Genomic DNA, 72,089 nt, shown 5'->3' on the forward strand with positions numbered 1-72,089 from the left:
GAGCCTCTGTTAGGATTTCCAGTCCAAGGGTGTCCTAGGAGAAGAGATAGAGAAGAGATAACGATTAGAGGGAAATTGTCCTTGGCTTAAAGAAAGGCTGAGTCTGTAGTCCGAAAGAGTGGGTTGAATACATCCTATCTCATGTATTAAATACGTACATGCGTTCTGAGCCCAGCAGTGTCCCTGCGTGGGGCAGGCCGTGGGCTTCTGAGGCCCAGGCAGTGAGCGCCTGCAAAGCAGAGCACAGAGGGGGACAGCTGCAGAGGGAGCTCTCCAAAGATCTGCAGAGGGTCACCCTGGAGACTTTGCTGGAACACTGATGAGAACTTGCCTGTGAAGAAACTGGGCCAGGCTGGAGAAAGGACCGCCCGAAGGGAACAGGATTGTACTGGCCACAGTCCCGCCCATTTGGTTGCAGTCAAGAGCAGAGTAGTCAAGACAGAGACTCGTGACCCCAAGCCTAAAGTATTTACTCTCCAGCTTTTCACCGTAGAAAAAAATGTGCTGCCTTCTGATGTAGGGGATACAAATAGAATACTTCCGAATTGAAATACCTGGGCTCAAAGCCCTTCTTCAACACTGTGTGACCTTGAGTAATTCACTTAGCATAACCCTCAGTGTTCTGTCTGTAAAAATGGGCATCATCTGGGCACCTTCCTCGTGTGTTCGCACAGAGACTGTGAAAGTCGAAGGAAGCAAAAGACTGAAAAAAAGCTCGGAACCATAAGTGGCATTAAAGAAAGTGAAATACATCAACGAATAGTTTTGTAAAGGTTCAGTTTTCATTGAGAGGCAGACAGTTCTCAGTTGCTTTGGGTTTTCCATCATAAGGTCAGCGATGTGACTTCCTAATCCCAGCTATTAGTTCTCTCTCACCCCTTCCCTATCGTGACTAAAGGAAGTGGACCAAAATGAGATTTTTGGGGGGCTATTTTTGCAAGCTCTGTGTATAGGAAAGTTTTAAAATCCAAATTCACATAGCCCCTGACACGTCGGCCTTAAACTGGATTAAAACCTTCTCCAAGGTGGAGAGGATTTCTTTACCTCTTGGCCCCTTCCAGTGCCAAGCAGAGGGTCTTAGATTCAGGCACACTTGATAAACGTTTGGGATGGGGGAACGGATGGAGGGAGGGAGGGAGGGAGGGAGGGAGGGATGTTATACGTCATTTCACGGAGGAAATACCGGGAACAGTTTTTCTGTGAAGTGACTACACGAAAGGAAAAGCACCACGTTTGTCTGCCTTGCCTTGCCTTTACATTGTCAACAAAGCTTAAGTTCACGGTTCATACCTCTTTGTGGAATTTCTGAGGAGGTCGTCTTGATTTTATTTGTTATTTATCTGTGGTTTCAGAGGCTGAGGACATAGAATTCATGACACATTGTCATTACTGGTCTGTGCAAGGTCTTTCCTTTGATTATTTATTTGTTTATTTATTTATTCACTTTTACCTGCTCACTTCTCCATAGATAACCATTGGAATATGTTTAATGATGAATTTTTATTTGTGCCATTTTTAAAAAATGTGGCTTTGTGCACATATTTTTTTTTAAAGATTTTATTTATTTATTTGAGAGAGCGAGAATGAGAGAGCGAGCGAGCACATGAGAGGGGGAGGGTCAGAGGGAGAAGCAGACTCCCCGCCGAGCAGGGAGCCCGATGCGGGACTCGATCCCGGGACTCCAGGATCATGACCTGAGCCGAAGGCAGTCGCTTAACCAACTGAGCCACCCAGGCGCCCTATGCACATATTTTTAATTTACCTGAAGCCAAGTGTGTCATGTATCTCTTGCTACTTCTTACTCTTTTCACTCAGCACCGCCGTCTTCAGACCCGGACACGCTGTCACGTGTACATCCGTTCCGCTGTTTCTAAGCCCTCCACTGGGTGCATCCACACATTCGACTTGCTGCTGCTCCCTGTGTGTTGTTCCCCTAAGGTATCGCTGGAAGTAACTTGCCAGTTTAACCAAACCTGTTTCCACAGTTTGCAAAAAGGCGACGCACTCGATCTCCTTGACCATGACTGGACGAGGAACGAGCCCCTCGGGGAAGGGAGGTCAAGAAGGGGTCAGCCTGGGTACAGGAGCAGCGCTGTTCCCCGGGTGTCCTTGGCCCCCCGCCTAGCCTCTCTTGTTTTCTCACCTGCAACAGAGTCAATAATCCCTGCCCCACCTATCTCACTGGGCTGATATGAGGCTTAGGGAAACAATAGGTGGAAGAAAAAAAAAAAGTCTTTGAATAGGGTTCCTACCCACATATAAGGAGTCAGCCCTCACGGTCCCTTCTTTAGCTGGCACCCAAGCCCAACAGGTGACTGGAAAAGCAAATGCACCCACCCCCGTGCCACAAAGAAGCATCGCTCCGCTCTCAGGGTTATGCAATCAACGAAGCGTTCCGCCCTGGGCACCCCTCTTGTGTCCCTTTAGTCACACACACCCCCCTCCTCAGTGTGTGACCTTCCTGGGGCTCCTCAGGACTGTGTGCGTCCCCTCGGGCAGTCAGTCCCAACCCCTGCCTCCTCTTGATCTTCTCCAGTCACCATCTCCCTTCCTCGTATGCCTCCCACATTATTTCCATTCCTGTGTTTACTCTACAACCTGGTGTCTGGGAACACAGGCCCCTCCAGGTTTCCATCCCTAGGGACAGGCCGCAAGAGAGAATCCTGGCTGCTTTTGTGACTATTATCTTAAGCACTTTTGCTCAGTCCACTTCCACATCCCCTCCCCAGAAACAACAACAAAAGCCTGGGTTCTATGTCTCCACCAAAACAGTGCCCAAGAATGTACCCAGTGTAGGCGTGGGCACAGTCTGCTAACTCCTTTGTGCAAAGACCAGGAGCAGCTTCCGGGGCGGGGGGCGGGGGGGGGGTGGTCCGCTCTGCTCCAGGCAGAAGGATTTCAGCCAAAACCCACTCAGCAGCTTTTCCTGACCAGCCCCCTCTCTCACTCTTGCTCCCTTCTCGAGAAGCCCTCCCCAGAGGACAGGAGCTCTTCTGGCCTGGATGCTTCCTCTGTACCCCCCAACTCATGTTTGTAGCATGGCCATTCGTATGCAGGATGATTGATGGGTCAGCAGATCCATTTTGTCCTATGAGACTGTGAGCTTCTTGAAGGCGAATGCGGGTCACGTCACTCTGCCCAACACCTGTGAGATAGTAAATTTCTGTTGTCAGAGCCACCTGGTTTGTGGAACTTTGTGAGGGCAATTAATACGGGTGGCGATCATGTCTTTATTTCCTTTTTTTTTTTTTTTTGGCCACTGCATCTATAGAGCTCACTACATATTTACTGATAGCAAAATTTGTACTCTGGAGAATGAAGAGGAGCTGTGGTTCCTGTACTTGAAGCTCTCGTGATGTGATTGAAAACACAGAGAAGGAAGAAGACCATTCAAAGTACGTGCTTGATGCCAGGTCAGAGACATGGGCGGTCAGACTGCTGTGGGTGCCAAGCCCGTAACTCAGAGAGGGTGGGTAGTGCGGGGCAGCCATCCCAGAAATCTCCCATAGCCGGAGCCTTGAAGTAAGAGTTAGTCAAGTGGAGAAAGAGAATTGGAACAAACAGAACAAAACCTAACAGCAAGAGACAACACGGACTATTCGTGGACCTGTGAGATAAGCTGGAGCCTGATCATGAAGGGTTTTGTATGACCTGCTGAGTCTGAGAACCCAAGAGTGAATTTAAATAGGGGAGTGACTTGCATGGTCAGGCATGAGTTCTAGAAATTTCTCTCTGGCAAAGTGAGGCTAGATTACAGGGCGGTATGAGTCATCACCAGGAGGTTCACTGCTCTTTGTGGACATTAGAATTTGTAAGAGATCTTTCTTTATCAGCTCTCAGCCTCAAGGGGAGGCCGCACCCCCAGGGCTGGGTGTGGCCGAGGAAAGCTGGGAAGGTAGATGCATGACCCCGCAGACCAACTCCTGTTTTGTCCTTTTAATGGGCAGTAATATGTCCTCACCAGATGTGTTGGACTACTATTTTTAATTCCAGACAATCCCCACCCTCCTAGAATCTGCCTCTAATTCTTGGAAGTTGGGATAAAACCACATGTTTTTCATCATTCCGCAAAACCGCTAGCTCGAAGCACGTAGTTCTGTGACATTGGGGAAGAAGCTGTGGACATCTGTGTTGTGTTTCTGTTCCCATTTGTATTTCTTTGGTATATTAAAGCAAAATTGCCCCAGGCTATAGAGACCATGAGGGAGAATCAGAGGGCAGACTGGATCCTGAAAGGATACGGTGCCCCAGACAAACCATTCCCCAGTGAGGACAGGAGGCAGAGGAGAGGCTCCAGAGCCCAGGCCATTCCCTTCACTGCATGACACACATATGGGGTCCAATCAAAGTAAAATCTATTTTGGTCCTGTCATCCTGGTCTCATCATTTTTGTCACCTCCCAGAGGACATGTGGTGGCCCTGAACGCTGTGCTTGCGATGGGGAGGATAGCGGGCTAACAGAACTCATCGTGCGGGGCAGGGGAGAAGAGCCCAGCGGCAGGGCCCGCTAGAGGCCGGGGCACGTCTGCACCGGTCGCCATGCCTTCTGCATCCCCCAGCCCTGTTCCAGCCTGGCGCCGGGCCCCGTGGAAGCCAACTGGCCAGGCACCGCCTCAGCACCGCAGGTGTTGGTGCTTACAGTACTCATCTGCCCCTGCAGACCCCAAATGCCGCAGGATTCATGTGCTGACCCTCAGATTACGATAGGGGCTGGCGTTGACATTTGCATCAGCATATGTTAAGGCAGCCCCTGCACGCCTCTGTGGGTCCTCCTTGTGCTGGCCCTTCAGAGGCCCCGCAGGATAGCGGCAGAGCAGGGCGGCCACCAGTTGGGGGGCGGGGGGTAGATCTTAACTGCATGGAATTCCCCTTCTGTTACTGATGTGTTTTGATGGGCTTTCCTTTCGCTTCCTCTTGGAGACTTCTGAGCGTTGTTATTACTGATGCAATGGACACCTGTGTCACTCTAACATGGCTTGCATTGCAGCAATGGGAGGCTTTGTCCCACGCCCAGAGGGGCACCTCACACAGGTGAAAGCAAGCGGAGCCCAGGCAGTGCCACACCCCGCCACCCGTCAGGCCCTGGGAGTCTGCTTTGCCGCAGGAGCTGTTGGAAGTCTCACCCTTGCCCACCTCACAGGACGTTCGGGAGAATTCAGCAAGCCAAGTATTCTAACTCCTGGGAGACTGAAAAGGAAGGGAGAGGGAGAGACGGGGCCCCTGCAGGTCCATTTTATTACTGTTGTCAGGGACAAATATATAAACAATGTATGACAGGAGAGTGTTGCCACAAAAGACTCTCAACTTCAATGTAATAAACTTGCAAAGCGGTTTAAAAAAAAAAAAACTGAATTGCTATCAATATTCCAATTGAGATATTTCACATTAAAAAACAATCAAGATTTCCATATCCTCTTGAATAAGAAGACACGGCAACACTCAGCCCATTTATCTGAGCGTCAGCAACCAGCTCCAGCTTAGAAGCAGCTCTTCCCTTCCAATGGAGCCACGTTCTCCAATCTGCCAGAATCCCACCCGGTCTCTTTGAACGATTCCTATCGCTTGCCTGGCCCCTACAGGCTTTGGAGTTGGCGGGATCGTGCTTACTCAGTGGACCCCAAAGATCCAATCTGGGGAGCGCTGGGCCAAACAAAGCCCATTCTGCTGACATCCAGTCCTCCGCATGGGGTGATGGTCCTGTCTGCTTGCCCTTCCTGCAGAAGGCCGCTCTTAGCTTCCCAGCCCTTATGAGCAACTGCTCAGAGGATCCTACAGCCGCACAGTAAGAGGAACCAGCCACTTACAGTCCAAACAGTACTGTGGGGTTTCAGTGCAACTCGCTCCAAGTCCACATGGAGCCAGGAATCATTTCTGCCCTCTTCGTGCCACCTTCCGTCAGTGCCGCCAAAAAGGGGGCAATGACAGGGCCCCAGCACAGCACACAGTGTTCCATCTGGTTCATGGCGAGGGCCTGTGTAAGTGGGAACAGTCTGCCCCAAAGGCACACTTAAGTTTAATCTCTCTCAGGGAACGCCTGCTTGCAATTTTTAAGGGGTCGGTTTTCCAGATTCTTTCCTATAAAGTTATTAAAAAAAAAAAAAAGACAAAAAACAGAAGACTTTAGATTTAGCCCCTATTGCCATCATGTCATGTATTCTGGTGTTTGAGTAGATGGCAAGGTGGAGCGTGATGACAAATACTAATACTTCAGACCCCGATAATCAAAGATGGTGGGAGAGGGGATGGCTCCCATAACACTAGAACATCTGGCCTACTCTGGGCTTGAAAGGGACCATGAACGAAGATGTATTTAACTTCCGTTTACATAGATGCACAGTGTGTCGCTCTTGCACGACCTTGAAATATTAGCAAAACCACGAAAAGTTACCAGCTTTGGGAAATCCCATGTCTTCTCTAGTCCCGACTAAGAAGGGCAGGTAGGCTGGGCCACAGGTTCCTGCCCCTCCCCCCGCCCCCCCCCCGAGGTCTATTGGCCTCAAGCATGGGCTGTAGGGAGAAGCACCCCTCCCTCATTTTACAACCTGGCCCAAGGGTAGGCATATAACACAGCAAAAGCTAATATCCTCCCTCCCATTGCCCCCACCCACCTTACCTCCCCACCCTACACAGCTAACACAACAGTGAACCACTTAACTCAAGTGTTCGTCATGGAATGGGATAGGAACTCTCTAATGCACAGAAAATTTTGAATGGCCTGAATTAGAAAATACACCACTCAAATCTTCAGCGTACGATTAGCAAATTGCCTTCCAGACACTGGGGTCATACTGAACTCCTACCACCTAGAAGCTTTAAAGCATTTCTCAGTTCCTCAAGTTTCTAGGCTCAGAAAAACCTCAGGATTTTTTCTCTTACCTGCCAGAGGCCCGCTTTCTGAATTCTGAAGATGAGCCAGTTCACAATAACTCACCACAGGAAAGTCCATCCATGTCAAAGAAGCCCACGTGTGCCCAGATGCACTGTAACACCAATTTTAATTTTCAGACTAAAACAAGATAATCATCTCCAGGGACAGAGCCCAGCCATTTGTCCTAGACACTCATGTGCATGATGTGGGAGCCTCGCGGCTCCGTTAGAAATGTAATTCTGCCCCGGGTGGGGCTATCCAAGCTTTCATGTGAACAGAGGGCTGAAATGGCTATGGGCTTCTTAGCCCCGAAGAGCTTCCATCTGCTAATTCAGCTAAGCAAAGCAAAGCCCTATGCCCTCCTCCTTCTGGAAGGCATACTCTCCAGGGAGCGATAAATGGACTCATTAGAATAGAAGGAAATGGGCAGGATTTATGGGGTGGAGATTGGAGTTCCAGTTCCTTCTCTGCAACTTAATTCTCTACAGCTCACTTTCCTCACCTTTCCGCTCTCCCTAGCCCACGTGAGGCTCAAATGACCAAACGCTGGCGAACAACTCCACTGGAAATTCTCATATGAAGATGGTTAGTAACTAGCACTGAGAATGCACAGAAGTCTCTTGTGAGGTGACTTGTACTGATTCCGCACGTACCAGCTGGGCATACGCATCCTCCTGAGACGTTCATTCTGTGTGTCTGCAGCATGGCTCTCAAGTCCGATCCATGTTTCCAGGGCTAAAAGTCAGACTGAGAAATGATGCATAAACAAAATGTGGTGTGTACACATGCAATGGAATATTATTCAGTCATAAAAAGGAAATAAGTTCTGACCCATGGGACAACATAGAGGAACCTAGAAAACCTGATGCCAAGTGAAAGAAGCCAGTCACAAAAGGACAAAAAGTGTATGATTCCGCACGCTTGAAGGACCTGGAAGAGGCAAATTCTTAGAGACCAAAAGTAGATCAGAGATGACCAGGGGCTAATAGGTGGAGGAATGAGGAGTCACCTTTTCATGGGTACAGAAATGATGACAAAGGAGTCTTAGAAATAGTGGTGATGGTTATACGACCTTGTGAATGTATTTAATGCCACTGCATTGTAAACTTAACAGTGGTTAAAATGGTACATTGTATGTGTATTTTACCATGATAAAAAAACATACAAAAATAAAAATAAATAAGAGGTTGGATGCCTTGGGCCATCGCGTGCCACTTAGGGCCCTTTGGCTAAAAGAAAGACAAGACCATGCTTCCAAAGCTTTTCTATCACTGATCATTTGCAAACTTCCTCTTTTAGTTGGACATCCCCTCCCTGATCATTCCTGCTGACCTTACTCTCAGCTTCTAGTCTCACAGACTGCGGAATGAGTTTGTTCGAAGCCCTCATTTTTGGTTTTAATCAAAATTTTTAAATGATCTTGAAAGCAAAATTGTTATTTAAAGTAAACGGGGGTGGGGTGGGGGGGCTGGGTGGCACAGTCAGTCAAGCGACCAACTCTTGGTTTCCGCTCAGGTCATAATCTCAGCGTTGAAAGATCGAGCCCTGTGTCAGGCTCCATGCTCAGCATGGAGTCTGCTTGAGATTCTCTCTTCCTCTCCCTCTACCCCTCCCCCATGCTCTCTCTCTCTCAAATAAATAAATAAATGAATCTTTCTAAAAAAAATTAAATAAAGTAAGCTAAAATACAACCGCAGCTTCAGGGAAACTTCCCTACACATGGTATCCATTCCTAGCCCGTCTGTGATCAGCCTACTTTTATTCTCCTTTTCTCATATTTCGGCAAGTAAGAATAAAATGGCTTTGCTTAAATATAACAACCTAGCCTCTCTTCTGATCTTGTTTACTTCCTTGTATTAGATGGTTTTCTAAAACTTGCCTGGAGGTCCCTCAAGCTGGCTCCGTAACTAGGATGCTTAGAGAATGTCTGTGTTCCTTATAACCACTCGTATCAGATTTGCTTTTTAAGTTTCAGGAGGCAGAAAATCCCTTAAAGATTTTCTTTGTAAATAAAGACCTTTTAAATAGAGCTGATTATCCATTTCACATGAGATGGGGAAGCTTTACCCACGATTAGTGTGCATGGCTTGAAACTGACTCAAGGTCACCAGTTAACCCATGCTGAGAAGAACCTAGTAGGATAAAAATGAAGCGAATGTGGAATGGGCTGTTAACAGATGGTGGTAGTTCCGTTTCGGCGTCAGACATTATTCCGGATGTTTCTGTGAGGGTGTTTTTGGATGTGATTGACATTTAAATGAGTGGACTTTGAGTAGATTGCCCTCTGTAACGTGAGTGGGCCTCCTCCAAAAAGTTGAAGGCCTCACTAGAACAAAAGCTGAACCCTCCCCTCCCTCGCCCAGAGGGAATTCTGCAGCCGACTGGGACTGGAACTGCAGCAGTGGCTCCTTCCTGGGTCTCCAGCCTGCTGGCTCACCCTGCAGATGTGGACTCGCCAGCCTCCATAATCCTGTGAGGTAATCCCTTCGGATACATCTCTTTCTATATATACACACATACTTTTGGTTCTGCTTCTCTAGAGAATCCTGACTAATACACAGATCTAGGGAACAAGTCCTGAGTCCTCTGCTAAAATGTGCTCAATAATTTCAGCAAGTCAGTTAACCTGAGCCTGGATTTCTTCATCCAGAAAACAGAGATTTTTATATTACCTTGAAGGGGCTGGAGAGAATGTATACAAAGCACATGACGTATTGTGAGTGCTAAACAAAGAGTAGCTTTTAAGAGGGAGCATTACAAACATGAAACTAAAGAAACCACTTCTCCTCCCCTTAAGGAGCTGATACCCTTGCCAGAGAGAGAAATAACAATGGAGGTGCTGTGTACCAATACCAAGCAGGTAATGCTACACATTCATGCTCTCGGGTCCGAAGAAAACCGAACACACCGCCCTAAAAAAATGCCACCTTGGCATGAGGACTGTTTTGAGCTAAAGGCAATTAGCTCTCTCCCCTCTCCCTGTCTAAAAGCAGGATGTAAATTTCCATTTATAAAGGTGTGTCCCTCTTCCTACCAAGAAGAGAACTCCCCCAGAGAACTCTTAGCACCTGAGATGACTCTTATCTGCATAACAAATCTTACTAAACAGCCCTATTTACTTTTCCTTCCCTTAACTTCCCATCAATTACCAACAGATGCCCCCAACCCCTTTTCCTTTGTCTAGCCTAAAATGGTATATATGCCCCAAATACTAACACTCCCTCCTTGGGTCACATTTCTTTGTGAACTCCAATGCATCTTTACATAATTAAATCTGTTTCTTTTTTTCTTGTTTATCTGTCTTTTGCCAACTTAATTCACTGGTCCTCCAGCTACTGAGTATAGGAGGGTAGAGAAAAAGGTTTACCTTCCCTACGGTATCATTAAAAATATAGGAGACCTTGCGATTAAGGCTTGGCCCACTCTGAACCGATATTCCCCATCTCCAATCTCAAACCTATTCTTCTCCTCTTGAATTGATGGTATATTGACCTAGAGAAAATGAAGACAAAGATATTTAGGAGGGTAACACTGGCAGCTAATCGGGTAGAATAGCTGGGAAAGTAAGAGTAAAATGATCCGTAATTATGGGTGGATTATAGCCAGTTTATTTTTGTTAGATGTTGAAATTAGATCTGTTGCGTTATATATTCTCTGAGCTTCAGTTTTGCTCAACTATAAAATTCAGTTAGTGGTATGCAGTAGGAACACAGAAAAGCTGGAATCATTGAATAATGGATAGAAGAATGGTTGACAGTCATGTCATCAAAAATTCTTTACCAAACCCTAGGCTAGGTGGTTCCAAGGCAAAGACAGTGGAGTCAACAGAGAATTATATTTTATGTTTTTAAGTTTGTTTATTTATTTATTTAAGTAATCTCTGCACCCAACATGGGGCTCAAACCCATGACCCCAAGGTCAAGAGCCCCATGCTCTTCGGACTGAGCCAGTCACGTGCCCTGAGAATATGTTTTAATGGGATGACAGGGTAAATGGAGAAAGGAGATGGATTCTGGAAAAACTGAAAGAATGTCAGAAATAATGGGGCGCCTGGGTGGCTCAGTCGTTAAGCGTCTGCCTTCAGCTCAGGTCATGATCCCGGGGTCCTTGGATAGAGCCCCGCATCGGGCTCCCTGCTCCGCAGGAAGTCTGCTTCTCCCTCTCCCACTCCCCCTGCTTGCGCTCCCTCTCTCTCGCTGTGTCTCTCTCTGTCAAATAAATAAAATCTTAAAAAAAAAAAAAGGAAGGAAGAATGTCAGAAATATTGGGAGCCTTCTGACTCTGAGGGTCTGTTCAAGTATTTAAACTTCAAAATACTTTCCCAACCTCATTTTTAGTGAAGGAAGTTATATTAAAGAGAGTAAGATAGAAAACCAATGCCTCTGTGAACCAGAATAAATCTAGTTACTACAACACTGAGGGAGACCAGTTGGTCGAGGCAAAGGAACGTGGATACTCCTGGTGTCAGTGATCTAGAGCTGCTACTACTTGCTTTCCTGACCCTAAGATGATTCTGGGTGAGCCCATAAAATGAGATATTTTGTCAGACCTGAGTTCAGCCATGTAGACCTCAGAGAATGTGTAACATACTGTTTGTTGGTCCAGCCGGTACCCAAGGAGGAGTCGGTCACGTGCATGCCTCTGTACACACAGCGCGGGGATTCTCTAAACTCCAGTTTACTGATGAACACAGAAGGGGCCATGGAAGCCTGAAGAATGTACGTCCCTCTTCTGCTCTTTTCCTGCACAGGTGCCAGTGTGTTAAAAGTGAAAGCAAAGAAGCAGCCTGTGTTTTGATTTGGTGCTGAACAAAACACTACTTGCACTCTGATTTCTGTCCGAAGAGTACAGACAAAGGGATTCTACAAACTTAAATATGGAGAGGGGAATTCTCTATTACTCCCTAAATTCCTAACTTGAGCTCAGCTATCCCATTCTCACTACTGAGGGGTTCTCTTCACTGAGTCATACAGGTAACCTTCAGGCTATCTCCAGAGGTAAGAGGAAGTTGGTGTAATTCATGTGATAAAAATTTAATACACATCAATTCTTTATGTTTATTGCTATTAGTTTCTCAGGAAAAAAAATGATAAGGTCCCCACCCTCAAAGATTTTACAACTGGGAGTCAAACATAAAAATGAACTAAGGCTAGGGACGTCTAGGTGGCTCAGTTGGTTGTGTCTTCCTTCAGCTCAGCTCATGATCCCGGGGTCCTGGGATTGAGTCCCGCTTCCGGCCCCCTGCTCAGCAGGGAGCCTGCTTCTCCCTCTGCCTGCTCCTTCCCCTGTTGTGCTCTCTCTCTCTCTCTCTCTCTGTCTGACAAATAAATAAATAAACATCTTAAAAATAAGTCTCTACACAGAGTACACTTACATTGTTGATTTTAAGGCAAGACTGAGCACACTAACCTTTATTGAGGATCTACTATGTTCCAGGTACTGGCATAGGAACTTTCATTTACCCCTCTGATTAAGCTGCCCTAGCTCACCGGCTAGGCGAGAGATGCTAATCTGCATTTTAACTAAAGAAAGCTCCAGGTAAGAATGGTTAAGGAACTAAATAAGTGTCTTTTGACCCAGAGTTTTGATACAAAACCCAGGAATCATTCTACTACATCGAACCTAATGATAAGTATCACGAGTTTTAATGAAAGAATGATCACTGTATTTTGATGAGTCCAAAAAAACACAATCTCCTTGGCTTCCCTGAACAGCACCGCTCCCAGCTGAACAAGCACAAGGCCTTATAAGTACAACTCGCCTGCATTCCATTGGCATAAATTCCCATCAGACAGCCCTCTCCCTTCCCTGTTCCCATCGTCTGGCTTTTAAAGAGGTAACTGCCCTCCTAAGGAAACTTTTTTTTTTTTTGCCACTAACAGAGAGCAAAGGCCCTTTCTGAAAACTTTGCTGTCCAGTAACACCTCTGTGGAATCATTCAACACGTGAGAATTTTGTGTGACTGTATAATCATGTTGGTTTTGTTTTCAGAGTGGCCACAAAGCTAAGTTCAAGGCCAAGAGTGAAAAAAAGTTAAACTGAGGATATGACTTTTCCTTGTAGTGACATGGAACTATCAGCTTTCTCTGCTGTTTTGAGGTGTGTGTACCCTTGCACATTCCATGTACATATCAGAAACCTGGGAGTCTCACACTGACAAGTTAATGAAGACAATGACTTGGCTATTCTAAACGCCATGCAGATAGTGTCCAAAAGAGCTCATCCCGCAATCATGCTTTGGCTCTCAGTTGATCATTTCATTAACGTGAAGATTAGACAGGAAATACTGTTTTTAGAGAGTCTGGAATTTTAATAAGTCTAAAGACTCCTGATGGTCTTATTTTACTTGCAGGGTTCCCAAAAGGAATTTCACAGTGTACTTAACGACCAGCAGTAAGCATTTTCTTACTTGGCAAAACAAAAGTTGAACAACACAGACATATAGTCACACACTGGTATACGCGTGTGACCAAGATGTGACATTGGGAGCCAAGAGAGAAGCACCCCAGCCTGGGCGGTGGCACCTACAAATATGAAAAGGACAAACAAATAAAATAACTGACTCGGTGTAAAAATAAGTTGGAGTGGGGGAGGTTTTCTGTGCCTTTTGAAATTCTGTAAAGAGAACGTTGGCCTCCGACCAGAGGGGACAAACGGCAGCCTTTATGGGGCTTTTGCGGGCTGCAGGACATCAGCCTGGTCTTTAGTACCATTCAAAAAGCTGAAACTGATTCATCCACACCTATTAACATATAAATAGGAACACAAGCATTAAAAAAAAAAAAAAAATGGTTCCTGGAGGTGGCAGCGTACTCTCTTTACTCACCCCCTAGCTCAGTACCATTTAGTTAGTTTTATGAGCCCCTCTAATAAATGAGCTGAGGTGGTTTACCATAAAAGGGTTTAACGGTGAAGAGCCATTATGCAGGGTCATAGAAATATAAGAACACCTGCTACAGCAGAGGTCCCTAACAATACATGCTGGCCTTATTCGAGCCCGAGAGCTTCGGGGAACTTGTTAAAACTGAGGGACACGAAACTTCAGATGTGGGCCTATGTGCCTGCACGAGTAGGTGAGGGCTCTCGTTCTCTCAACTTCATTACCAGGTGTTTTGTTACAATGCAAGCAAGTCTCGGGCCGAATTCAGCCGTAAAATAAACATTTGGAAGCCAGCAGGCGCAAAAAAGTTGTACAACCAGTTCTGTAAACTCAATGAAGTACAGTTCTCCGTCCTACTGGCTCTCTGACAAATTCCTTGCATAACAGACTCGCTGAAGGCAGATGTGACAACATTCTAACAGCAAGATTTAGCCCAGTGTCTAGTCAATCAGGTGGGAGAAACTTCCGACAAGCTCTGGATACATGTCTGTTTCAAACCCTAAGACAGAGACAGCATTCGGAAGGAGTTTCATTAATACCCTGCTTAAGTAAGGTCAGGAGTGTCTGATAGAGTATTTTCAACCAACTTACATACTTTGAACAGCTTCAATGCGGCCAATGAACATTACTTCTAAGATCCATTATGCTAAATAACAAAGCAGTTGGTTCTTACAGGGATGGAAGAGCGGGGACGTGCTTATAGTTGCCTCTAGAGAAAGAGCATCCTGATAACCTTTCAAATTCCAACAATCCTTCCCCGAAGTGTGTATTCATCCTCGAGTAGAGTCCTTCAACATTACCTGCACCTTAAAAACCCAGAGACTGATTCCACACTGCCTATGCTGAGGTTTTTGGAAGTTCATTGCGGACACTATAGCATTTGTAAATTAGGGGGCATTTTATTGTTTCTAGTCAGAGCCCAGACAGGGACAGGGGCTACAGGTTTGGGATCTAAACTTAAGAGAGTCTTATCTTTCTTCTTGCCATGGTCTGGAGTCTTGGGCAGATTCTGCCCAGAGACAAATAGGCCTGTCTCCCCTCTCCTGCTCCTCGGACCAACCCAATTTAGAAGGTGATGGTAACCAGGCTTAGAGCTTGCTTCCTTCACAGGCTCATCAGTGCAATTAGGCCACAGAAGTGATTTTTTTGCCTCAAGCAATTTATTTGAATTTCAACATTTTCTTTCCGCAACTCTCAACATGGCCTGATGTTTTTGATTTGCCAGGAAAGTACCAGAATATCAGCCCCGTTAACACCAGCCAAAACACCCTCATAAATACCACACTGGGGGGGGCCTTAGGCAAAGATGCTCTTCTTGACCACAGTTTAGCCACGCCCCTCTGAGCCCACTTTCTGACTGGGCCTCAGCATTGGGCCCTGCCTTTGGCCCCCCCTAGACCATTTATAGCAAAAATTCTGCTAAGTAGCTTTAGTGAGATTTCCCCCACCCTTGATATCTGACCACCGTGGCCAGCCTTCAGCAAAATCCTAAGTCAAGTTAGCAAGCATTCCCCCTACCCTTGGTGTCTCCTCTTAGCAATTTTTTATCTACCAACCCTTCAAACCCCCATTCAATTCCTTGGCTATAAATCTCCAGCTGTGTGTTCAGAGTTGGGCCCCATCTATCTCCCCTATTGTAACAGTCTTGACACCTATGACAATAGTCCTGAGTAAATCATCCTTACCATTTTAACAAGCGTCAGAATAATTTCTCCTTTAACAGTGATGGTACTATGACTCAGGATCGGATTCCCCATTGGACCCCTGGGCCTCTCACGCAGGACCCCAAGTGCACATGTTTGAATCTTTTGTCTTCACTCCTGACTCACTGATTGAGGACCCACTGGTGAGTCCAACTCAGCCAGTACTCCTGATGGCAGTCCACTGAATCATGGTAAGGACAGGCTTTTGATTCTTAAGATTCTGAATGTACTCTCCAAGGCTGGGCTAGTCTCAGGCTTCTTGGTTTGAAAGGTACCTTCTGGCTAGACATTCTTCCCTGGCTCCTTGTTTCCAACGCAGATACACTCCCTTAACTGCTGGGCTGGAAGCCCTTCCCAGTTCTTTCTTTCTAGTGGGGATTCACTCCCTGATGCTTGGCCTAGAAATTTTTTCCTGGCTCTTTGTGCCTCTTCGTTCTGTTTGATCCTGCTTTTTCTATAGGAACTTCTCAGTCGGCTGAATCCTTCTGAAATCCCTCCCGACTATATGCTCCTTCACTACCATGCTACTTCTCTCCCCTTTACTTCTTATTGCCATGATTTCACTCAGGAGAATTTGGAATCTTGGTGGCTTCTCTAGACTGACTCATCTAAGATCTCTCCTTTCCCGTCACTTCCATTCCTCCTTCCTTCTTTTACCACTTTCGATCTTCCCTTCAGCGCCCTTGAATCCTTTCCTATGTCCCTCTCTAAGCCCCCAACCTCCTCCATCCTTCTTTCCGCTCTGTCAGACCTTCCCCTTCCCACTCCAGCCCCTCAGCACCCAGTCACTTGCACTTTAGAACCCCTGTCGCCCATCGGGGCTCTCAAGGAACTTAAGGACCCCCCCCCGCAAAAGCAACTACATATCAGGGCAAAAGAAAATCTTCCAAGTTTCCTCCACAAATATTGGTGGAAAGCCTTAGCCCTCATATTAAACAGGTAACTTTAACTTTTTCCATCTGCCAGAAACATAATTCAGATTAAAAAAAATCTATAAATTAGATCAAAGATGAAGAGCCAACTATTTATATAAACCAGTGAGTTTAGAATTACTGCATTTACTTGACTCGTGTCTAAGGTTTTAGAATGAAAACTGCAAGCTCTCCATTTGTATTTTTTCATATATATATATATATATATATATATATATATATGCCTCTGTATGTATACGTGGTATTTTTCTACCTCTGGATGGCATTACCAAATTATTTATAAAATCCTGTGAAGGAGCTTTCTTCAAATTAGCTTAAAGCTTTTTTTTAAAGTGCTTATATCTTTTAAATATTCCTAAAATTCTCAGAAATATAGAAACTAATCCAAATGTTTTTCAGGTTCATGCGATTTGAACAAATCTTTGATAAACAAGACTAGTTTGATATTACTGGTTTAGTAAAAACAAGTATGCCTTCTGGACTGTCAGCATTAAGTATGATATATTTTCATTCTGCTTGGGTGTACTAATCAAATTAGGTAGTGTTATAGCTACAAATGGTTAATATTATAAAAATTATAAATTCAATGTAAGAACAAATGTACAAGTAAAGATGCAGTAAAAATGAATTGCTTAGTATCCATTACTTCATATATATCAGCAACAGCTGTAAAACAAAACAGAAACCAACATATGTGACTGATTTTGTTTATACTTCAATTTTGCTAAATTCATCTATTACTCCTAGTAGGTTTTTTTTGTGTGGATTCCATTGGGCTATGCTGAGAATGTTGTCTATAAATACAGTTTTACTTCCTTTACAATCTAGATGATTTTTTTTAACTGCACTGTCTTGATACAGTACAACATACATTACAGTGATGAGTAGAAGTGATGAGAACAGATATGCCTACTGTTCTGGGTCTTTGGAAGAGAAATTTAGTCTTTTATCATTGTCTGTGGTATCAGTTTTAGCTCTTCTGTAGATTCCTTTTATTAGATTGAGGACATGTTTATTCCTAGTTTGCTAGGAGTTTCAGGAGCTTTTTGTTTCTTGTTTTACTAAGAATGGATGTTGCATTTCTACATACTAACAGCAAACCATTGAAATTGAAATTACAAGAAAAACACCTTTAAAATAGGATCAGAAATATTAAATACTTAAGAATAAATCTGACAAAACTCCAAAAGATCTGTCCACTGAAAACAATAAAATGTTGCTGAGAGAAGGGCATCTGGGTGGTTCAGTTGGTTGAGTGTCCAACTCTTGGTTTCAGTTCAGGTCACGATCTCAGGGTCCTGAGATTGAGCCCCACTTTGGGTTCTGTGCTCAGTGGGGAGTCTGCTTGAGATTCTCTCTCGCCCTCTCCCTTTGCCCCTCCCCCCGTTCATTTTCTCTCTCTCTCTCAAATAAATAAATAAATCTTTAAGATATTGATGAGAGAAGTTAAAGAAACTCTTAACAGAGATATACCATGTTCATGGAAAGAACAGCCAACATTATTGAGAGTCCTCTCCAAAATTGGCCTCTAGATCCAGTGAAATTCCAATCAAAATCTCAGCAGGTTTGTATGTGTATGGAAATTAATAAGCTGATCCTAAAATTTGTATGGAAATGTGAAAGACCTAGAATAGTCAAAACAAGTTTTAAAACAAAGAGCTGAACTTAAAAAGAAGAGGACGAATAGGAGTAGATCACAAACTTACTATAAAGCTACAGTCATCAAGATAGTACAATTTTGGCATGAAGATAGACAAATAGATTGAAGGAGCAGAAGAGCAAGTTGAGACGGGACAGGGGCCCCACACATATATAGAGAATCAATATTTTACAAAGATGCAAAAGCAAGTAGATGGAGAATGAGTCTTCCATTTTTCTACTGTTTTCTAAATGATGCCAGCATGATTGATAATCCATATGCAAAAAGAAGCTCAAGCCATACCTTGCACAATATATAAAAGCTAACTCAAAGTGGATCTAAATGTAAAACCTAAAACTGTAAAACTTCTAGAAGGAAATCTTTGTGATCTTGGGTTAGATCTCTTAGATAAACCACCATAAATGTGATTCATTAAAAACATAAGTTGATAAATTTAAATTCATCGAAATTTAAAACATCTGCTCTTTTAAAGATGCTATGGAACCAAGCAAGTCACAGGCTAGAAGAAAATATTTTCAAAGCACTTATCTGAGAAAGGACTTATATCCAGAACATATAAAGAATTCTCAAAATTCAATAATAAGAATACAAATGCAATTTTTATTTTTTTTTAAAGATTTTATTTATTCATTTGAGAAGGAGAGAATGAGAGACAGAGAGCACAAGAGGGAAGAGGGTCAGAGGGAGAAGCAGACTCCCCGCCGAGCAGGGAGCCCGATGCGGGACTCGATCCCGGGACTCCAGGATCATGACCTGAGCCGAAGGCAGTCGCCCAACCAACTGAGCCACCCAGGCGCCCACAAATGCAATTTTTAAATGGGCCAAATATTTTAACAGATTCTTCACCAAAGAAGATAAATACATAATTATATGAAAATATGCTCAACAAGATTTGTCATTAGAGTAATGTAAATTAAAACCACAATGAGATACCATTGCACCTTATTAGAATGGTCAGAATCTAAAAGACTGAACGCAACAAGTTTTGCGAGAATGTGGAGGAATCGGAACCCTCATATACCGCTAGTGGGAGTGTAAAATCATACTATTTTGGAAAACAGTTCAGCAGTCTCTTAAATATTTAAATATGTACCTATTACACGATCCAGCCATTCCACTCCTAGATATTTACCTCAGAGAAATGGAAGCATATGTCCATACAAAGACTAGTCCATGAATGTTCATGGCAGCTTTATTTGCAATAGCCCAAAATAAGAAACAACCCAAAGGTCCTTCAACAAATCAACAGATAAACACACTGTGGTATATACATGCCTTAAAGTCTTACTCAGCAATATAAAGGAAACTATTGATCTATGACAGCACAGATGAGTCTCAAAATTATGCTGAGTAAAAGAAACTGGAGAAAGAAATGCAGAATGTGTGATTTCACTTATGTAAAATTATGGAGAGTGAAAACCCATCTATGATGGCAGAAAGCAGATCGGGGTTCCGTGGTGTGGGCTGGAGACATGGGAGAGGACTTACAACAGGGTACAAGGAAATGAAACTTCTGGTAGAGATGGATGTTCACCATCTCAGTTGTGGTGATGGTTTTGTGTGTGTATATGTATGACAAAACCTCTTGAATTGTACACTTTAAAGATTTAATTTATTCAGTTATCAGAGAGAGAGCATGAGCCGGGGGAGCGGCAGACAGAGGGAGAGGGAGAAGCAGGCTCCCCGCGGAGCAGGGAGCCCAACCTGGGGCTCAATTCCAGGACCCCGAGATCATGACCTGAGCCAAAAGCAGACGCTTAACCAGCTGAGCCACCCAGGCGTCCCACAAATTGTACACTTTAAACATGTGCATCAAATATTGTACATTTTATTGTGTATCAATTACACTTCAATAAATCAAAAAAAAAAATCCACCACTTTGTGCTCAACACACCACTTCTCCAGTTTAAAAAGCCCCTTCTGGGGTTACTACCTCCTGGTCATTGGGTGAGAGACCCAATATTGATGTCATGTTACAGCTCACAGTGGGATCATTGGCCCTTCTAAGCTACACGCCTGTTGAGAAAGGCCAGGCATCTTCAAGATGCTCAGATGAGTGAGGAAAATGGATTAGAAGGAATTAGAGAGACAACATGGATAAGTGGAAGGTAGATGGGACAGATGTGGGTTCAAGTTGTAGTGCTGCTACTCACAGCAGTGTGACTTAGAGCTAGCGTCTTAATTTGTCACAGTATATCAGTTTGGGGGTACTTGGTCACAAGCATCAGAAACTGATTCAGGCTAAAATGTGGAATGGATAAGAACCAGCATCTCCAAAGCATCTTGATAGCAGAAACCAGGTCTCAATAGTTACACCCAGAATTTTCCTCCCTCTGGTCACGAATCAAATTCCAGAGACAGAGCATCCAAGTGGGCCAGTCCAAGCCACATGCCTGCCCCTTGACCAGGGGAGGGACAAGCATCCTATTGGCAAGTACAACAAAAGGGATTTGGGATGCTATCAGCAAATGAAGGCAGGATGGATGCTTGGTGCAAAAAACAACAAAGGGCACTTTATCAGTTATATGTTGCTGCCTATAGGTTTAGTGGCTAAGAAAACAATGACTTCTTATCTCTCATAAGTCTGTGGGTTAGCTGGCTGCTTCCTCATCTAGTTTCACCTGGCTTGCTCAGGCAGCTGCCTTCAGTGAAAGGCAACTTGTTGGAAGGGCCAAGATGGCCACACTCCCATGCAGAAAGTGGGTACTGGCCGTAAGCTGGTGCATCTTGTTCCTTCCTCACATGGCCTTGCATCCTCCAATAGGGCCAGACATGCTGCATTTATAGACATTACAGGACAGTGGTCCAAATGAATGAAGGCAGAGCCTGCCAGACCTCTTGAGCCTGGGCTCTGGAACTCACATGCATGTCTCTTCTGGTGCATTCTCTAGGCCGAGTAGGTCACAAGCGGCATCACAAATTCAGGGGAGTGAAGAAATAAACTAGGCTGCTGCATGGCAGGGATGGCTAGGTCACATGGTGAAGAGTCTGCATCCTAGAGAGGGATACGTAGCCACTAAACAATCAACCAGTGCCATTAAAAATATTTAATTTTCCTCATTATGAATTAAATTTCTAAAATCTAGAGTTATTGTGATAATTAAATAAAATAACATATTTGACGGGCCTCACATCTAAAAAACACTTGGTGAAAGCATACCTATTATTAATGTCATTGAAGACTGAGATTATAGACAGGCCCCCCTCAAGGAAAATTTCTTGTTTTAAAATACTTGTTGTGCTAACTTCTTTTCCTTGGTGGAGGCTGCAGGACATCTGACGAGGAACTGAGTTTTGTTGTATTTTCAGGGTAAAATCTTGCTTATCCCTTCATTTGTGTAAACTCCAAAATGCAAGTGGAGCAGGGGATTAAACACATTGAAATTTTACTTTGATTTGCCTTCATCTTTTTTTTAAAGATTTTACTTATTTATTTGAGAGAGAACGTAGAGAGAGAGAGAGCAAGAGGGAGAAGCAGACTCCCCGATGAGCAGGGAGCCCCATGCAGGGCTCGATCCCAGGACCCTGAGATCATGACCTGAGCCAAAGGCAGACGCTTAACCATCTGAGCCACCCAGGTGCCCCAATTTGCCTTCAATTTTTGGGTTTAGTTTATATGTGTATGCATTGGTCAGTGTCCAGTCAGAAGAAACTACTATAGGAATTTTAAATAGAGGAGAGCTAACAAAATGTGAAGGGCTGGAGGAGGAAAAAAAGGAAGCTGAGATCATTCAGAGGTTAGTAACAGCAGGAAGCTACTACCATCCTAAGGCAGACTGAGTACAGGGGAAAAATGGCATGATCCAGAATCCACAACCGCTCTGTGGCTGAGACTGCTGGTATACCCGCTGCTCCACTACTCTCGTTGGACCATCTTTCAGGAAGCTGGAGGGGGGCTGAACTCCCACCCATGGTTGCCCGTCCCTGCGCCAGAGCCAGAGTTTGGGAATGCTGTGCAGCAGGAGCACCCTCTGCCCCCAATGCTATTGAAATTCCACCACCTGAGAGCGAACCCACATTCACCTGCTGCTGCCGCTGCCTCCGCCCAAGCCTTCAGCAGAAGTAGAAGAAAAATGGGCTTCTCCCTCCACCTACCTCGCCGTCTCCCACCAGTGCCTCCCAATGGGTAGAACCTAAGTGGAAGCCAGCTGGCTGGGGATGTGTAGTTCCCAGGCTTCCAGCCCCTCCAGAGAAGGAAGGACAGGCAGGGTGGGAACAGAGCTGAGAGCCAACAAATAGCAAGCAGCACCGTGTATGATTTATACACAGATGTTTCACGTAGCACTGCTGTGTGCCCCCCAGATGTTTTCTAGTCGGCTCTGTCTGAAGCAAAGAGAACATATGTTGAATGTCTCAAAACTTTTGTAGAACACTATCATGCCACATTTAAGCATCTGATAATCAAACCCCTCTGCCTCACGGCCATTTACTCCTTTCCTCCTTGGGTTTTGGCCAGGGATATGTAAGTAAAGTAAAGTAAAACTTGGCATTTCACACTCCACTGTGCAAAATACCAGTGAAATCTTTCTATTCTCCTGATTCGTATCCATTTGAAAGTGTCTCATTAAAGTCGTGTGGAGCAGCTTCTGCAAAGGGATAGCAGATTCCTTATTTTCCCTTCAATGGGCCCAAACGGTGCTCCTGGTTTTCTCCTCAGAAGTGTCTATAATCTTTAATTAGTGACTGCACATGAAGGATAATAGAATATGCCACCCCAAAATAGGACTTTAGGAGTTTAGGCATGTCAGCCCCAAATATGCTGCTTTGGTGTATTGACTATTTTGAGCTGTGTAGGCAAATGTAGGGAAAGGCTTTCTCTGAACTCCCCTCATCTACTTAAAGACAGATCTTCCAAAAGGAACTCAGTTGTCGTAAATCTCCTCCCAGGAGCATCATCAACCAGGGAGAACTGACTCTTGTCACAGACAGGGGGCCTAGAAGTCAATCCCACAGCCAGACAAACTTTGTCACAAACTATCATACCTCCCATCTGTTCTTTCAAGGGCCCATTTGTCTTTCCTAAAAATCATTTCCTCTCTCCTAAGAGGCCTACATTTCCTTCCCCTTTCTCTATTAAGATGGCTTTTAAAACAGGTCACCTGAGTGGCTCAGTCAGTTGGGTATCTGCCTTCCACTCAGGTCATGATCCCAGGGTCCTGGGATTGAGTTCCGAGTAGGGCTCCTTCCTCCACAGGGAGTCTGCTTCTCCCTCTGCCCCTCCCCCCACTCGTTCTCTCTCTCAAATAAATAAATAAAATCTTTAAAAAAAAGATGGCTTTTAAACCTGAATTCTAAGTCACTTCTTTGAGTTACTCGTTTGTTCCTGGGCATCTCCCACATATACAAGAGGTAGACATGTTAACAAAAATCCGTTTTGCTCTTGTTAATCTGTCTTTGATTACAGAGGTCTCAGCTGAGAACTCAGAAGGATAGAGGGAAATTGTTTTTCTTCCCCTACGCATGTGAAGTCTACTAGATCCACAGTGAGGCTAGTAAACTAGCAGTAACTGCCCTTTATGAAACAAGGTCATTTCCCCTTGACACCTGAGCACTGAGTTCTTTAGACTGTTCTCGGATTTTCTCTTAGGGTTCTTGAGCCTGAGTTTTCCTTCATGGTCTCGAGTCATGCTTCAGTCGGCAAGACAAGCTCTGGAGAGGGGCAGGGGTGGGACAAGTGTGATAGGGCAGAGCCGCTCTGACAGATGAGGCTTGATCAGGGCACAGGGGAAACTCTATCCGGAACTGGCTTCTCAGGTAAAATCAGGTCACGCTCAACAGTGAAGGCAGTTGTAAAAATGGAAAGTGAAGCAAGGCCTGTTTTGGAAGTGACAGTCCCCTGGAACCTCAAAGCAGCTTCCATACCTGGCAGAGGCACCCGATGGGGCTCCCGCGAAGGCAATGACAAGGTACAGCTGCATGTGGGGGGCAGGGGGGACTCGGGGTGTGGGGATGGCATATTCAAAAGAGGTTTAAAGATGGCAGCCAGCTGTATCGCTTTCCCTTTTCAATCCTGATGACGACGTGATGACATCATCTCCTCTCTAGGAAGAAGGAAGCTGGGGGCACCGCACGTCTGGAAAGCGACATAGCCAGACTCAATGGCCTATCCATTCCACCCACACATGAGTGAGAACAGATCCCTGTGAGTGGCTGCCCCAAGGGGGCCAAGGGACAAACCTCCACTGAGCATCTGTCCCGTGCCAGGCACCGCGCCGTGTTTGACACACGTGATCTACTTTAGTCTTCCTCAGTACCCTGAGTGGTAGGTCTCGGTGCGCCCATTTTACAGGGAAGGAACATAGAGCCTAACATTGTAACTGCGCACAGACAGAGGATTCGAACCCAAGTCTTACTTCCTCCAAAGCCATATTGTTTCCACGACAACAGCCTCTCCATTTTGAGAGAGTGCTGTGCGAAATTGCACAGGAGCTGGATGACTGGACTGGACAGAAGCGTGTAGCAACAGAGAGGAGAGGGGGAGAGCCCAGGCTGGAAAGGCCGTGCATTCGTCACTGATCCCCTACTCCTCATGTCTCCCCTTCCCTGCCTGTGGCTCTCCGAGGTGCAGACCAGCCGGAGCCACGTCCTTTTATTTTTTTCCGGAACCCACGGTGGGCCCCTTCTCTTCCATGTCGGCTGCCTACATCCCAATCCACCAGCCCTGGGGTGAGGCCTTTCATTCCACACTGGGTCCTCTCTTTGCAAAAGGTTGTAAATACAGCTGGGCAGGGCCTGGGGCCTGCTCTTTAATTGCTATCCCTAAAGACCCATTACATCACCATGCACCCAGGGGATGGTCTCGAAATATCTTCTGACCAACTGAAAAAACACATTAACCTTAAAAAAAAAAAAAAAATCCTCAGCATTTTAGGAAAAGCATAGCCACTAACGTCAGCTTCGTGGGCTCACTTTGGGATTTGCAAGCAACATTTTGGACGACCGCAAAGCCTGAAGAAGTCAGTGGCATGGAACAAAATGAAAGAAGTAATCCAAAATACGTTACCATTTTCTAAAAGCTCTTTCTTTTAAATTTGGTGTCATGGGACAGTATTTCCTGCCTAGGCAGCCCGGCACATCCTCACCCCACATACCCTGCTCCCCTCTGAAGAAGAACAAGAAGGAGAAAAAGGAAATCTTGTGCCTGGGAAATCACCGGCAAAAAAAAATTCCTTCTAACCCAGCACTTTGCCCTCCTAACCTAGTTCCGCACATGAGCTCAGAGGCCGAAGGCTCGACACAGTTAAGCCAAACAGAGCTCAGAAATCGAGAGGAGAGGGCAGGAACACGAGATGATCTGAGGACAGAGAACAAGCTCCTTTAGCCCAGTTTCCCACTCTCGGTGAATATTATATTTATATATATATATAAATATATATATATATTTATAAATAATAATATTTAGAGAAAAATGTTTGAAACACCATTTTGATGAAAAACCATTCCCAGGGAAGCATCGAACCAGGGATTTCCTCTGGGCCAGGAGTTCGGTGCTGCTTCTGGTCTTTGCCACCCACCACATTTCCAGCAGGTGCGCAGACTACCACTTAGGGCACTGGGGTTCTTCCATGTCACAGCGGCTACAAGGCAGAGACCATCCCGAGAATCGGAGAACAATATATCCCCAGCAACAATTTCTTAGGAGGTTTTAGAGACAGATTGCTTGGTTAACTCTCCGTGAAGTCCATAGTATTTTCAAAATGCTCCTTCCTGCCTTCAATTTTACTTCCTCTTTCAGCTGTGGAACAGCAGATGCTGAGGCAGAAATGACCTCCCCACTGTTCGAGAGCCTTCAGCTCCAAATAGGAACGGATGGATGAATGGATGTGCTTGCTACTCGGTCTCTGGGCACGAGAGCCTGTGCTTGGAGGGGCTACATTGCTTCTCAGCACTGTCAGATTTCTGTCGACTCAAGAATCTGCCCAGAAATCTGGGGAAATGTCTCTGGTAGAGAGACACCAACTGTCCTTCCCCCAGCTTATGCATTGGCCACAACATACAGGAAGGAAGTCACAGCTTAAAAATATAATTCACACGTCAGCATTTGGCCAACATTGAATTCTTAATCCGAAGTCTCATGGTGTCCCACGCTGAGATTTATCCAAAGTCATTGATAGTCGCATGGATGTTCAGACACCTCAGACCTGCTCCTCTGAGCTGGGACCTCCCTGGGAGGGCTGCCCCAGCAGAGCCAGCGGGGAGGCCCTTTGCTGAGAAAACCCTGACCATGGCTGGATTCAAGTCCTACGTCCAAACTCCCCCATGTGGCAGCCACGTCCATCTGCTTCGGGGTAAATTCCCCACCCAGGCTTTCTGACATGTCCTTGCATCTCCTCAAGTACCACTTAAGGAGGATTTTGGAACTTGCCTCCTAGACTCTCCAATGATAGATGCAACGGCTTGTCACTGACTCAGAGAAGCTTTTGTCAAAGTCTCTGCTCTTCTACAAAATTACCCCGGGTAAGTCTTCCCCCTATGGAAACTGTCCACCTGATAGAGGTCCCACATGTGGTCTCTTCACACTCAGAGCCCACAGCAGCAAGGAGGAGATTTCAGTGTCTCCACACCAAGAGGAAGTGGGTTTTAATACCTTAAAGTCAATGAACTTCTCCAAACTGCCCTTCAGTAAACTGTTCCAACTTCTGATATGCATATCTATTTTCATGTTTTAGATCACTTCCTGGTAATAGCCAGGACTCACAGAGATAACTGTCTCCTTTTATAATACCTCAATTGGCCTCAACGCCTCCCCAAAGCCTGCTCCCTGATGGCAAGGCTCTGTTACCCAGAGGTCAGTGTGAGGCCAATGGGAGAGCCATCTGGCACCTAGGATGTGGGAAGTCATCATTTTAATCCATTGACCATCTGGGTCTATTAAGAAACCTGTGTTTGTAGCCTGGTGCTTCATTAGATAAATTATTTTTCTGAATGTAGACTCCAAATCACCCCTCCATACCAACGGATTTAAATCCGACACCTAGCCCCAGATATGCCTTCAAGTTATTGCTCTATGACTATTCACAGATGCAGACCCATAGCAACCCTTCTCCCTGCCTGGCTAACGTGAATCGTGTATTTATTTGCTGACCAAAGTTCTTTCTATCCTGGTTTGGCAGAGTCCTCGCCTGATCAGTGTTAGAAGTTGAACAAACAGCCTTATCTTTTGGCAGCAGTTTTTAAAAACATGCAAGGCCTTGCTTTTTCCCTCCAGTGCCCCGCCATCCCCCCTCCATACTGTACTGTGCTAATGCCAACTCCCCACACTTCTCTAGATCATTGTCCTGGAATATGGTACGTGTTAAAAAAAAAAAACAAAACAACAACAAAAAAACACCTGACAGTTTTGCTAAACCAGTGGGATGAGGGGAGTTCCGTAGATTATGGAGATCATTTCCCTGTGATGGTAATTGAAGGCCAAGGTCCGCTGTACTTCGTGCCCCTCATTTAGAACACCAAGACCAGTATCATTCTCACCATGCCAGCTTAACATCGGCTCCCTTGGGAGCAGGTGGGTGCGGCGGGACGATGAGTTGCTGAACAAACTGGCAGGCAAGTATTTACACCTGCAGGCGCTGCTTCTCAGGCAGGCAGGGCTGAGGGCGCTGCACCCTCCGTGACTCTTCCCTCCTCTTGCTTGCAACAAGTCCCCGTCTAAACCTAGTTTAGCCGACCCTCTTCTTAAAGCCTTCCAAAGAAGGACTGATAAATGCCCTTGGTAGAGCTCCTTACTGTGTAATTTAAATCCAGTTCACTTACACCTTCAGTCTGTGCCTCCCCGGCCCTTACTAATCCATTTCGTGTATCTCATTTCTCATCGTTACCGCTTGAATCGGTGAGTGAAGAAGTTGCAGATGCCTATCTCACAAGTCTCTTTCTGAATCTTGTGATCGGGACAGAGCAAGCGCCAGCTTCCATTTCCTTCATGCCCCCCCCCCCCCCCCCCCAGGGCTTCCCTCTTAGCAAAAGTTCAGTGAACGTTGACTCTCGCTGGTTGTGCAGAAGAAAGGGGATTCCCATCCTCTGGGGAAGAATCACATTTACAAGTCCCCCACTGCCCTGCCTTCTTTTTCAGGTTCCTCAATCGTCCTGGTGGCTCTCCTTTGAATGCTCTTAAGGATTTATTTCTCCTCTGACCCGGCATGTTCTGCAGCCCAGATATCAAGGGGTCACCCAGTTACTTCTGAGTGAACAGCGGGCAAACAGGCAGGAGAGATTCTGAAAAAGTTGTGATAAAAGCACGCTCTTTCGGAACAAAGGCCGAGGCCAAGCCCGAGTCCAGGGGCGCCAACAGGACCGGTGTAGCCACTGGCAAGGACAGCAGCACAACCAACGCCAAGGTCTTCTAGGGTGCACCCTGAGGAGGGACCCAATGGCCACACGGGGAGCTCCACAGCTGCATCTGGGGCACTTCCAGCTCTTTCCCAGCATGAGTGCCATCTTCCAATTTAGAGCATGAATTTGAAGGGGGAAGGGGGAAAAGAGGCACCTAGAGGGGTGTGGGCAGGGGCAGGAGGTGGGGGCGTGGGAATTGACCCCACAGGTCACGGAGGATGAGGAACAGACATGGGTATAGATTCATTGTATGCATTAATACACAGGAGGTCCTCATATCTGTCAGTGGGGTACGTGTTTGAAGGCCACCACCCCATCCTACAGTGGCTTTGCTGGTGAGGCTTTTTCTTTCAAGATCCCTGTGATAGGCAGAGGCATTTGAAATCGTTTGAAGGACCTTGGCCGGAAAAGTTGGGAAAGCATGCATGTCTAGAACCTGCTGTTCTGTATTTTTATCTCCTCCAAGAGTTCCAGTGTCACAAAATCACAGGAGGCTGATTTGAAGGGGGAATTACAGGGGCGAGGCAGCTTGAAGGGTATGGGAGGCATCTGCTGTATATGTAAGGATGAGCACAGGGGTGGCACTGGCTCCTTGGGACGAGCTTCTTGGTGCCTGCACTCTGATACCATGAGCAGCAGCCACGGGAATGGGAGGTCTGCTGGCTCTGGCCATTGTGACTGCACCAACCAGTGGTACCGGAGCCAAATATAGCTCACCAGGGACATGCCATGTTGGCTGGTGCCACCATTTTTCTTCACTCCACCTGGAAGTTAATCTCCATTATCTTACTCATGCTCAAGGCTCTGCTCCAGACCACCTCCAGCAGGAGGCCTTTCCCACCACTGCCACCCTTATTTGAACTCCTGGCACTCATTGCTTCTACCCATTACACAGGTCTGCTCTTCCTCAATTTTTCCAAGGAGATCAACATTTGGAAGCGATGATCAGCAAGGGTTTCAGGGTTAAATAGAAAGTTTTAGCTCTAAATGAAAACTTGAGGAAAAGAAAATCTGAATGTCCTGCAGAAGTATCTTCCACTGGTGCAGGTAGGAGCTGGTTTCATAACTTCTAGAATTGGACTTTCCAATATGTCTGGGGAAGTTGAAGTGAAGATGAAGGATTTGCAAAGACATTTCCCCCAGTGCCTAAAAAGAAATGATCGGGGGCGCCTGGGTGGCTCAGTTGGTTAAGCTACTGCCTTAGGCTCAGGTCGTGATCCCAGGGTCCTGGGATCTAGCCCCTCATCGGGCTCCCTGCTGAGCAGGGAGTCTGCTTCTCCCCCTCCCCCTGCTCAGGCGCTCTCTCTCACTCACTCTCTCTCTTTCAAATAAATGAATAAAATCTTAAAAAAAAAGAAAAAGAAATGATTGACCAACAAAGCTATCTCAAGATTGTACTGTTCATTTTAATGAAGCAGGTCACTATCAGAAACAACTGCCCTATGAACATTCCATTCTCAAGGAGAAAGCACGAGCCTGGGATAGACTGACTGATGTAGATGCCATCCCAGTGGAGATGAACTGTACTAATATTTTTATTAGCACTGTTATCGTTTTTATTAGTGCTCTGGTTATAAATTCCATAAGCTTCGAAGATCTGCCCCAACCACGCTTTTCTTATAAGCCCAGTTATGTTTCATGCTTGATTTTGCAGAAGTAAGGGGTTTTCGGGGGAGAGGAGAATCTATATATGGCATTACAGTAGAAACCCCAATATTTGCAAACGTGTGGCTATTGACCCAGGACACCATTTTCTAGATTCTTCTATCATTTAACTTTGCTGTTTGTACTAGTTTTCTATTGCTGCTGTAACGAATTACCACAAACGTAGTGTCTTAAAACAACACAAATATCTTCTCTTATGGTCTGAAGATGAGAAGTCCAAAACAGGTCTTACTGAACTAAAATCAAGGTTACGCAGAGCTCTGTTCCCTTTCGGCCTTTTCCATCTGCTTGAGCCTGTTTTCATTTCTTGGTTCATAGCCAACATTGGCCAGTCAAGTCATTCTCATATTGCATAACTGACTTTCTTTCCTCCCTCTTTCACTTAAAGGACTCATGTGATTACATTGAGCCCAACTAGATAATCCAGGATAACTTCCCATCTCAGAGCTTTGATTTAGTCATCTCTGTAAAGTCCCTTTTGTCACGTAAAGAAACATACTCATAGTTCCCAAGGACTAGGATGTGGACATTTTACGGGGGCCATTATTCTGTTACCGCTCTGTTATTTACCCTTCTGTGTGTTCATACTTTATTGAGGAGACTGCTGTTTTGTCTTTTTATTCCCCACAGCAGTTGCCCAGTTCAGATAGTCAGAGAGTATTTTTATTTTTTTAAAGATTTTATTTATTTATTAGAGAGAGAGAGAGCGTGTGTGTGTGAGAGAGAGAACGAGAGAGAGGGAGAGAGAGAGAGAGCAGGGGCAGAGGGAGAGGGAGAAGCAGACTCCCTGCCGAGCATGGAGCCCGATGTGGGGCTTGGTCCCGGGACTGTGGGATCATGACCTGAGCCGAAGGCAGATGCTCAACTGACGGAGCCACCCAGGCATCCCAAGAGGGTATTTTTAAATTAACTTTCCATCCTGACTCTGGATTCCTGACTCTTGAATAACACCCAGGTGTACTTCCAGGTATGGGTTGTGTTGAGCCAACAATGGCATCTTACCATCTTGCTAGGTAGGACACAAAGATAATTAACGATTGCCCCAATTTTCAATAAATTTGCCTTGCAAAGTGTTCAAGATGACTGGTCAGCATCCTTTTTAAAAACATGAATAACACATAAAACTAAACTAAAAATAGAAATAAGTGCCATACAGGATCAAGTGCAGTTTTACAGAGCAAGGAGAGAGCTGCAATTAAAGGAGCAGACGACCAGGGAATCAGAGAGCCAAAGTGGGTCCATTCTCTTCACATTGTGAGTAAGGTCTTGGGGAAAACTGAAGCGGTAGGAAGGGGCCAAGATAAAGTGTGCAAAGATGTAATGGTATAAAAATGAGAACCCAAAAGATATCTAAGTATGTTTATGCCTAAATATATCCAAAGAGCAAAGGAGTGCACATTTTATTTAAAGTGATACAAGTAAAATGTTAAGATGTAGAGACTCTTGGAGGGAGGGGGAGGGCAGGAGGAGCTGATAGAAGCAACTTCCCTGGTCTTTTGCTTTGTCAGCCAAATGCTCAAATGAATCTGGGTTCCATCGACATTTCAAGTTTGTCTCCACCTGCCCCTGAACCCCTCTCCAATACCGTAGTCGCATGATATGGTCACAATTCCCTGTACGTCCCACCTCCCTATATTTAAAAGTGCTGCCTGTCCCCTCTTGTCTGCCATGTCTTTCCAGGCTTAGCGAAAAGGCAACCAGGCTCATCTCAATAAGTCAAGATTCTTCCCTTCCTGGACCCCCAGAGCACTTTGTTTACAAAATGCAGAGCACTGACCACGTGTGGCTTCAAATTCTGCAACACAAATCCCCACACAACCTCTAAAAGCAGATTCCACTGTGGCTGATGGTATTTTCCAAACATGAAAAGATCACAACATCTTCTATGCAGGCACTTCCAGATCCTTGCCACTAACCTGTCAAGATGTAGAGTCTAATTCTCTTTCCTTTGAATCTGGGCAAGGTTGTGGCTTGATTGCAACCAACGGGATGCAGTGGAAATGATGCCACATGACTTCCAGGTCACAAAGGCCATTCCCTGAGCTTTTGTCTTGCTGCTGAAGCACTTATACTTTGAGTCCTGAGCTTCCAGGTTAGATGTCCAACTACCCTGAGGCCACCATGCTGTGTGGAAACCACGCCACATGGAGAGGCCCTGGATGGATGCTCAGTCAACAGTGCTCATCTTCGAATGCCCCCAAATCAGACACCGGATATGTGAGTAGAGGAGTCTTTAGATGATTTTGTCCCCCAATTTCATGTCACCCCCAACTGTCTAGGCCCCAGATGTTATGGAGCAGTCATTCCTGCTGTCTCAATTCCAAAGCCCCAGGATCCATGAGCATAATAAGAACATTGTTTTAAGCCACTAAACTTTGGGGGTAAGTTCTTCTGTAGCAACAGTAACTGGAGTACCCAGTATGAGCTGTATATGTATTTTCACTGAACTTACTGTTTGGGAGTATTCCTGAATCAGAGTCATTCCTTACAGCCATTATGCTATCTGGTCGACTAACACGCAGGAACATTAGAGGACAGTCAGAGGCTTCTCCAGAGTCTCAGACACAGTACAGGGTGAGAGAAAAACATGATGCGAATCAATTCTAAGACACTTATTTTACTTAAAGCAAGAAAAAATATTTGGGGAGAGTATATCACTTTTCTAGAAGAGAAAAGTGAGTAAAATGTGGGTGCCTACAGTCTGCTGAAAATAAGCACAAATCCCTCCCCATCATCCCCCTGGGGTGAACTGCCTCCCTGCTCTAGGGAAGACCATCACCCAGCTTATGCAGGAGTGGTCCTGTGGGGAGAAAGCAGCAAAGGAAGCATCTCAGACAGGTTAGGAATTTCTAGGCAGTCTCGAGAAAAGTCCTTTCTTTTGCTTTTTATATATGTCTTTTTTATGTCACATTGTGGGTGACACACACACACACACACACACACACACACACACACACACCCGCACAGCTGACAGTGCACAGGACTTCCTGGGGATTGGACGAAGTAATTGTTGCTGGGAAGAAAAGGGAAGTGCACACTTCCGGTGAGTTTTGCCCTATGTGGCTGTTAGGAACTGGGCAAACTTCCCAGTCCAGGGAGTCTCTGTGACAGGCCCATAAAGGAGAGAAGAATAATCCCCAGCAAAGTTACTGAAGTGAAAGTGAGCTGTCCTCACAGGGGACCCTGTCCTTTTACCGGGAAAGGTTGAAAAGAAAAACAAAAGTCAGTAAGCTTTGTAATGTTGTCTTGACAGTTAAGTAGTTGTCGATCGATTTTGTTAAGACATTTAGGAATCCAAGAAATTATTATTTGGACTATTATTTTTTCTTTGCTTAAGACAACTGAATAATTCTGCACAGGTCAAGACAGGACTCTAAAGTTCTCAGATGTTATTCCCCAATTAAATTAATCAATCAAGCAGTAATTACTTAGCATGAAACTCCAGAACTGTTCGTTTGGATAAAGAAATTCCAAGAAAGAATTTTTTGAAATTTGTACTAAATGGATGTTTCCTGCCCTATTAGCTGTGGTTTATTATGCATTATAAATCTACTCAACATTCAAGGCTCCAGACTTACATTTTAAATATCAGGCTTCCTTCTTATCCTAAAAGTTGTAAACACAAACTGAGTATTGGTTTAAGGTACATACGTGTTTCTTAGTGTAATCACCTACCCAACACCCTCAGTTATCTGATCACTAAATAGACAAATCTCCAGCATACCTGTGCTGACATTACAAATCATCTTATGGGGGCGCCTGGGTGGCATAGTCAATTAAGTGTCCGACTCTTAGTTGAATCTCAGGGTCGTGAAATCGACCCTTGCATCGGGCTCCATGCCTAGTGCGGAGTCTGTTTAAGACTCTCTCTCCCTCTCCTTCTGCACCTGCCCACATGCTCTCTCTCTCTCAAATAGACAAATCTTACAAAAAAAAAAAAAACCCATAAATCATCTTGAATTAGTTAAGATGGTGCTGGCTGCTATGACACACAAACCCCCAAAATTCAGTGGCAAAACTGTAGTATTAATTTATATAAAATATAAAATTTTACTTATGTAATTTATTTCCCCCTCATGTGGTGTCCAATTGACGTAAGACTCCACTCTGCACAGTCCCGTAGAGACCCCAGCTGGAAGAGCAAATGCATGAGAGTCCTCAGCGCATGGACCACAGTGCTACCCACAACACTGACATCCAACCGACCTACAGGATTTGGAGACAAAGAATCAAGTTTCTAGAGGCCAAATCTGGAACTGGTTACATCCCTTCTGGCCACATTCTAATGGCCAGAACTCGTCACATGGCCCAAATAAGATGTAAGTGTTCCTGGGCAATGTTATCCCTGGCTGAACATCCGGTCCCCAGCAACACAGAAGGGAGCACAGTTCTTTGGTGAACAGCCAACACTTCTGCCAACCATCTCATTTCCACTATGGATGCTATCCATCCCCATGCCTCTGGGGTAGTGCCATAGATGATCAGACCAAGCCCAGTCCCACTAGATCCATGCTTTGCTGTCTTGGCCGGCACTGTATTTAGTTTGGAGCAGTGATATGGAGCTGGGAGATGTTCCTTCCCGTGACAACGTGGCACAAATGGGCGAGGTTGTGTTGGCCCAGCTCGCACTCATAGCACAGAGGTGCTATGGCCCTTCAGGTTTCCAGGTTTCATCCACCCGAGGGGTTCTCCCATATGTGTGAGGACTTTATGAAAAAGGAGAGTGTTCCTTCCACCCTCAATGACAGATGGACACATTGGCATGTTTGGTGCCTACAGGCCAACTTTGGGAAGCCAGCACCAAGCGTCAAGAAAGCTTTGCTATCTTGGGACTAGAACTAGGCCCCAGCCAGGATCCCACCTAGTAATAAATTCTAGCTGTCCTCATTCTTCTGCAAGCAGCCACTAATGACACAATGCCCAGGACAAACAGGCCCATGTAAAAACCTGCTCATTTGCATAATAAATTGGCCTGCTCTGTGGACCCATCACCCTCCTTCTATATAGATCTAGATTATTTTTAAGTAATGGCCATGCAAAGCACCATTTATTGTGATCTTATTATACTGGGCACTGTATAGTACAAGCTTTTTATCTATACCAGTAACAACTACTCTGTAAAGTGGCATTACTGGTTTTGTTTTAAAACGAGGTGGCTCAGCAAGGTTAAGTAAGTTGTTCAAAGTAAATGAGTGAGTGAGCTGAGATTCAAGTCTAGAACTGCGTGACTCTAAAATGAGCTCCCCTTCCACCATGCTATGTGATGAGTACCATGAACACACCATGAGGTGCTTATCACCAGCTGCCAAGAGCAAATGCTTAGCACACATAAGGCAAACACCCACCCGTTCATCCTTCCCTTGCAAGACTCACCCACAGAAGGCCTCTCAGACTGCTCGGGGCCAGCCTGGGGCCTTCATCCTGATAGAGTAACCCCCACATACAGGAAGTTTGATGACAATGGATTCAATAGCCTATGATCGGCGGCCACACCCTCTCCTCTTCAAGCACGCAAAGGGTGAGAGACACAGCAGCTGTTTCAGGTCACTGTGTTCCTGTCATCATCATAACAGGGCCCACTTCTCTTCCCTTCACATACCCGCTTCTTCACCATCAACAGTCGGGTGTCCCTCTGTCTCTAGAGATGTTACGAGAGCAACACTGATTCAAAGAGTGACCAAGACAGCCTTTTTGGCCAAGCCATGGAATATTCTAAAAAACAGCTATGAAAGCCAAGACTCCTATCACTTAGCACCTCCTCTGGTGGAACATTTGTGCGTGTTTCTTGGGAGACTTTTAAGCAAAGGCAGAGCCTTTAGGAGTTGGAGATCACAATGAAGAAAAGAACGCTGCACAGTCTCTGAGCACTGTAATTAAAATAATGACTTCATTTATTGGAGTACTTAAGATTGTCCGGCACTGTGCTGAAGGATCTACACGTCTTGTCTTAAGTCCATCTTCACAATGATCCCACAAAGACTGCAATTTTACTGTTTCCATTTTACAGAAGAAAAAAAAAAAAAAAAGCCCCAGAGTCAGATTAATCAAGTTCATCACGAAATGCAGCCAGAGACCTTGAGCCCAGGTTTATCGGACTGTCTCTGAAGCCCATGTTCTCTTCCCTGAGCCAGCCCACCTGGAGGTCCCAGAGCCGTCTGCAAAGAATACCAGCCCGAAGGAAATCCTGGCGCTGAGTGGGACGAGTCTCCAGTGCTGTGTGGCAGGGCCTTTGTTGTGCAATTACAAGAAAGGGAACACAGTGTTCTGAAATTGCACAAGGAATGTAAACAAGACAAATGGAATCTCAGAACTGGTGCTAATCCCTTGCTGGAAGTTGTTTCCAGAAAAAAAAGTCTTTTGTGTAGCATTTGACGAGGTAGATGGGCCCCCCAAATGCTGGGAAAAAGTGCTGAGAGCAATGGCTGGGTTTTGTGAAGGTGTACGCACTTAAAGGAAATTTATTTCTTCCGAAGCAAATGGTTTCCTTGTTTATACCAGATCACAAATACCTGCTGAGCTATTTAAGAATTCTAAGGAAGATGAGAATTAGCTTTTATAGGGAAAATCCCAAAGCCAGCCTTTGTTGGTGAAAGTAACTTCAGAAGGTGTGATGGAATGATCTTGGTACTTCACGGTGAACCCCAGTGCCACCCATTTAAGACTCGTAACCACTTACGGGGACAGCCGTGGGAGGGAGTTACGTGAAGGGCCCCTGCCACATGTCTCTTCATATACAATAAATAAATAGATCAAGGTCACGAACTCCCCAAGAATTGCTTCAATCGCGTCAAATGAAAATGCTCACATGTAAAAATACATATTTATTTCATCGTATTTTATTTGTACCTGAAGATTTAGGAACTTACAGTACAAATGAGCTCATAAGATGTAACCATTCATTAGCATTTACAACTTGTCAGGTCCTACACATAGTATCTTATTTAATGTTGCCAATACCCTGTGAATTCGTGGACCAAAGAATTCTCATGTCCATGCTACAGGCAAGGAAACTAGAATCTGGAGAGGCTAAATGGTTGTCCCAATATCAAATGACAAAAATAAAACAATAATGAGTTTGATGTCCTTTATTCAAAGGAAAATGATCCACAGACTGGGGGAGTACAGTGCTTCTCAAGCAGTAAAACACTCTTCCCAAGGGAATTTGGGCAAGAGCAGATTGTTCAGAGCATAAGAAGCAGTAAAGCAGAAACAGCATGATTGGCCAGGAGGTCAGGGACTTCCTTCTAAGGCGAAAAGTTCCTATTTTCTAGGCAAAGTTCAGCTAACACTGAGTTGGAGGGTTGTGACCGGTGTACGGTAGGTTTCTTTGACAGTGATGCATTTCCCTTAAGTGTGACTGACTCAGGTTTCAATCTGTGGGGTGGCCAGGCCACTGGGGCGGCCTCCATTTTGTGAGTCCTGATAGAATTACCTTTATCACCAAGACCATAGAGGTAGTAAGCAGCTGACTCCAGGGTCAGACCCAGGTCTTTGCATCCAAAGACAGGCTGTCTATCACTTCTGTGAATAATAGACTTGAAGTTTCCTAGCACGATTGTACAACTCATCTGAGAAACCGTAGGACCTTGGCATCACTTTGAAGTTCCTATTGTACTGAAGCATCTTAGGAATCCTTGAGAGTAGAAAAAAGAAAGGATTTTTATATGTATTCAGAGATTGCTTATTTGTTTTACACACATAGCCCTTTCTTAACCCACGTTGTTCACCTGCCAGAGTCCCTCAAAATCTACCATCCATCCACTATATGACGTAATACATAATTCCAGTGAGCCAAAAGTCACTTTTTTTGAGCTCCAAAACTTTGCGTGTCATTTCCCATTCAGAACCCACGGGGCTACATTATCTCTGTCTGAAGATCGGCACAGTGACTCTCCTGTAGCTCAGTTTTCTTGGGGTCTGTCAAGAGAGACGATAGTGGCAGCACATCAGCAATTTAAAGCCTGGTTTCACGGAAATCTCTGTAAGTAAAGCCCTGGGTGAATCTGTATCCTTAGACTTTTTGAGACCAAACTTTGAAAAATATATTGATGTCACTTCTTTGTGTGGTTATCTTGTTGTAGCCATGCCACCCTCTTGCACATGGGGCTGTGGTTCTCCTAACGGGTGTAAATTCCAACTGGCAATCATCCTGGCAAAAGATAAATTCTGGGGCAGGAAATAAGGGGTTGAGATGAAGGGATACAACTTCCTCGTCTCTGAAGCCATGGTGCAGTTGGGTGCTGAGTCTGAGGATGGAAGTGCCCCGGGTATTTCTGGCAGTGGAGATGAGCTGTCCCTTGTCACATGCAAGTAAGCCATGAAAACAGCAGGATAGTGGTCTGGTAAGAAACCCCAGGGCAGATACTAGTTTGTACAATATTTGTAAATTCATTCCTGGGAAATCTATATCTGTATCTGTATCATTTTCTCTATCTATATCTCTATCTGTCATCTATCTATCTACCTCTACAGCTCTGTGTTGTTGTCTTCTGTTCCTTCCTATATCTTTGAATCTCATGTAAAACCTGGGTTTTTGTTTGTTTGTTTGTTTGTTTGATTTTTAAGAGAGGGAGGGAGAGAATCCTTAGCAGGCTCCATGCCCAATGTGGAGCCCGACATGAGGCTCGACGCAGGGCTCGATCCCACGACCCTGAGATCATGACCTGAGCCGAAATCAAGAGTCAGACGCTTAACAGACTGAGCCACCCAGGCGCCCCTGGAATAAAACCTTGTTAAATGTTATCGTTTTGTCTCAGCCATGCCATGAAGAATTAATGAACCAGGCCCATGCAGTTGGTAGACAGAGTACAGAACAGAGTGGTATCCCCTCCCTCAGGCTGGTAGCAGGAGCAATCTCTGGAAAAGGCCAGGTGTGCCCAGTAGAGACGTGATCCTTGGGAGGGTCGATTGCAGTGTGACCAGAAGGTCAAGATGGAAGGCCCCGAGAGACCTACCCTTGAGTTCAAGTCAGACAAAACTTTGGGAAACAGCCATGAATGGCCAGCGAATAACTGTGAAGACAACCCATGTGTTGCAATAATATAGCCAGGGGCCATGTCATTAGGATTGTCACTTGGCTACTTTGTGCCCTGCCGAGGACAACCAGCCACGGGGGTGAGTTAGGGCTGAAACCCAGCCTGTCCTCCGCTTACCAAGCATGCACACTTGCACAGGGCTGTGTCCATCTGGAGGAAGTGGGTGATGTTTCCAGTTTTCAGAGAGGTGTTGTATGCCCTAGGGCAGCCCAAATTTGGCCACTGTAGTTTGAGTTACACTTTAAAAAGTACAACTCTGGAGTATAGTCAACAGAGTACAAGCCGTCGTGAAGTGGACTCAGGACCAAGTGAAGTGACCTGTGAAACAGGTTCGAGTAGAGAATGATCATGGGGCTTGGGCAGTGGGCCAGAGCAGGTGGCATGTCTCCTGTCACGGAACTGGGAGGGGACATATATATAGTGCCTTCAGCCAGTATCTGGAGTGCAGGGTGCCTTGGGTGGGCATTCATATCTGTGTGCCACAGGATCCAGGAGAGCTGAGCTGACCACAGTGAGCATGGGCAGACAGAGAAAGACCTGTGCTATACTGTGGCAGCCAAGGCATCTTCATAACCTTATGGAAGACCCCAGAAACTCCTAGACTTGTGTAAGTGGGAGTCAGAGCAATACACATTTGTGACTACTAGTTGGATCTCATATCCCAATTCCCATCACCATCGGTGGCACAACCTAGGAATCATGGCTTCCACTTGTGGTGCATTGGAGGCTTTTATTTATATACCTGTTTCCCATCAAGGCTAAGTTCCTTGGGTCAGGGCTCATGTTCCATTCATACCTGTATCCCCCAAGAACTCCTCAGTGCCTGATATACAGTAGATGCTCAATCTATGTTTGTTGAAAGGACAAAGGATAGAAAGCTACAGGGTGTGATCTCTGCAGAGCTGGGCACATCATGTTCCCACTGACTGATTTCTGGCTGCACGCAAGTTTGGGCCACCCAGTCTGACATTGCTACAGGGCTAGAGTGCTTGGAAAAGGATGTGGGAGATGTGGGAGAACAGCTGTACCACTTTTTTTTTTTAAAAGATTTTATTTATTTATTTGACAGAGAGAGACACAGCGAGAGAGGGAACACCAGCAGGGGGAGTGGGAGAGGGAGAAGCAGGCTTCCCGCGGAGCGGGGAGCCCGATGCGGGGCTCGATCCCAGGACTCTGGGATCGTGACCTGAGCCGAAGGCAGACGCTTAACGACTGAGCCACCCAGGTGCCCCCAGCTGTACCACTCTTGACAGTCATCCTGGGACACTTGAGTACTGAGCACTCTTGATGCACCATCTGCCGGGGCTAGCCAGTGCTTTGACTAACGAGCTGGGTGTGGATGGTTCGCTGAGCTAGGTAAGACAACCAATGAGAGGAGAGAGCGCACAGAAACCTGAATGTCACACGGTCCACTGTTTCTTCTAGTGATGGATGCAATCCAACTTAAAGACAAGAGTGGACTGGGTGCTCTCCTCCAACTCCTTGATTTCATGACCAATATACCAAAGGAGAAGACACAGTTGGGGGATATGGGTTGGTAGGCTTGGCCACAAACTCCTAGTTTCATCTACAAGTTCCAGGAGACCCATGCATGAGCTTCATATTTCCATTAAATGTCTTCTCCCCATTCAGTCAGAAACTGTGAACAAACTTCTGTTTTTGACATTTGTTCTTGGTGGCTGGATAAATGGAGAGTTAACATTTAAGTGAACTGATGTAAATGCCTATTAATTTACTTCAGCTGAATTCAACAGGGGTTTTTAAGCAGGAACTATGTACACAACTCAGTGCATCAGGGGACTTTTTAAAAAATCTAGGATATCAGGGCCTTTCACTAACTATCCAGTTACAAAAGTAGAGCAGAGCAACTTTGGGAAAATATAGAAACAAGAAAGGCAGGATGTGATCAAGAGTCCCCATGAGTGGCCCAGTCATTGGGGATGTCTGAGGAAGATCACTGTAGGCTGGAACACCTCCCTGTGGGCATGAGCCAGATAGGCAAAGCTGGGTGAGTTAAGGGAGAAGAAGGGAAGGGGGAAGGGGAAAGGCATTTCAAGCAGGTGGAATGGCATGAGCAAAGGTTTGGAGGTAGCATAACTGATACCTCAAAAATGTTTCTGTTAGGAATAGGAAGCAAAGGGAAGTAAGATCGAATGAATTGGCTGCAAGTAGATTAAATGCTTTACACGAAAGTATGTACTTGACCACATATACAGGCCAGCATTTGCCAAAATATTCTCACTGGAATACTAGCCTTGTATCTTGAACATAAGAAAAGAGTTCCATGGTCAAGTAAAAATCACAGTCCCAGCTGTCTTCGCATTAGGTGATTCACACTGTGCATTAACGTAGTCCTGCAGAAAGAAAGAAATCTGTTTAACTTGGTTTAAAGCCCCGTTAAACATGAAAAGATGTGTAACATCATTAGTAGTTGGGGAAGTGAAAATTTAAAACATAAGACCCTAGTAGAATGATATTAATCATGATCCCAGAGTCCTGGGATTGAGCTCCATACTGGGCTCCCTGCTCCGCGGGAAGCCTGCTTCTCCCTCTCCCACTCCCCCTTACTTGTGTTCCCTCTCTCGCTGTGTCTCTCTCTGTCAAATAAATAAAATCTTTAAAAAAAAATAAAAGTTACTAGACTTAATTTAAAAAAAAAACCAGCAATACTAAGTATTACTGAGGATGCAGAGCAGACGGAAGTCTTGTACTACTGCTGGTCAGAGTGCAAAATGGTACCACAACTTTGGGGAACAGTTGGGCAGTTTTTAAAAATAAAGTCAAATACATACTATCTTGGCTCAGGGCTGCCATAGCAAAATACCATACACTGGGTGGCTTAGCCAACAGAAATTTATTTTCTCACGGTTCTGGAGGCTGCAAGTCCAAGATCAAGGTGCCAGCATGGTGGGTTTGTGGCGAGAACTTTCTTCCTGGCTTGCGGATGGTCACCTTGTCTCTGTCCTCGCGTTCAGTCTGTCGTCTATGCCCACCGTACACCCAGCAATCTCACTTCTAGACATTCACCCCATGAAATGAAAACATATACCCACATGAAACTAGGACACAAATGCTTAAAACATCTTATTCATCATCACCTACTACTGGTAACAACCCAAATGTCCTCTGAAGGGGACCAGAATATACCACCCCAAAATACTCCACTTTGGTATAAGGATTATTTTGAGCTGGAAGCAACTGAGAGTGAACAGAAGAAAGAAGCCTTCCCAGAGCTGCCCCTATCTGATTGAGAACAGAAACGTCTAAGAAATGAGGACTGCCCTAAATCTCTCATTTTATGGCCACAAAGAAGACAGAAGGTCAGCACCATGATGGACCTACACAAGCAAGCTGTACCAAATAATCCTTATCTTCCATTAGTGTCCCCATATATTTACCGTCCCACAATTTACCATCCCTAGAAGCTCAAACCCTTTTCTTTTGTCTTGTTACATCTCTACAAATTTATTGCCCTTTGGCTAAAATGGTATATAAGCTTTCAGGTCTGATTGCCTCTTTAAGGTTTTGATTTCCACGAGACCCTCCTTATGCATATGAAATAAACCTTTTTTTCCCCTGTTAATTTGTCTTTTTGTCAGTTCAATTTGCAGGCTTCCAGCCACTGAACCTAGGAGGTAGAGGAAAAAGTGTTTTTCTTCCCCTACACATTTAAGGAATGAATGGATGAATAAACTGATACATTCGTACAAGGAATACTGCTCCACAACAAAAAAGAATCAGCTACTGACACGTGCAACCATATGGTTGAATGTCAAGTACATTGTATGCAGGGAAAGAAGCCAGACTCAAAAGGCTACATATTGTATGATCCTGGAATAGGCAAAACTTGTAAGAGTAGAAAGCTGACACCTGGCTGCCAAAGCCTGGGAGTAAGGTAAAGGGTGACTAGGAAGGGACAAGGGGCAAGTTTGGGGAGTGGAGGAAAGTTTTGGGAAACTCAACATTCTACATCATGATTGAGGGGGTGGCTGCACAATTGTGCATTTGTCAAAACTCGTAGAACTGGATGCATTTAAAAGGTAAATTTTATTGCCTATAAGTTGTGTCACAATCACTTCTTTTAAAGGAAGATAAAGGAAAAAAATGACACAGAATGAATGTCAAACAAGTGAAAAAGATGCCTATTCACATCCCTTGGAACTATGTTTACATGGAACACAATTTGTAACTGGGGTTTGAAATCATAGATGAACAGTCACACCAGGATCCATCATTCATTGATTCATCCCACCAATATTTAGTGAATACCTACCATACGCATTGTTCTAGATGCTGGGGCCTTTGAGAGCAAATGCAAATTAAAAATAAGAGGCTTAATCATCCCTGTTGAAAATAAGGCAAGACGCAACTCCGGTCCTTTCACCATTTCTTTCTCTGTCCTTTGCCATGCTATGGAAGAAAATGCAGGGAAGGAGATTATGGAATGTGGGGAGTAGAAATTTGTTGTTGTTAATATGGTGTTCAAAGAAAACCTCAATGAGCAATTGAAATTTAAGCAAAAACTTGTAGGAGATGAGAAAGAAAGCCATGAGGCCATCTAGGGGAAGAATGGTCTGGGCAAAGGGGACAGTAGGTGCAAAGGCCCTGAGGGAGGTTGTACACCTGACCTTTAAGTGCTCACATGTCAGTGCCTTCTCTTCTTTTGAGAATGCTGCTTGCTGATCTGCCCATCTGACCCACGTGCCGTGCTTACAAAACTAAGACTCACCCTTTCTCGACATCCACTCCAAATAGGTTGGAGGATCCTGGCCTTTGCTTATGTTTATCTGCACTCGACTCTGCTATGGTGATTCTATTTCTTCAGCATCTTCTCTAAAGAGACCCAGTAATCTCACTTGTTTGAAGTCATCCCCAGTTCTTCATCCCATAAAGCTCCACTCAAGCAACCTGAGATGCTATTTCCCCAATTCTGAGATGCTATTGATAGTAAGATGCTCTATCACTGAATAGAAGCCTTTCAGTGGGAAAAAGAAAGGAAAGAAGGAAGTAAATAAGAGAATTTAGGAAAAAAGGGGGGAGGGAAAAAGACAGGAAGAGAGTGGGGGGCTAAGTTTACGGTATATTCTCTTAAATTCTTTAGCATTTGCTTATGTATGCAATTACATGCTGCTATTGTTTTCCTATAAACCATCAATGAACAGTGGAATTTGAAATTAAAAATATAATACTACTTACATTAGCACTCCCCAATATGAAATACTTAGGTACAAATCTAACAAAATATGTACCAGATCTTTATGAGGAAAACTGTAAAACTCTGATGAGCAGTATCAGAGAAGAACTAAATAAATAACAAACAGGGGGATGTTTTATGTTCATGGATAGAAAGACTCAATATTTTCAAGATGCCAATTCTTCCAAGAAGAAAAAAAAGATGCCAGTTCTTCCTAAATTGATTACAAGTTCAAGGCAATCCCACTAACATCCCAGCAAATTATTTTGTGGATACCGATAAGCTGATTCTAGAGTTTATATGGAGAGGCAAAAGATCCAGAATAGCCAACACAGTGTTGAAGGAGAAGAACAAAATTGGAGGGCTGACCCTACCTCATTTCAAGTCTTACGCTAAAACTATAGTGATGAAGAAGGGTGTGGTATTGGTGAAAAGAACAAGCAGATCAGTGGAAGAGAACAGAGAACCCAGAAACAGACCCCCATTAATACAGTCAACTGGTCTCTGACAAAGGAGCAAAGTGATACAATGGAGAAAAGACACAGTCTTTTCAACCAGTACTGCTGGAACAATGGAAGTCCACATGCAAAAAAACTGGTTCTAGACACAGACCCTCCACCTTTCACAATTACCAAAGCTTCACTCTGGCTTATTTCAGAATCAGAGACTACATATTCTTCCAGATCATTTTGGACCCCCACAGTTTTTCATAACCTTGTGGGGACTTGCCGCTTTTCAGCCACACTTGAGAGCCTGGCCTTATTAACACACTTGAGATTGACCATGTGATTTGAAGTCATCAAGGAGAATCCTAGGGGTTTATTGGCATTTCCTCTTTGGTTAAACTTATAATTTTGTTTTTTCCTTTTTCAAGGATAAACATTAAACAGCTTCTATTGAAAGTCACTAGAAATTTTCTATAGATTTTGGGTTTGTGGAATAACAACGGTTTTTTTTTGTTTGTTTGATTTTGTTTTTTTTTTTTTTAAATGCTGCATGAAGTGGTCATAACAATTTCCCCTAGCTCTGAAAACTTTTTAACCTGCTCTGTGTGTTGGGGCGATTTGTAATGCTTGGCGTGTGCTCGGCAATCTTACGCACACATGACATATGTTTGTTTCAATTCAGTAAAGCAGTGTACTCTTTGTGAAGACATTTCCAGTGACCGTTAGGGACACAAATCTAAGTTAAGAGTGTGTGGTGCCGCCAAATAAAGAAACAGAAGTGGCAAAGCGAAGAGGTACTTGTATGCTGGATCGGTCTGTGTGGCCATTGGTAATGCCAATCACATGGGCACCTCACTCTTCTGCCCAGCAACTGGCAAATTTTTTGACAGAGCATGCATTACAGATCCCAATTCCATAAATGTTAACATATAAAAAAAATAAAGCGAGTCTCAAACTAGAAGAAATAAGGCAGCTCTCAAAACTCACAAGGCCAGGGGTGCCTGGGTGGCGCAGTAGGTTAAGCATCTGCCTTCGGCTCGGGTCATGATCCCGGGGTCCTGGGATCGAGCCCCGCATCGGGCTCCCTGCTCAGCGGGGAGTCTGCTTCTCCCTCTCCCACTGCTGCTCCCCTGCTTTTGCTCTTGCTCTGTCTGTCAAATAAATAAATAAAATCTTAAAAAAATAAATAAATAAAAATAACTCACAAGGCCTTGAGAATTCTCTTTAGCCCGCAGAGCTGGAGCCATATCCACCAGCTAAAAAATTATGTCTACCTCTACACTTACTGTTATCCCAACTCAAATCACTGTTTGGAGGGAAAACCAACCTAAAAAGGAAGAAGAAGACAATAGTTAACGCTTATTTTAAACTTCCTGCCAGAAATACGAGACTAATTCCTTTCAGATTGGACTTAGTTTCCTGAAGGCTCGTGGGCAAATATGTATTTTCATGGCTCTGCTGAAACATGGAGGCTTCCTTTTCTGGGACCTTGAACCTCACTTGACTTAGCTGTTGTGAAACACCAACTCACCTCTGATAACAGGAATTAGGAATTAATCCTAGAAAAGTAGCCCGCAGTTTCATGTGTTCACGTGTATGGTTACACGTGAACACATGAACAAATTTGGGGTGTATTTTGTTTCTTTCTTTTTGAATAAAATCATAAAGCAAGAACCTTTTAATCACGGCTACAAGCTCTCATACAGCAAAACCCCTCCCTTCCTGTTTTAGCAGTAAGAGCTTTGCCTTGCTGCCTCTGGAAAAATTCCCAGCTTTTAGAAGGACGAGTAAGCCCCCCTCCCTCTCCACTCCCCCCCCCGCCGCCCCAGTCTGGGAATATGTGACAAGAATCTACATGGGAGGGCAAAGCCAAACCAGGCCAAGATGCAGGTATCTGGAAGAAAGAGTCACTTTGTGGGGGGCTCAGTGCCTCTCCCTGAGACCAGCCCCAGGGTAGGAATGAGTGCCCTGCGTCTGTCCCCTGCAGCCACACACCCCTGCTGGTGCACACAGCCCCGTCAACCCACAGACGGAAGGAAAACAAACAGGACCACAGGCCTCTGCTCTTCCCGCCTTAGCAGCACTTGGTTGCTGGACAGGAAATCACAACGTCTCTTCCGGGGTGGCTAGAAACCCTTTCCTCTCATTTTTGGCTATGAAATCCTCCACATTCAATGCAAGCTTTCAGATCTACCTTCTTTATTCGGGTTGATTTCTTTTATGAGAAAAGGACTCCTTTTCCATTACCGACTGTCTCTGCATGGCACACTTGGAGGTCGTGGAATTTTCTGGCAACTGACACAGCCAGCCGAAGCCGAGCAGCAGCGCCATCCCCCCAGAACCGACGGCCCTTCCCAGGGGCACCACTGTTGAAAATGAAAAAATTCATTTAGGAGAACAGAACTTTGATCTAAATAAAAAGTCAGCACTGTGTCATAGTGATATATATAAAGGCATCTTTTGTATCTACTTGAGTTAGATTGCCATCTTCAAGTACAATCTTCTCAAAATAACTACTAACTTTTGACATCGATGCTGATCGTTCTTGAGCAGATTTCATCCACAGGCTTTCTTGTGATCAGTCCCTGGCTGGACGGTAAATGTCAACAAAAATTTGGTGTAAATTACATTTCACATTTCACCATAAATTTCTTGAGAATCAGAAAGATAGTAATTTTTTTTTCATTAAGCATGTACTTTGTAAAACACATATTGCGCCCCAAATTGTTTATTATAAAAGAAAAAAAAGGCATTACTAAATATCTGAATACATAGTTGTGGATTCAGACCATACGATACATGACAAAACCACACAGCAAGAGCGTTCAGGATACTTTGTCTATGGGCAGTGGGAGCCATGCTCAGCTTTTGTTTCCTGCCCATGTTACGTGTACCACTAGCCTGTAGTTTTCTGAGTTTGCCACTGACCTTGCCGAACGGCAATGTGATGACGCTGTACATCTCACAGGCCACAGTACAGACCACACAGCACAACTGGCCGGCCTACCAAGTGGCCTGCCCGAGCGACAACTCTTCGGAGTGTCTGGAGACTTGGAGAGGTCATCAATCCCTAGACCCACGTGTCTGAAAGCATTTTATATTTTAAGCATCCCACATACTATCCTTCAAAAGGAGGTATTCGTGTGCTGTGTCGGGAAAGGGTCAGGGATACACGTTAAAATAAGAACTGTTTTCACTGCCCATGCATTTCACACAATAAAAGCAGAGGGGGCGCCTGGGTGGCTCAGTCGGTTAAGCGACTGCCTTCGGCTCAGGTCGTGATCCCGGAGTCCCGGGATCGAGTCCCACGTCGGGCTCCCTGCTCGGCGGGGAGTCTGCTTCTCCCTCTGACCCTCTTCCCTCTCGTGCTCTCTGTCTCTCATTCTCTCTCTCTCAAGTAAATGAATAAAATCTTAAACAAATAAAAATAAATAAATAAAATAAGAGCAGAGGTCTACCGAACTTACCCGGGTTCATTGAACGTGACTGTAAATATGAGTATGTGATCAAGTTTTCAAAACGATCCATGCTCATTACAATTGAAAAGAAGATAGAATCTCTATTATGAGGGCACAGTATTAAATATATAAGCAAGTTCTACCTTATTATTTATTAAGGTGTTCAAAACATTTATATCTTTATTTCCGTTCCGTTAGACCTGTCCTGCTGAGTGTGTCGTGTTAAAATCTCTATTTTCTATCTTCTATTCTCATCTCACGCAATTTCTGCTTTATGTTGGTGGTTGCTGTATTATTTTGTGTATAGATGTTTATAATTTCTTTTCATTGCAAATTGTGGTGATCAGCTTTAAGTGTATTTTTTGTCTCCAAGCTTTTTGGCCTGAATTCACTTTAACTGGTATGAGTCACTACCCTGTCTTCTTACTGTTTTTATTTTTCTGGTATATTTTTGGCCATTTCTTTATTTTGGGTCTTTTGAACCACTGTGTTTGGGGTGTGTCTTTTAAATGTAATATGGGATCCGCTTTTGCCTTGTGAGCTAATTTGAGAATTGGCTCATTTTTCCCTATAGCAAGAAAAGAGAAGAAACCAGCAAAGTCCATTCCATCACCTGATTATGACTTATTTGTTTAGTCTCAAGGCTATCACATTATGTTATAGTTAGGCATGTGTTATGGTTACTGTGTTTCCTTCTGAATTGGGCATATTTTCTCTGCTATTTATTTATTTTTCATTCTTTTTACCATTTCAGAATGTTTGTATGTTTGTTCCAGTGGCTATCTTTCTATTTGTTCCATTTATGGTGTCCTTAATCTCCTTTTCTTTGTTTTCATACTGAGACTTTGACATCTGGTATGTCTCTCTATCTTTCTTCACTTATTAACTATACAACTGTCAATTTTACTATTCTACCTTCCTATTTCTCACCCTTCCCTCTCTTTTTTTGGTTGCTTTATTTTTACTTTTCCAAAACACAAAATATAGAGATACTGCTCTTTTTTTTTATTTATTTATTCATGAAAGTCAGAGAGAGAGAGAGAGAGAGAGAGAGGCAGAGGGAGAGGCAGGCTCCCCGCCGAGCAGGGAGCCTGATGCGGGACTCGATCCCAGGACCCTGGGATCATGACCTGAGCCGAAGGCAGACGCTTAACCATCTGAGCCACCCAGGCGCCCCAGATACTGCTCTTCAATCCATATCCTCACCCTTGTTTTAGTCTAAGCTATGCAATTAAATATATTCCAACATAGATAATATAATAGTTAACTAATACTAATATAATATAATAGTATGATAAAATTACATCGTAAAATACATTTTTACCACTAGTCCTTTGGCGAAAGTTTTCCAGTTTTCTCTTGGTTGGATAAAGCTCATCCTCTAGAAGAGCCCTACAGCGCCTGTGTACAGTATTCCCCGGGTTACTGCATGTTAAAACTATTTCCTTCAACCTTGGTATTTGAAGGACAGCTTGGCTGGATAGAAAATCTTTGGCTCACACTCTTCGTTCTTGAGCCTCTTAAGCATGCTGCCCTTTATTGACTGGCTTTATAAGTTGTTCATGAGAAGTCCAATGTCACTTTAATATTCTTACCCTTATAGGTAATTTGGCCGTTTTTTTTAGGAGGCCTTGGAGTGGATTGAATAGTGACTCTAAAAAGACACATCTATCCAAGTCCCTCGAACCTGTAAATGTTACCTTATTTGGAAAAAGGGTCTTTGCAGATGTACTTAAGAATTTTGATATTAGATCATCCTGGATTACCCAGATGGTCCCTAAGTTTAATGCCAAGTGTTCTTATAAGAGAAAAGGACAGGGATGTAAATTGGAGAGGCAGGAGAAGAAATGCACAGGGATAAAGAGGAGGGCCACATGAAGACAGAAGAGAGACTGGAGTGATGTGACCACAAGCCAAGAAACATCTGGAATCACTAGAGGCTGAGAAAAGCATAGCGGATTCTCTCTTAGAGACTTCAGAGGGAACATGGCCATACGGACACCTTGATTTTGGACTTTTGGACTCCAACACTATAAAAAAATAAATTTATGTTGTTTTAAGCCACCAGTTTGAGGCACGCTATTATTAATACAGGCACTGAGGATTATGTGTGTGTGTGTGTGCACACATGCATGCATGTGTGTGTGTGTGTGTGTCTTTAAAATCTCATAGCTTACTAGAAAATGTCTCAAAATTTCTCTTTTTAGATAAATTTTCCTATATATGTAGTGAGCCTTTTCAAATATTGATTTACATTTTTTCTTATTTTGGGAGAGTTTTCTTGAATTATAGTTGTTTCATTGCTTTGTTTTTCTTCTTCAGGAGCTGCTACTCTATGTATGTTGGACCTTGTTTGCCTGTCTTCCATTGCAATCACATTGTCTTCAACCCCGGTTACACCTTTCTTAATTTTATTTTCATTCCCTTGATTATCTATCTGCCCTCCTCCAATGTTGAAATTCTACAACATCCAAATCTATTTTCTTTTGAGCACTTCGTATTTGTTCTTCATTTTCAAAAAGTTTTTGTATTTTTCTTCAATTTATTTCCCTAAATCATTCAACTCTTATTGCATTTCTTCCTATTTTGTGCCCACTTATGGCCTTACTTTTTAAACTTTGATTTTCCTAAGTATCTCCAGTTGTTTGAAAATAATTACTTCAATTTGGAGTGTTGCTGTCCAGTTTTCTTCTGCTTTGTGATTGGTTTGGGGTGGAGAATTTTTATCACTTCAACTGTTGTGATTCTCATTTTCTATGTTATTCTAATAGCAACTCTTTATGGAGTTAGGTTGATTTTTCTTTACTTTCCCGGGCATTTTGTAACAGAGTTCTTAATTGAAGAATATTTTCAGCCCTCAGCTGTCAGTGCAGTGAAGCAAAATGTCTTTAGTGGACAGCAAGGGGAGCAGAGACATCATACAATATTTATATGTCATTTCTGCAAGGTCCTAAGTTTTCTTCTTAGTTCCTTTCTGTGTCTCTTTACTCTTTTCCCCAGAGATTTTAAGTCTTCTCTCTCCTACACTTTGTACCCAGCTCACAGTGACAAGTGATAGGAACTCTCTTGGGATATGGTGTTCATTTCTCTACTTACTGGTAATTTGAAGTTTGAGGTATCCTCTCTCTTCTAATGCTGAAGTCATGAACCATGGGTGGTTTTGTTGTGCTCCTGTTGAATTTAAGGTATGATAAGATTTGATTTCAGGTGGCTGCACTTTTCCTCCAAATATGGAAACTCCCTTAGATTAGGGCTTTTTCACCCCTTTGAACCCATTTTCTCTTTTTATCACCACACAATCTCATACACTATTGAAATGTTTATAAAATTCAAAATAGATGAAATCTTGTAACTAAAACCAAATCAAAGCAATGAGACAAAGCACTATTTTCTTTCTAGACCCACACTTTCCCCTCCTTAGATTCTGGTGTGTGAACATTTCCTCATCCCCTGCTCCAAATCACTGAACTGAGTAATTTCCAGAGCCATTGTCTTAGTCCATTCAGGCTGCCGTACCAGGAATACCATAGATGGTGGGGCTTATAAACAACAGAAGTTTATTTCTCACAGTTCTGGAGGCAGGAAGTCCAAGATAAAAGCACCAGATGGCTGGGTTTTGCCATGTCCTCATGTGATAGCAGGCAGGAGGGAGCTCTCTGGAGCCTCTTTTATAAGGGCATGAATAGTATTCATGAGGGCTCTACCCTAATGACCTAATCACCCCCCAAGGCCCCACTTCCTAATACCATCCTACTGGGGGAAGAGGCTTCAACATATGAATTCTGGAGAGACACATTCAGTCATAGCAGCCATAGTATTGGATCAGGATATTTTGCCATAGTTGTTTTGATGCAGGAATGTTTGGATACTTCTAGACTTATGCCTTTTGTAATACTTTTGTTCTCTCTTTTTCTTAACTTTTTACTGTCTGTTCTGTCCACTTTAAGTGGTATGATAGCACTTATACCCAGGATCTATCAATATCACTGATATAATGAATAATACAAGAGAATGAATAATGAATGCGACAATTGTCCCTTCTCTCTTCCTTCTTCTACCATTCTTCCCTCTTGGCCAGAACACATCCTGTTTACGTACTGTTATTTGATCATGTCCCCACCCTTGTTTTGGTCTTCGCTACGCAGTTACATACGTTAAATTCTCATGATCAATGCTTTTCTTGAAGTTTCCCCATTTATCTCTTGCTGGCAGCAGCTCATCCTTCAAGAGAGTGCCCTAAGAGAGCCTGTGTGTGTGCGTGTGTGTGGTGTTGATTCCCTGTAGGGTCTTCAGTGTGAGTGAAGGTAGCACTAAGAAGCATTGCTTCTGGAGGGAGAATCACACCTATAGAGAAGTAGTGGTGCTCCTTGCAGTTCTGGAAGGGAAGAAAAAGACAAGAGGGGAAATCTTGAGATCTTGAAGAAATGAAAGAAATACACTTTTACATCATCATGGTCACACTACAATGAAAAAGACTTTTTATTATTCATTTATAATCTGAATGTCCCAATGTTTCCCGACCTGTATACAAAGGACACCATATGACACATAGACTAGCTATCCTAAACTTGAAAGTTCAACCTCTGCAACCTAAGGCTTTCAGAAGCATAAACCCCTGCCACCACTACCACCCATTTTTTTGAGGTCCCTCCAGCTCTAGTATCTTAGGTTCTCTGCTTTGTGTACCGATCTACTAAGTACACTTCTGCCATCTCTAGCCTGGGAGCTGCTGCTTCTCTGGGCCGGCTGCCAGCCCCACAGTCTTGCTACTTTTAGCCAAATTCTCATTCCTTGACTATGGCTGCTACATGCTCCACTGATGTGATCCTACTCCAGAATGTCTGGGAGCTTCTCCTGGCCACCTGCTTCTGTCCTTTCCAGGGTAATTCTTGTCATTCTACTTGATCTGCCACTCAGGCTCAGGCCACGGCTCCTCAGACCACTAGCTAAGGAAATAAGGAGGGGGGTGGGCCCTCAGGTGGTAGCTTTCCACACCTTCAGCCATTTTCTCCTCAGGGGACACACGCTGCTCAAGGGTGGCCAGGTGTCTTTACGGGCTCAAGCAACAGTCATGACACCACTGAGAACAGCTCACCTGTTCACCCCATCACTTTCAGAGTCTTTTTGGCTCCAGCTGGTCACATTCCAGGATCTAGGCTCTGACACACTCTTCTAGCTGTTTTTCCAGAGCCTTCTCAGCCCCAGTGTTAACCAATTTAGGCAAATAGAGGCCCTGGAAGGGAGTACTCCTGCCCTCACACCTGGTATATGTTTGGGCTCTGACAAAGCATCTGCCATATAAGGTCCCTTGTCCCATCCACGAGGTCGGATAACATTCTAGGATAGGGTAGGAATATATCAAGAAAGCACAAAAGCCTAATTGTTTATTAGTCTGTTTTATAAGTATGTTGAAATACACCTAGTTTTGAAATTGCTGAGTCAAATATCATGCATCACAGGACCTTTGTGGGAAATACAGTGCAAACTGGTCCATGATGGATGGTATTATACTGCTGACCCAGAAGGAAGCAAATCAGAACCACCTCAATAATCAAAAGTTTATTTAATTCCACTTGGTGGTTTTATAAGGCATTTAAAAAATTTGGTTGCGTTCATGTTGTTAAAATTAAAAGTAACTACCAGCAGGTTCTGACCCTTTCAACTTCTACCAGAAATGGTAGCTTAGCTCCTTCTAAGCCACTCATCCCAATAATAGAATTAGCTTGTCCTCATAAAGGATGGTCCAGGATTTTAAAAAACAAAAGCAGAAAACGAGTGCCACTAATTTTAGCTATGTAGAAACTGGGGTCACATGTTTGAGCTCTGGGGTCCTCAGTGGCAAATCCTTGAATTCATCTAAGTGTGGGAGAGGATGCGTAATTTGGAATCAGCATTCCAAAGTATGGATATTAGCTATTTTATATACAAGTTGTATGGTTGATAAAATTGAATGCCTACAATATGCCCCATATTTTTATGGCATTATCTTATTTAATGCTTACAGTATCCTTCCAAATAAGGTGCTAATACCCCATTTTATATACAAAGAAGCCACTTCTTATAGATATTAAGGGGTTGCCCAAAGTCATCAACAAGTGAGAACTGAACCTAGGTTTTTCTGATTTCAAAAACCTAATCTCCCACTCTACAATATTGCCTTCTCATATACACTGGATGCACAGGATGAAGTTTCCATTGCCTGGACAGCCTTACCCGGGATTTCCTACTTCTTTTTTTTTAAAATTTTTTATTGTTATGTTAATCACCATACATTACATCATTAGTTTTTAATGTAGTGTTCCATGATTCATTGTTTGTGCATAACACCCAGTGCTCCACGCAGAACGTGCCGTCTTTAATGCCCATCACCAGGCTAACCCATCCCCCCACCCACCTCCCCTCTAGAACCCTCCTACTTCTTTTGGTGTTCTTGGCAAAGAGTGGCTTCTTCGAGGTTCATGGATGTCTTGAGGAGTCACTGAGTACCCACTCCCCATTCCTTCTAGTGTGTCTTTCTCTAATGCAGATGTTGGAAATCTAGAACCATGTTTCCTAGTCTTTTTTTGTAGCTGGGGCTTCTAACTGTGAATTAGGTTCAACTGATTACATGCATTTGCACGAGACTGGAAGTCAGAATGGCAGCAAAATCCACCTTCCCGCTGATTTGGCTCTAACCCCTGGCAAACATGATTGTGGAGACACTGGGGCTTTCGGTCACTAATTTAATGGAAGCCAGGAGATAGAATGGGGGTGACAGGGACTTTCTGATTCTTATATTTCAAGGACAACTGTGTGTTTTCAGTCACTACTTCCAGTGACAGCCTCCTGACCGCCAACCTTCACGGTCAGGGCAGACATGGAAGCAGCCCTAAAGTCGGCTCCTCCAGCCTTCCACACAATGCTAGAAACACCTGTTTCTCTCTGCTCAGTGCCTTCCTGCTTAAAATAGCTAGAGTGGTTTCTGTTTCCTGCAACTGAACCCTGCTGATACACACTGTTTTCCTTCTTTCCCACTAACTGTGGGTCTTTGCAACTGCCAACACTTCAACTGATCCTTTAAGCTCTAAAATGAAACTTTGAATATCCCCGTTTCACTCCCGATCTCTCTCATCCAGCTTTATTTTTCTCCATGGTATTTATTGTCACTCAACGATGATTTACGGGTTGAATGTCCACCCCTCCTAGAATTTTGGCTCCACTGGAACAAGGACTTGGTTTTGTTCATGTCTATACAGTTCTCTAACACTTACAACAGCCCTGGCAAAGAGTGGGAATGTAATACACAATATTGAATGAATGAATCTAGTTTTCTTTTTTTTAATTAAGCTTTATTTATTTATTTATTTGAGAGCGAGAGAGCGGGACGAGGTGCAGAGGGAGAGGGAGAGAAAGTCTTAAGCAGACTCTGCACTGAGCAAGGAGCCCCACTTGGGGCTCGATCTCATGACCCCTAGATCAAGACCTGAGCTGAAACCAAGAGTTGGATGCGCTTAACCAACTGTGTCACCCAGGCGCCCTGAATCTATTTTTCTTAACAGAACACTACTACTAAATTAATGCCTTCCTAATAGACCCATCAACAATATGCCCTTAATGATGCCTCTTCATGAAGTTTCCACCTGGGTTTAGAAAATCTAAAAAGAATACACCATGACATCTGTTCTCTGGATCTTCGCATTAAATTTAAGGTGACTAATTCCTCCCAGCTTACCTGAGACTTTCCCAGTTGTAGCACTGAAGTCCCACATCGTGGGAACTCCAGCCCTGGGCAAACCAAGACGGTTGGCTACCCTAACTAAATTCATGAAGTGCTAAAGAAAGGCATTTGGAATTATGTTACTTTAAATCAGCCTTGCAAATAAAAGTTTGCAAACACGAATCTGTGAAACCATCCTGTAGTTTCCTTCCCATATCACGGCCGTGGTGCCAATAACCCCTGAACCCATTTGAGCAAAGGCCTTGAGCTGTATTTCCCACTTTTACCAAGATTCCTGTTTGCTTATCCCCTGGATGTGTCAGGGCTCAGCCTGGGAAATGAAATCTCTTCTGTCATTCATAGTTACATTAAAACTACGATTTGTCGGGCGCCTGAGTGGCTCAGTTGGTTAAGCGACTGCCTTGGGCTCAGGTCATGATCCTGGAGTCCCGGGATCGAGTCCCGGGATCGAGTCCCGCATCGGGCACCCTGCTCGGCAGGGAGTCTGCTTCTCCCTCTGACCCTCTTCCCTCTCGTGCTCTCTATCTCTCATTCTCTCTCTCTCAAATAAATAAATAAAATCTTTAAAAAAAAATAAATAAAAAAATAAAACTACGATTTGTCAACTTCCCAGAGAGAAGGTGCAGCAGCATTTATAGCACCAGATCCCAAAGGGAAGGCAAGAGAAGTCCAAGTCCATAATCTCTTCGGGAGTCAGAAGAGTGAACTTCAGAGATTTATTATTTATTTATTTATTTATTATTTCTATTTTTTGGGAGGATGGGCAGAGGGAGAGGGAGAGAGAGCATCCGAAGCAGGCTCCACGCCTAGCGTGGAGCCCGACTCAAGGCTCCATCATCCCATGACCCGGAGATCATGACGTGAGCCGCAACCAAGAGTGGAATGCTTAACTGACTGAGCCACCCAGGCGCCCCTAGAGAATATTTATCAATGTTATTTCTAGGCTATTTCTATTTCTTAGTCATCCCTAACTCTAAGGAACTCACCACCCCCTTTAGCTGCTAAAGTTATCCTGAAACTTCAGTGAGTTCAAACATAACTTGTGGATTGAAAATGTCAACACCTTTGAACTGGTGCATTAGAGAGAATCGGGAGAATATGAGCGTTCTCAGATCTATGGCCTAACCTCCCGGCAGAGGGAACATCTTGGGCATTCTCTTTCCCTGATGATTCATGTGGACGGGTGTTTGGGTGTTTAGATTTTAGAACGTTCTTCTCAACCAAAACTGAAACTGAGAGGCGCAATCACTCTGGAATTTTTTGCACCTGCAAAAACAGTTGTGTTACTAAAATCAGCTGCTTTCGCTTCGCAGGCTGCTGCATGTGATGGTGGTGTTTCTCCAGCCACGCGTGTAAGGGGTTCACTGCCAGGCACTTACACAGTCCCGGCACAGGACCTCTCACAGAGCCAGCATTCTCCGTTCCAACGCGTTTATCACGCAGATCCAGAGAAACGGACCAAACCTCCAAAGAACAGCTTGCTTAGAGCACCAGAGGTGCACGTGCAACTTCTCTCCGTAAGAAATTGGTCAGACTTGAGAAATGCTTTTCAGACCGTGTGCACTCTGAAATGTCCTATGTCTTGATCCTTCCCCAGCATGACTCAAGTTCTTGGACAGACTTAACATTTCTGCTAAAACCAGCTATTAGGCCTGGCCACTTCCTTCCTTCCTGGCACTATTTTCAGTAGCAGAGACACGGAGCCCCTGCACCTGTTGCTGGAGCCACAGAAGGAGACCTCTACAAACGCTCATTTGTCCCCACGGCACAGGCAGGGATGCCCGAGCTGCGGCAGGGGGGCCGGTGTCAGTGTCCAAAGGGGCCAGTTGGGACTCAAAGAGGCCAGGCAGCCTCAGGAGGGAACAATTCTTGGCACCTTCTTGGCACACCCTGGGGCTCCTCTCCGGGTCGGCAGCTGGCCACGGCCCCGGGGGGCGCAGCCAAGAATTCCAGCCCTGTTAACTTTTGATACTGGGATGGCGGATCCCAGCGGAGGGGGAGGAGGTTCTGAGGATGACTACCAACCTCGTTTGTCATGTTGGGATGCAAATGTGACTTTGAGATGCTTACAGTCCTGCGGGCTGTGACGCTCTAGGGGAGGGGTCCACTGCAGCCTGGGAACAGATGGAGAGCTGGCTCCTGGCCCCCTTGGCTGGTCAAGGGTTGGGTCCCACTGGCTCTGATCGTCCTGGCCCTGGTTATGCCACTGGATGGAATTTTAGCATGAGGTAGCTGAACACCACCAGGTAAAAACCGGTTTCTGCTCCCGTTCTCTTTTCAAACCAAAACTAGTCCCGAGACACTGGATATCTGGCATGGCATGCCAGGGACTCATCTTGGCTACCTCATTGCAAATCTCCTCCTAGCATGCTTTTTGTCTTTCTTCAGTAGAATCTGGCAGAAGAGCGGGGTTCTTATTTTCACCTTTTATCTGGGTCTGTTTGTCCACAGCTAGAATAACAGGGGCTTTTAAAAACCTAATGCGTTTAACGTTCAAAGAATGGCCTCAAGCAAATGGAATGTCTAATGTTCCCTCTCTGCAGCTTAGGGCAGGAGGCCACTTGGGGGCTTAACATCTTTTTCATTGACAAGCAAAATATTTCCAAAAGCACAAGTTTTAAAATTCAGAACCCTGAGACGGAATCACTAATAATCGTCCTCATTCCTAAGATGTTTACCTCAGTAGCGGGTACCTGATAGTTTAGTATACTTTAAATGTGAAGAAAAAAAAAAAAAGGAAGAAAGGGATACTGTTTGGAGGTTTTGATGTCCAGTGGATTTGTGTGTCTTTCTTATCCATGTGTATTTCTTCTTCTCTATAAATACATTTGAATAGACTAAACACCTCCTTTGGCAGCTACTTCATCAAAACATTGAAAAAATGCTATGGTTGAGCATGGATTTATTTAGATATTTGCAAGTGGTGTTCTGGAGGCCCTTTGCAGTTCGACGACGGGCTGGGTTCTCTCAGCCTTCTGACTGGGAGGAAGTGGCTGTCACTGGATTCACAGTTCACAGCTATACCACGCTCCTGTTATCAGCGGAGAGACCTGAGTGCTGGCTACAGAGAATGGAGATGATTGTCCCAAAGGCTGTTACGTTGAACTTACTACTTACACACACACACACACACACGCACACCCAAGCCCATCATAAAAGCGTTATCAGCTCACACAGACGCTGGCCAAATGAAGCACGTGTCCCTAGTACTTCCTTTAACTGACAACAACTAGTTCTGAGGCTTAAGTCCCTGAGATGCCCCAACTCATCTGCTTTTCTTCCTCACGTCAACCCTCAGCTTTGTAGAACTAGCTCGTTTTCCCACAATCCCGGCAAGTAACACTTAGGATGATACAGCCTTTCTCAGAAATCACTTAAACACGATTCCGTTCTCCGGGGCCTTACTGTGCATTTCTAAATCCCGAAACTTCTTTCAGCTGGTAAGGGTCTGTAAGTCTGGTCGCCGCCACGGAGGTGGAGAACACAAGCACAGGGATGGCATCTGGGACCTGCCGAGCTGCGCAAAGGGGCAGGATGCGAGCTGACTCCTCCACTTTTGGAAGAGAGATGGGGAACCGGGACAGAAGCCACCCTTAACCCTCTGACTGCCGGGCCGCGCGACTTAGGGCCACTTTCTGTCATTATTTTTTCAATTTATTTAAAAACAGGATGATTAAATAGAAGAACTTAGAAGTCACAACAAACTGGACTCATTTATTTAGGACTCGGGAGAAGAGTAGGTCTTCACTGAAGAGCATAGTGCTTAGGAGGAGGGAGCCTCTCCTTCCTCTTTAGGACTTCTTTCACTAAGAAGGTGAGGCTTTCCAATGAAATTGAGTAAACACACAGTCAACAAAGTGCTCCGCACAGAAGAAGTCAACCATCAAGATGTGGCATTTCAACCCAACCCATCAACGAGTAAAATGCTTCAGTTAATTTCTGTTCTGAGCTGGATAATTTTATGACCACTAATTATGTCTGCAGCCACACATGGAGAAAAGCATAAAAATAGCTCTCTGTCCTTTCATTGAAGGAACCTTTTCAAATATTAACTTAGCAATCTCCTCCTCAACACCCAGGGGTAGTAGATAGGCAGGTAAGTCTTCGTTTTCTGACTTTATAGATATCATGGATGCATGAGAGGTTAGTGCAGTGGCTTTTCCAAGGTCAGGGGCACACCTTGAAATGACAAATGGGTGAAGGAGTCTGGAGTTCTGTCATGCAAAAGGACATGCCCTAAGTACTGAAGACAGCTTCTCTAAGGCCCCAGGTCCTGGATAGAAGACTGAGGTAGACCAGGAGCCCAACATGCATTTCCTAGTACTGAAAACATCTTGCCCACGGGCCCGGTATGTGACATAAATACAAAATTTTAGTCATATGTATAGGCCTATGGATGAGAACAGGAAAAGCACAGAGGTGGGTGGAATGTGCTCACAGTAGAGAAGGAGATAGTGGGGTGGCTTTGGACTCCCTCCGCTGTCACACCAGACTTGGCCTTCACTTGTGCCCTTGATTCTTACTACCCATGTGACCTTGAGTAAAGGCATTTTCATTTGAAGGCTCCATTTCTTCCATGTGAAATGGAGCTAAGTCCCTATCCAGGGCACAACCTTGACGAGTGAAGAAGGTAGCTCATTTACATGCGCAGCTGAGCACCTGGCTCGGGGTGAGCACTCGAAAGCGGAGGCCATTCAATCTTCAGAGTAAGACACCTCCAGGGTTTCTTGTGGTTGAAATGGGATAAAGTTTTGATCCCCAAGAAGCAATGATACTTTGCCGCCCCTGTCCCATGGTGGTACTCTCAAGTAGACACAGACAAAGTCAGGCATGATGCCCATTAAAAATTTAACTATATATCATATTCATTTATTATCAATCCACAGGATAATTTGATTGCTACATGAGCTCATAAAAGCTTTTTCACCTTTACAAAATTAAAAAAAATGTGCCACAAGGATGTAATAACAACTGCTGATAAACAAGAAAAGGAATCTTAAAATTATAAATTTGCTGTAGAAAAGATAAAAAACAATTATATTTTCTTTAGAATTTTACCTTGAATAAAATATTCCCCTGTATAAAAAATAAAAAAGCTTGCTCTGGTTAGAATTAGAATATTTTTGTCTTCAAATCTGGGAATTTGCATAATATCTCCATGATAGTTTTCCTTTGTACCGCGTGGCATTCAAGCACAGCAGATTAGATTTTCTTTTTCTTTCTTTCTTTCTTTTTTTTTTTAAAGCAGTCTTAAAAATGGGACATCTGTGGAGAAGTTCATTTTCTTCTTCTCCTCAGGGATGTGGAACACAGCCTTTGCGGGGAGGAAAAGGAGGAAAGGAACTGGGTGGGATGGGCCGGGAAGCGGGACAAAGGGCCGCGAAGGGGTTGGTGGGGGGCGCTGAATGTGCTGAGAAATAGAGCAAGATCACAAGAAGAAGGTCTATCTGTAAGTGCTTTAAGATAAGGTGCAGAAGCAGACTGCAACGTCGCTAGTACTGCCCTATGTACATATTCACAAGAATAAAAAATTCCAGCTAGTTCACATTTTCTCATCCGTTCTGAGGCATCCACTCCACCATGCTGGCCTTGACCACAGGCAATGCAGCACCTCGCTGCCCGTGTGAGTGTTGGTCCTATGACGTCCTTGAACTTGAGGGAGCAGCCCCGGGAGATCCAGCAGGCTCTAGAGACACGCGTCTACCAATGGGCTGGAGTCCTGAGTTAAAAAGAAGCTCCAGTACTGGAGTTGGACACAGCAATCAATGTTCTATTGTCAAGGTTTTTTCCCTTAGATTTGTCTAAAACAGGTGTCAGAGAGAAAAAATAAAATACAAACAAACAACAAAACAAAGCCAAGAAATCCCAACAACCACCAGGGGAAGTCGAAGGCTTAACAGCTCTTGACACGGGCCTGGGTGATATCTGATGTTTTTTTGATGACGCTGGCCCGAGTCTCCCGGTCCGGCCGACTGCTGCCGGGCGCTGGGGTCACGGAGGGAGGGAGGGGCAGGTCTGGTAAAGTGGGCCATGAGCTGTTGTAAGGCACCGGACAGCTCTCCTCTTTGATGGTGACCTGGAGGTCAGGTTTGTTGGAAGTAACGAAGGTCGCCATGCTGGGCAGCAGGTAGGTGCTTCGTGTCCCCATGTTGCTGAGGTACTGTTTGCCTTCAATATTCCTCTTCCGCCAGTGTGGTCGTCCCTTTCAAACAAAAGAATCAAGATATATATTTTTTTTTCTTTGCCTTCGATCGAATGGCTTAAAAAAAAAAAAAAAAGATGCCCCCCACCCCCCAACTCCATTCCCACACGTTGGTGTGTTCACTGAGTTTCTGAAGAGGCGTGGAATGAACAGAAGCTTAGCGACTCGACATCCCTCAACTGAGATCCACACCCAGCTGTTCACATCCCAAGCAACGGTTTCTCTTCCCTTTTCATCAATTCCCATTTGCTACCTCCCAGAAAAATAGCCAAAACTGTTCTAGGAAGGCAGGAAAATAAAGCAGCAACTTGGTTTCTGGATCCCCTCTCCTCTGGCCCCCCAGCCTGATCATAAGGTAGGCTTTAGGTCATCACGGCTGGTGTGTCAGAGAGTCTTGCTTCCTCACTCACGGCCCAACCCAGCCTTTTGAGTCAATCTGTGCTTTCAGAGAAAGGGAAGTGAGGAACCCAGAAGGTGAGCGCCCTTCCACTGCTTTCAAACAGGTACAGCTTAGCGCTCCAGCGTGCCAAGCAAATAGGGGGTCTCGGGGGGGGGGGGGGGCTTCAAAGAAGGCAATGGAATTTCTGACCTTGAAGAAACAGGGTTGGAATGTCTGTGAGCATCTACACTTCCTGTCTTTTCAGAGTTCCTGGACTCCACTTGAAGTGTTTAGTATACTGGGAAATCACGAACTGAAACAACCATTAGTCAGTCAGTCAGTCAGTCGCTCTCTTTCTCTCTCAAACAGACACAAAGCCGGAGGTTACAGCCATTTCCTGCCATTGTGGGAGCCCAGCCTGGAGCGGACTGAACACACACCTAGCCCCCGGGCACGGACCACAGAGGGAGGGGACTCCAGGTAACCGTGGAGATTCTTTGGCTTAGCACTTTCTGCCGGTGACTTCCGGTCACCGCTTTTGGCCACTTGGCCCTTCTGTTTCTGCTGGTGAATTAGGACGTGCGTAGTGGTGAGAATATCAACAATTTCTGGCCGCCACCTCAGTCGCCAGTTCCTGCCGTCAGAGCCTCTTTTTCTAACGGGAACACCTTACTCTCTTTCCTCCCATTCAGCTCCCAAAGCTTAAATCTATACTTCAAAATCCAAAAGTACGGCAAATTTTCATGTTATGTATATTGGATCACACACACACACCCACACACACACACACACACACACACACCCCCACACACACAATCCTCCAGCAGAACTCCTGATCACACTTGGAGAAACGTAACTAGCAGCAAGGAACCCGAAGGGTTGGTGGGGAACACTCCCACAGCGTCTGTTGGAGCCGAGTGGCGGCCGCCATGCTTACCTCGACGCTCTCTTCATCACTGGGCACACTATCGGTAGTTTCGCTTTCTGTTCACAGAGAGAAAAACACAGGGCTATCATTCCTGCCGCTCAAACTGTGGTGAGGCTCAGGCAGTGTTTAAAAAATATATCAGCACTTCTTTTTTTCAAAGGAGAAATGGGTCAGTGAACTCATGATCGTCACCCTCTTTGTGAGGCTCAATAAACACTTGTACTTGGGAGATGCTCGAGTGGATTTTATTTCTCTGATTTTGGCCCTTCGTCCAAGAGTCGCGGGGTAGCTCCCTCTCCAAGGGCCAGGCTGTGTCTTCTCATGGCCACTGCCTCCCAGGATTGGGGTGTTGGCCCCACGGTGCCAATCTGCTCTCTGCTCCCCGGGACCTCTGCTCGCTCCTGTGCCCACGTCACCCCCTTTCCTCAGGGCTGCTCTATCCACACACCCCACTCGTGCTTTCTTCCAATCCCTGTCGATGAGTTCACTTCAGTCCCCACTCAGAGCCTTCCTGGATCACTCCCACTTACTCGGATCCCTCCTTTACCTTATATCCCTTTCATACTTATATCTTGGGTTTATAAAGTTGCATCTTCCACGCGGGTTACTGCAGTGGACAGATTCTAGGGTGGCTCCCATGATCCTCATCTCCTGGTGTTTGCTTGCTGGTTGGGACTCCCTCCTCTGCAATGTAGCTGGGACCTGCGACTTGGCTTGAAGCAACAGAACACCGTGAGCGGTGGGATGTATGCGACTATGTCAGGTAAGACCGAATCCTGTCTCGTGAGGAGACCTTCTCCCTTGCTGGCTTTGAGGAAACAAGGAGCCATGTTGGGAAGATTTGCGTGACAAAAAAACTAAGAGCTGCTTCCGGCCAACAGCCAGCAAGAAACCGAGGCTCTCAGTCTGACAACCCGCAAATAACTACATTCCACCCCAAATCCTGTGAGCTTAGACGTGGACGTCCTCCCCGACATCCCACCCTCAGACAAGCTAGCAGCCCCGGACCATAGCTTGACCACAGGTCTGTGAAGGCAATATGCTGAGCAGAGAACGCAGCTAAGCCATGCCTGCACTCCTGACCCTCAGAAACTTGGGGGGGGGGGGGCAGGGAGGTAACAAACATGTGTTGTCTTAAACTACTAAGGTTTGTGGTTATGTTGTGATGCAGCAATAGACAACTAATTCGCTTACCATCCTGACTCAGTCTGCCAGCTTCGAGACACAGAGCAGGTTCCCTAACTTCAGAGTGTAGTTTCCTCATCTGTAAGACGGGAGTATTGACATCTTCCCAAGAGGATTAAGTGATGAATCAGTGAGAGGATGTGTGGGAAAAGGCCTAGCACAGGGCCTGGCCCACCGTGTACACTCAATAAATGACAGCACACCTTTGTCCTGAGCTCATCGGCCTTGCTCAACAGTGGATTTGCACAACAGGCTAGATTAGCAGAGTCTAAGTCAATAGCTAGCGATCACACATCACCTGTACGTATAATACAAGATTTTTTTTAATTAAAAAATTTAATTTTTAAGTTAAATTTTTTAAGTGAAATATTTTTCATCTTTTTTAAATAAAAGATTGATGGTGTGCAGCTCTTCAGTGTCCATAGCTGAAAACACAGAGGGTAGAGAAATACACTGAGCCTTAGAGAGCCCCGAGTCCGGGTCCTTCCTCTGCAGCCAAGGCCTAGCGAGCACATCGTGGGGAATGTTTATAGAGAGCCGGCAACTGGGCACGCAGGCCTTGTTTAGCCCCCGCAGAAATCTTCGGTGGGAAGCAACTCCTATCGCCCCCTTTATGCAGAAGAGCTCAGGTGCTCTGGCACCTTCTACCTCTTTCCGCCCCAAACCTCCGGAGCAGCTGACCTCCAGGCTCACATCTGGCTGGTGGCACAGGTGGGACCCAAGGCCTCCAGCCCAGACGGAGCCCTTTCGACCATGCAGAGCCCGGGCCCCCAGAGCAGAATCTCTATGACTTAAAGAACAAATGGATAAACTGAGCCACAGGTTCATCCCTCCAACGACGAAAGCGAGAATGCTGACCACCCTGGGCCCGCCCTGGAGCCTTGCTCCAGTGATGTCTCCCCCGCACCCACCCCAGGGCTTCCCCGGGAGCAACCAGAGCATGGGCTGGGCCTCTCCTCTCCTCAGACGGAGCAGACTTCCCCAGAGCATCCCCAGCGGTGAGCAACGGCCGTCCAGAGAAGGCTTCGCCTGGGCTGACGACGACCCTAGCTCTCGAGGCCCACGGGCCACAGCCGCCACAAGCAAAACAAGTTAAAAAGCCTGCTCGCAGAACCCTCGTGCTGGCGCGGTATCCCAGGGAGGCAGGGATCGGTATGGCCCCTCCCAAGAAGAATGAGGAACAGAGATGTTGAGAAACCTTCCAAAGCTGTGGCCTGAGTCAGCACAGAGGAGAGAAAACACAACTGCACGTCTGACTCCGGGCTCCGAGCGCTGAGCACAACAGCTCTGCTTCCCCGCAGGGAGAGCTCCTGCAGCTCGGGCTGAAATTTCAAGATCCCCTTTCCATTTTTATGCTTAGCTTTCTCTCTGTGCTCTGAAGCCAGGGTTCCTCTTCCTCTCATATGCGTCTAGACCCTCTTTGCTCCTAATTACCTTCCATCAATACCATCATCTTCTGTTCCTTTTCCTCTTCAAACAGAAACAAACACACGCCAGAGGCATGTGGGGCAGGGCGGGGGAGGGGGCAGCTGGAAATCCATGGAAATGAGCAGTTAACACCAGGGTTCTGGGATCCTGCCCCAGCCCCAGCTGCGGGAGGGGGTGGAAGGCAGACCCTGGGCAGACTCCTTGGTAAGCCCTTGCAGAGACCGTGAACATGACCGGAATGTTCACTGCCCTTGAGGACCCAGTTTTTTTTGTTTTGTTTTTTTTAAAGATTTTATTTATTTATTTGACAGAGAGAGAGAGAGAGACAGCGAGAGAGGGAACACAAGCAGGGGGAGTGGGAGAGGGAGAAGCAGGCTTCCCGTGGAGCAGGGAGCCCGATGCGGGGCTCGATCCCAGGACCCTGGGATCATGACCTGAGCCCAAGGCAGGCGCTTAACGACTGAGCCACCCAGGCATCCCGAGGACTCAGTTTTTCAAAGCTTCAGGGAACCAGTCTGAGACAAGAGAAGACATACATGTTTTGAACTGACATTTTCAGCTAACGCAGATGTTCGTCGAGAGAGGGGCTTCTAAATTAAGATCACCTGCTTCTGGAGTCACTCTAAAGGCTCTCCATATTAGCAAGCTGAGATTTCTAGTTTTTATTGCTTAAAAGAATGGCCCTGAGTGCCTTTCACCTAGGAGCACAAGATGCCTCAAGCTCCGGCCGGAGGACCCGAGACCCTTCTCTCTGGAATAAGCTTGGCTCTCTCGGCTACCCCGACATCACTGGTTTGTTGGGTGCACACAGGCCCTTCTTCCTCTGTTTCCTTGGCTTTCCTTCACTGTTGCCATTCTCAAGATCCCTTTCTATGATCACAAATGAGTTCACGGCACCTGCTGCATCCAGATGAAGGCCACTGCTGAGTATCAGCCTGCACTCTTATTCCATTTTCCCTTTTGAAGAATTTAGATTTGTTTTTTTATTGGTGGTGAATACAATGGAATAAAAAAATGCCGGAGTTGCTTCACTAGTGTGGCGTGACTAAGTGGGAAGTATCTGCAGGGCATTACAGGTACACGAGTAGCTCATTTCAACACTGTGGTCCCAGTTTCCCTGAAAGTGACTGGCGGGAGAAATGGGGATCAACCCTGGGACGGGCTGATCTCACAGACTCTTCTTCTAGAGAAGGCACTAGTCTTAGCTTCACACGCCACTTCGGCCCCGTTTTTACTGTCCAACCACCTCAGGAACATTCTGGGGAGGGAGACAGGAGGCTTAATGTGAAAGTCTTTTTTTTTTTTTTTTTTTGCATTCTGACATCCTGGTACGTTTTCTGGAAGGCTCTTGTTCAACAAGTTTTACTCATAAGATGGACAAAGATTTCCTTCCCTCGATCCTTTCCTCAACTCACTAGAAAGCTCAATCAAAAGGTTCAAATCAGAGTCTTCTTCATTTCAAAGCACCGTCACCTTCGCCCCACCCAACAAAATGCAAGCCTGCTATGGTTTCCATGAGGACCCAAAGTCTTTATGGCCAGGTGCTAGTCAGATGCTGACAACCTCCATTCTCTCAGTTACAACCAATTAATCCTTCCTATTACACTCTTCTCCATCCTGTTGTCCAGTCCTCCACAAAAATCCTACTATGGCTTTCTTTTACTAAACCCTCAATAACCTAATAAAATCTTGGTGCCATACATACATCAGGCAAGAGGCCACCGTACAGAAGACCTTTAAATACAAAGTGACTGTCCTCTGGAGTTTCCCAAGGTTGGGCTCTGGGATATCGCTCTGCATGATGGAAGTTCTAAGAATCCAACAAGAAATTTATATTGTCTTAAAACATCCCCTGCAAGTACATCCACTCAGGGAAACCTCCTCCTTTCTCGCTTGCCACAAAATTTAGACCATAGAGAAGATGGGACTTGCAAAACGGACTGTGGTTATACTTCAGTGATCAGTCAGGGTAAAAAAAAAAAAAAAAAAAAATCACAAACAACAACCTCCAAATACCAGTTTCCTAAGCAAGTGAATGAAATGGTGAGAGGAAGTTGAAATTCAGTTGAATTTCAGTCCAAACAAAGGAACCTGGTCACCAAAACAAAAAAAAAAAAAACAAAACACCAACCCAGACAAGCAGCCTATCCTATTGGGGAACATAAAGTAGGAAGGGTGAATGAACTCAAAAGCTGCCTTTCCCAGCAGAATGCTATAAAAATTCCTTGACTGAAAGACCTCAACCAGCCACGGTCCCTAACAGGTAAATTTCGGGTCTGTAAGCTCTGGAAAATTGGCAGTGATGAAACATCTTGGCTCCAGCCAACGAGCCTCACTCCAAAAGGTTCTGGAGAATTCAGACAATGAAAACAAGGGACAGAACCAAAGGCCAGACTGAAGAGCCAGCCTCCAACCACACTCCCTCTGCCCGTCAGCCTGGCACTGCGATCCTTCTTTGCAAACCGATGCAAATGTCCTGAAAAGGGTAATGAAATTTTCATCTCTCTCTGCACGGATCAGCTGTTCTTGGGATCCTTCTGCCGAGGCAAGGTGCCACTGAGGGCGGAAAAGCAAGACGACATCTTTGTGGAAGCCTCGAGAAGGCTTCAGGAAGGCTTCAACAGATAAACAGAAAAGTTTATTCTGAGGCTCCAACCCTTAAAAAAATTAAAACAGCACATGCAACAGCATGATGTAGAAGAAAGTCACACGTTTTCAGCCATAGCTGTGTAAATATATGCAAAGTAGCCTAGTGTTATCTCAACTGTAAAATTAAGGCATAAACACGCTGCTCTGCCTCCTTTGGTGGGTCCTGGAGGTCAGGAATGTGGGTGCGTTCTGCACCCCAGAGCCCTGTGCACGTGTCCAGGGCAGCGTTACCGGGGAAGGGTTGAGCCCCGGCTGCTGGAACCAGCGACATGTAGGCGGAACCACTGTTCTTCCGCCGACACACTGCCTTACCCACACTGGCCTTGGGTTCCTAATTTTTCAAGAGGGAATAACGATGATACCCAGGCTGACAGGGTGATTCTCCTGATGATGAAGCAAGTCAGCTGCTTCCAAGCATGGAGCACAGTTCCCAGGGCACCACAAACATGCAGCAAATAATCATCATCATCAATGGGGCCTGGCAAAGACCACCAAGGATCTCACACGGGTAGGGGCTCAATGCGTGATGACAAAACAACCCATGAGCAGCTTAGCCTCTCTGACTGATTACAAGCTTCTTGTAGCCAAGGTTCTCTCTCCCTTTCCTTCTACGTTCCTGGCATAGAAGGAAGTCAGGATCTCGAGGACCCTAGGTGAAATCAGCCCATCACAAAGGTGGTATGATTCCACTCCCGTGAGTTACCCAGAGCGGCCAAATTCATGGAGGCAGAAAGAGCAGGGCGGTTGCCGGGGGCTGGGGGGCGGCGGGGGAGGGGAACTGGTGTTTCTCGGGGACAGAGTTTTACTTTTGCAAGATGAGAAAGTTCTGGAGCTGGATGGTGGTGACGGTTGCATAACAAGGCGAATGCACTCACTGCCGCCAAAATGTGCACTTAAAAACAGCAAAAATGGCCAATTCTGGGCTATGTCCATTTCACCGCAATTTGAAAACATTAAGCTAAAAATACAGAAAGCTGGTGTTCAGAAAACAGAAGGTTAGGTCAGTGGCTGACAATTCACAAAGAACCTGTCCTTTGAATCAACCTAATTCTAATTCTGACTGTGTGCCAGCCACTGGAGCGGCCCCCTAACTGGAGGACACTGGGGGCACATCAAGGACCCTAGGGAGACCCCTGAACGGGCATTCGAGCTGACGGTAGCTCCTCGGGATACGGCCTCTGCTTTCTATTTTTAATGTCTGCAAGCAATAACATTGACTCGGAATTTATATTTCTAATTATAATCGAGTCCCCTGAAAATTAAGCAGAGATCATGGGAGAGCGTAAGACGACGTAACGGTGGTAGACAAGGGAGCCCCCACTTTGTGCTGTAAAGATGGAAGAACCACCCGAATCTGTTCTAATCCTAGGACTGTCTGGGTCAATTCCTGGGTCGTTACGTGGTCCTTCCCTGGGGAATCGTATCTGGGCTCAGGCACCTGGCCTGATTAGAAGCCCCCCTGAATTGAAAGAGACGGGGAAAATAAATGGAAACGAGTAAACATGGTGGGATGGAACGAGGCTCCGGGTCTCAAGGCTGAGTTCAAGTCCTGACCCAAACACTCACTGGCCACGTGACCTAGGACATCTGCCTTCACTTCCAAAAATTCCGAAGGAGCTGGAAGGAATGGTCTTCGAGGTTCCATCCAGCTTGGTCAAACTCAGATTCCACTGAAAACACCCTTCTGGATTTCTGATAACTTGTGCAAATAAAATAGACTTTGATGAACTACTTCTCCAAAGAAATATTGTTAGTCATGCACGAAAACGTTATGGGTGATCAAGTCAAGAAATGCTGTGGCCATGTCTTCTGAGAACACAAGTACCCAAGAAGATGTCCGTGGGGAAAATAAAGCAAGAATAATTCCTAGGACGGAGGAGAGGCTCTTTGCTGTGCAGTGAAGCGGGTGGCCCCACACTGAGGGATTACCCCCACCCATCCTTGCTCAGCTCCAAAGGTTCCCACCTACCCTCTTACCTGCATAGGAAGACACGGGGGAAATCTGCAGAGGGTAGAGCTCACTCATGCTGACCGGCTGTTCATCACTCTCGGTGGTCACCTCTACAACTTGGCAGATGTCCGGAGGGTTAGTGACAATCTCTTGATCCTCGACGTTGCTGTCCAGATGGGACTGTCCTACAACTTCAAAGACAAGACAGCCATCATGCACCGATGCCTGACTCACCGTTGTAGCATGCACTCTCAAGAAAGCCAACCTTTCCCAAAAGAGTTGAAGAGTCAGGCATCAGATTCTCAGTCATCACATGTCATCGGCCGTGAAACCGAAGAATGGCCTTAGCTTTGGGTCAATGTCTCCAGAGAAGCAGCTTTGCCAGGAACCTGGCTCCCCGAGGCTATTTCCAGCACGCTGGCCAATGGTGCTTACATGTGGCAACGTCCCAAACTCAGTCTAGTCATAGCCAAGCCTGCAGGACCCGAGGCTGCACCCAGAGCTAGCCCCAGGGCCACACAGACAGTGCTTCGCACTTGACCCATTTCTGCCCTCTGCTCTTGCGCCAAAGGAAGCTGCTGTACTGTTTTCCAGGTCCCGGGTCCAGAGAGACATAATCGAACCTTACTAAGGAGAAAGGACCACCAAAATCCATTCCACTGTATCATTTCCAGCTCCGGGGGCTCTGTTCATGCTCCCAGCCCTTTCCTACCCTCCAGGCAACGTGACCACGGGAGGAAATATCAGAACAACGGGACAGAATGCTTTCCCAAGCCTCACACAGATTTGCCACACCAGCTCCCAGGACACCGAGAAGATGAATTCCCACCACCCGGGTTCTGAATCCTGCCTCAACTTTTCATTAATTAAATTTTTTAGTTCAAATTCGTTGTAGCTTCACATACAGTTGGAAAAAATAATAGACACAGATCCTGGGTGCCCTTTACCCAGTTTCCCCCAATGGAAACATCGTGGAAAACTCTAGCACACTATCAGGATACTGACACTGCTAACATTCTGCACTCCTTGCTGTGATTTTCCCAGTCTCACTCGTACTCTTCTGTGTGTGTGTATATGTGTGTGCCATTAGTTTTATGCAATTGTATGTCATATCTCCTGTGTTTATCTCATGTGCTCACCATATGTCATCTCATGTGTTCACCAGTGCAGTCAAAATACAAAACAGGTCCCTCATCACAAGCATCTCCTATACCCACCTCCCGTTAGCCTCTCCTCCCCACCATCTCTAACCCCTGACATCTACTCATCTGTTCCCCAGTTCCGTAATTTTTGTCCTTTCAAGGATGTTTCATGAACGAGGTCACACAGTAACCTTGTGAGAGGAGCTTTTTCACTCAGCGTAATTACCCGGAGATTCATCCACGCTGCTTGTGTAATGTACATCCATACCCGGTTCCTTTCCACTGCTGAGTAATACTCCCTGGTATGGGTATACCACAGTCTGTTTAACTACGCATCC

General features: G+C 45.2%; 1 protein-coding gene and 1 long non-coding RNA gene across 5 annotated transcripts in view; both read right to left on the bottom strand.

The window, feature by feature from the left end:
* Nucleotides 1-1,591: 1,591 nt before the first annotated feature.
* On the bottom strand, nucleotides 1,592-36,219 carry LOC112834695 (uncharacterized). Its single transcript, XR_003210998.2, has 4 exons — nucleotides 35,411-36,219; nucleotides 7,522-7,603; nucleotides 5,805-6,075; nucleotides 1,592-3,145 (listed from the first exon to the last, which is right to left on the bottom strand). It is a non-coding gene; the product is annotated as an uncharacterized lncRNA (long non-coding RNA).
* Nucleotides 36,220-60,727: 24,508 nt separating this feature from the next.
* Nucleotides 60,728-72,089, bottom strand: part of IRF2 (interferon regulatory factor 2) — an 80,927-nt gene continuing 69,565 nt past the window's right edge. For 3 of the 4 annotated variants that reach the window (XM_025886035.2, XM_025886036.1, XM_025886037.2), the window contains exons 7-9: nucleotides 70,636-70,800; nucleotides 63,406-63,452; nucleotides 60,728-62,089 (exon numbers count right to left, since the gene is read on the bottom strand). In XM_025886035.2, coding sequence (XP_025741820.1) covers nucleotides 61,781-62,089; nucleotides 63,406-63,452; nucleotides 70,636-70,800 — 521 coding nt within the window. In that variant the 3' untranslated portion in view covers nucleotides 60,728-61,780. The remainder of the gene's footprint in view (nucleotides 62,090-63,405; nucleotides 63,453-70,635; nucleotides 70,801-72,089) is intronic. The other variant, XM_025886034.2, reaches the window with a different exon arrangement.

Source organism: Callorhinus ursinus, unplaced genomic scaffold (genome assembly GCF_003265705.2).
Source record: "Callorhinus ursinus isolate GAN/ISIS: 27379988/994484 unplaced genomic scaffold, GSC_fseal_2.0 scaffold17, whole genome shotgun sequence".
Classification (NCBI taxonomy): Eukaryota; Metazoa; Chordata; class Mammalia; order Carnivora; family Otariidae; genus Callorhinus; species Callorhinus ursinus.